General features: G+C 49.4%; 2 protein-coding genes across 2 annotated transcripts; one reads left to right on the top strand and one right to left on the bottom strand.

The window, feature by feature from the left end:
* Window positions 1-7,778: 7,778 nt before the first annotated feature.
* Window positions 7,779-24,048, top strand: SHBG (sex hormone binding globulin). Its single transcript, XM_063138648.1, has 8 exons — window positions 7,779-7,949; window positions 10,661-10,776; window positions 11,263-11,452; window positions 11,695-11,856; window positions 13,334-13,502; window positions 17,395-17,540; window positions 19,974-20,193; window positions 23,491-24,048. Exons 1-8 carry the CDS (start codon window positions 7,848-7,850, stop codon window positions 23,667-23,669), a joined length of 1,284 nt encoding a protein of 427 aa, XP_062994718.1. The 5' UTR covers window positions 7,779-7,847; the 3' UTR covers window positions 23,670-24,048.
* Window positions 24,049-28,108: 4,060 nt separating this feature from the next.
* On the bottom strand, window positions 28,109-56,956 carry GRK1 (G protein-coupled receptor kinase 1). Its single transcript, XM_063138646.1, has 8 exons — window positions 56,898-56,956; window positions 41,972-42,677; window positions 36,046-36,173; window positions 34,410-34,567; window positions 32,709-32,792; window positions 32,154-32,278; window positions 29,341-29,542; window positions 28,109-28,945 (listed from the first exon to the last, which is right to left on the bottom strand). Exons 2-8 carry the CDS (start codon window positions 42,659-42,661, stop codon window positions 28,650-28,652), a joined length of 1,683 nt encoding a protein of 560 aa, XP_062994716.1. The 5' UTR covers window positions 42,662-42,677; window positions 56,898-56,956; the 3' UTR covers window positions 28,109-28,649.
* Between the last annotated feature and the right edge of the window lie 233 nt (window positions 56,957-57,189).

Below are 57,189 nucleotides of genomic sequence, written 5' to 3' on the forward strand. Positions count from 1 at the left end.
GCCTGTGCCGAGCAGCTGCCGAGGGAGAGGAGAAGGAGTTGGTTTTATTTTTTAGCGGCCGTGTTTTGTTTTGCATCTCTCGCATGGGATGAATCACATTTTCCTTTTGGCCGGAGGAAGGCAGCGGGGACAGGGTGGGGGCGGGGTGTTGCCGGAGGCGTCCTGCTTTCGGCTCTTGACGGGGCCGAGGGACTCCTCCGTGGGCTCTGGGTCTTCCGGAAACTTCCTTCGCCCGTGAAGCGAGAGGGAGGTGCTGTGGAAACCCGCTTTGTGCATTTCGCGTCCCACGCTTCCCCCAGCCTGGTGCCCTCTGTGCCGGCCAGCGGACGATGGGAGCTGTAGTCCGTCATATTGGATGGCTCCAGGTTGGGGAAGGCTGGCGTGTGCAGAGGGGGGAGATGGCACGACCTTCTTGGGGTGGGGGTGGGCGAGCAGACCGGGTTCCACTGTGTACTGTTGATTTCATTTGTCGTTGTTGCAAACCTCATACTGCCTGCACAAGAGGGGTCTTTCGCCCACTTTACAAAGGACACCACCCCCACCCCGCTGCCCCTAAATGCTGGAATCCCCCAGTACAAATGACCTAATATCAGCAATAGGACCCTTTATATTGCATTTAGCCGACAAAGAATCCTTGTTTTGAATCTTGTTTCTCAAGAAGTCAACCCTTAAACAGTCTATCTAAAGAGAGAGAGAGTCCTGCATATTGCAACAGAGAAAAAAAATGGGTTTTCATATGCATAGCCTTAATTGTCTTGGAGCCTCATATGAAAGAGCAAAAGGGAGGCATTTGTCATGCGAATGAGCATCTGTGGGCCCTGAGGTGTTCATGTCTGCATTACATGGAAGCCCGGCCTGTTGTAAACTCCCCCCCCCCTTGGAATATCCACTGCAGGCAATCAAAATGTCGTTCACTTCCTCTCTTGCTACAAACCCAAAAAATAAAAGTATTGAATATTTTTTAGGATAGGGAAAATTGAGCTCCCCCCCCCCCCCCCGTGCTGCATTCCAGACGAAAACTCTGGCAGATTTTGGAGAAGCAGAAATTTATTTTTTACCAAAGGGGTGGGTAGGAGAATAAAAAAGAATTTTACCATGAAAAGCCAAAGGTTAGATATAGTGAACTTTTTTTTACAATAAATAAATAAATCTTGAGTTAACAGATTCCCCTGATGAAAAACACACATTTCAATGTATCGGTAATATCTTTCAGGGGGAAAAAAGGACCAAAATAATGAAAACATTATAAAACCAAGTCAGTTTGGGTGTGACGCAGGACGAGGAAGAATCGATAACTGACACGTCTAAAGTGCATGAACTTTAAAAGCAAATAGCAGGATTTTAGAAAACAATTTGCAGTGGTTTTTAATATGTCAAAGGTTTCTTGAAAAGGGAGCCGGAGGGAAGTCCAAAATTTTGCTTCGAGGTTTAGGAGAACCGTTGTGGGCGTTCAAAGGGGAGGTTTGTGTTTGTGGGTGTTTTTTTTACATTTTAATGCATAACCCTTTAAAAGGGTGGCAACCATTCTGTCTCCGTGGGCAGTGCCCCCCTTTCTTTCAGGGAGGCCTGTGCCGTGCTGGAGAACGTTCCGGTGGATCTCAGCCCCCTTGCCCTAACTCTGGAAATCCCACCCGCTCACTCCCTGTTGTTAAACCGAGCGTAAATCCCCGCCCCCCAAACCTACACCCTCTCTACACTCCTGTTCACACAACCGCTTCCTTCCTAAAACCAGAAGAATTCTGCCCCAGTTGTCAGGTTGGGGGAAGGCTGGAATAGGGGAGGGGGGGAAGCCCACCCCTCCCGGGGCTACTGCAAGGGCTGTGTGCGTTTGTGCTCACAGGACTGTAGCGGCGGAGGACCAAGCAGTTGGGCTGGGCGCACAGGCCCACAGGGCAGGTGTGTTTGGGCATGTGCGTGCGCGTTTCAATATAAGCTTTGCTTCCAGAGAAAAGGCTTCCACTGTGAAACCCTTGCAGCAGCCCCCCCCCCATGTGGCCTTTGAACCCTGTTCCGAAAGAGCAGAGCGCCGGGTTAGAGGGCTTGCCAAACGGCGCAACGTCTCCCCCCCCCCTCCCCTGCACTGCAGCCCTGTGCGATGTGAGGCCCCCTTCTCCCGCCGGCCGCAAGCGGCTGCCTCTTCCACAGCTTTGCAGCCTGCCGCCACCTTGCAAAGAAGAGGAGTGCGCAGTTGCGCGTCGTAAAAAAAAAGAAACACACAAACCCTCACGCACTCCTCCCTGGCTCACTGCAGCAAAATCATGGAATGCACATTTCTGCCCCCCCCTTCCCCCTCCAGCAGTTCTGATCCTCTCTTCTCTCTCTCAACCCCCCCCCCACGCACCACTTTTGTTGCAATGACGTCTTTCAGTGCAGAGTCTTTTCTCCCCCCCCCCCCCCGGCATTTCACATTTCATGCTGCAACATCGGATGCATATTCCGCGTGGCCGTTTTCTTCCCCGGCTGCTCCTGCAGGACTCCAATGCGCGGAAGTGCATCCTTTCCTGCGCATCCTTTCTGCAATGCAGCAAATACACATTCCTGCCCCCCCCTTCCTTCTTCTTGCTGCACCACCAGTAAGAAGGCGCTGCCTGAGCTGGGAGGTGGGGGGCGGGAGTGAACTTCCTGGCTCTCTCCCCCCCCCCCCCCACACGCACACAATTATTTATCTCACATAAGTGAGCATAAAAAGACAGTTCTAAATAAGTGGTGTGTTATTCAGGCTGGCCTTCTGGAGTGAAGCCGTTGGGACCTGGCACCCGCCCGCCCCTCTTCCAGATTTCCGCGGGGGCGGGATGCACGTGTGTGTGCGCAGAGGTGACGAACCCAGTGGCCCTAGACTTTTCGTGGAACAACCGCTTCTAAGTAGCCCTGGATTGGATTTTTGATCTGGAGTGCAGGCGCCGTCCCAAGTGAGAAAGTTCTGGTCTCGGCTGCCCTGCAGTGCAGATCACCCCGCCGCCCTCCCCTGACTTGCGGCGGCTGCAAAGGAGCTGCAAACGTCTTGGAGAACTTCGCAGCGTACTGCTGCACTTAATCCCCCTTTCCTGGCAGGGTTCTTATCCTTGTAGGAACAGCTCCAACCGCTGCCCCGTTGCTGTAATCTAGCAAGCGATGCATTTCTGGGGGTAACTGTTTGCTGTATCTCAGCAGAAGCGTTAAAGAGGCCCTTTGTGGGGGGGAGCAGGTGGGAACAGCGTTGGGGATGAAACACAGAGAGAGAGAGAGCACCAAAGGTATTTGGGGATGGTGCCCCATCACCCCTCCAGCAGGGAAGGGGTGCTCTGGGTCACCGGGGAGGGGAGGGGAGGGTGTGGGGGGGGGCGGCGAAGGGCGGTCACTGACATGTACATAGCTGTCCGTCTCTTCCGATCTTTTGCACTTTGTCACTGGGGGGGTGCTCTCGGTGATTGTTGACCGTTTGCTACTGAATGTAACTTGTCTTATTTTTATTTTTTATTTTCTAGAAGCACCTCTAGCTAGTTTTATGGCACTTTAGAGATTTACTGAAACTGTTTAAGGAGGAGAAAAAGAGAGAGAGAGAGAGGGGAAAACGATACCAAGGTTTTAAAAAAGAAAAAATAGAGGGGGGAAAAAAACCCTACAAGAAATGTTAATAATAATAATGATGAGGATAAATAATAATTTTCGCCGCTTTTTCCCGGTCTCTGTTCCAAGTGTGACTGTGTGAAGAGTCCGTTAGACAAATACCGTATTTATCCTTCTGCATCTTTGTGTGTAACTCCAATAACTTCTTCAGAATAAAAAGACAATTATATGCTCAGCACAAAACGGTTAAAGCACCCACCCACACTGCTTTTGTGAAACAGGAGAGGCCGTCTCCACACGCAACTCCGTGGCGCTGCTGTTCCGTCTCTTTTCGTGGAGAAAGATCCTCTTGGCCGACACGCGGCATCCTACCCCTGCAAGCGCAAACCTTGCCTAGACGGCCTTTCATTGCCATAGCGTCGCGCAACCAAGGACCTTTTGCTGGGGTTCTTACGCAGCTACATTTCTTTTTGCAGACAGTTAAACCGGTTTCAGTTTGGTTCAAAACCTGTAAAAATGGGGTGCAGTTCCTGCTGGGTGGGAGGGACGGGTTTTCCTGGCCTTCCCAGATTCAGCCTCAATTTACCCCTGGGTTGGAGGCTGCTGCTTATGCGAGGTTTGGCCTGGGTGCATCCGTCTTGGTTTGACTCTAAGAAGAGGTCCTGAATTTGGTGGGAGGGGGCTGAGCAGACCACCGTTTTCCACTGCCCCAGTGGGCTTTGCCCCAGCAGTTAACTGCTTATGGGCGGCTTTAATGTGGGACAAAGGGAAACAAGCACCGTGAAGGAGGGCAGAGTGAGAGGCAGGAAGATCTGGGGTGATGGGAATTGCAGTCCAATACGTAAGAACATAAGAAGTGTCATGCTGGATCAAGGGTCCATCTAATCCAGCACTCTGTTCACACAGTGGCCAGCCAGCCATTAGCCAGGGATGAACAAGCAGGACATGGTTCAACAGCACCTTCCCACCCATGTTCCCCAGCAACTGGTGCACACAGGCTTACTGCCTCAAATACTGGAGATAGCACACAACCATCAGGGCTAGTAGCCATTGATAGCCTTCACCTCCAGGAATTTATTCAACCTCCCTTTTAAAGCCATCCAAATGGGTGACCACTACATCCTGTGGTAGTGAGTTCCATAATTTAACTCTGTGCTGTGTGAAGAAGCACTTCCTTTTATTTGTCCTGGATCTCCCAGCAATCAGCTTCATGAGATAATGTCCCCATTGTGTTCTAGTATTTTGAAAGAGGGAGAAAAATGTATCCCTGTCCACATTCTCCATACCATGCATAATTTTGTACACCTCTGTCATGTCTCCCCTCAGCCTCCTTTTCCCCCAAGCTAAACCCAGTTGATGCAGCCTTCCTTCAAAGGGAGATGCTCCAGCCCCTTAATCATTTGAGTTGCCCTTTTCTGCTCTTTTCCCAGCTCTATATTTTATTTATTTATTTATTACATTTTTATACCACCCAAAAGCCGAAGCTCTCTGGGCGGTTCACAAAAATCAAAACCATAATAAAACAACCAACAGGTTAAAAACACAAAATACATAATACAGTATAAAAAGCACAACCAGGATACAACCATGCAGCAAAATTGATAGAAGATTAAAATACAGAGTTAGAACAATAAAATTTAAATTTAAGTTAAAATTAAGTGTTAAAATACCACGAGAATAAAAAGGTCTTCAGTTGGCGATGAAAAGAGTACAGTGTAGGCGCCAGGCGGACCTCTCTGGGGAGCTCGTTCCACAGCCGGGGTGCCACAGCGGAGAAAGCCGCCCTCCTGGTAGCCACTTGCCTCACTTCCTTTGCAGGGGCTCACGGAGAAGGGCCCCTGTGGATGATCTGGGCAGGCACATATGGGAGGAGGCGTTCCTTCAGATAACCTGGCCCCAAACTGTTTAGGGCTTTGAATGTCAATACCAGCACTTTGAATTGGGCCCAGACCTGGACTGACAGCCAATGAAGTTGTAAAAGGACTGGTGTGATGTGATCTCGCCGGCCAGTCCCTGTTAGTAAACGGGCTGCCCTGTTTTGTACCAGCTGAAGCTTCCGGACCGTTTTCAAAGGCAGGCCCATATTCTTAATAATTACCGCATTCAGAACTGGCTACAAAAGCCAACCCCTTGACGGTCAAAATGGTCCTATGTGCATGCCCATGATCAAGTCTGGGCCTGTAGTTTTTCTGCAGGCTGTGAACCATTTTTTGCAGACCCGTCATTTTAAACAGAGCAAGTTTTGTCAGGTTTCAAACCTGTGAATATTTGTTTGGCCCTGAGACCAGGGGAAGAGGGGACACGGTGGCTGAACCGTCTCCCTCAAAGCACCCATCCGCCAGAAAATAGTGCTGCCAATTTGGCGGGAGAGCACTTCTGCTTTCTCTTGGTCCTCTTCAGGGCACACACGAACTCCCCTGCGGTTCACTAATGCCTATCCAGTCATCTGTGCCAGATCTTTGCCCCGCACTTAAAACCCTTTGGGGCTGTTGGAACCCTGTACCAACACAGCCTGTAGGTTTCCGGATGATGGCTACCCTGACGAGAAATCCAGTAATGTGGGGGCCGGGGGCAGAGAGGGTCCCACGCTTCCAAACGGGGGCAGACTTTTTTCCGCAAATGGGGTTCAACCTGTGTCCACATGCCAGGGTCAGCGCTGCGGAAAATTCTCCAGAACATTTTAGGCCTTTGGGACATATCTTCTAGGTGGGGTGGGGGGCACAGAGAATCTGACCCACCAACCGAAGAGAAGGATTCAGAACAGGAAGCCACGTGTGGACTTGGTGGGCGGGGAGCCTGGGCGGAAGAATGCAACTGCTGTGCTCAGAGGAGTGGCCTGTATAGGTCAGCCTTTCCCCAACCTAGTGCCCTCCAGATGTGTTGGACTACAACTCCCATTGCTCCCAGGTTGGGGCGATGGGAATTGGAGTCCAACACATCTGTAGGGCTCTGGGTTGGGGAAGGGTGACCGAAGGGAATTTACAGTGGAATTTTCTGGGAATAGAGATGCCATCATTGTCTCCTCGGGTCCCTCCCATCTTTTCTCTCTTAACACCATCTGTCCAGAAACAAAAGACCAAATAGCTGTACGATGCCTTTGCTTGGAAGCAGCCTTCTCTGGTCAGATACCTCCTTTTGGGCAGCTCCCAGTGGGCAAATCTCGCACTTGCCTATTCGTAGGCCAATGCCGCACTCAAAAAATGACCTTGCGAGGAAGAGGGCTGAGTGGAAGCTGTCCACTTGCCCCGGTGGGAGATAAATACACGGACTCTGTCCCCATGAAGCTTACAGTCTGCAGGAGATTTGGGCCACGCAGCAAGGGGGCGGGCACAGGCGCAGCATTTAGGGGGTGCTGTGACCTAGCTGCTGGCCGTTTGTCTCAGGTTGGAGATGAGAAGATTGAGGGGAGACAGGATAGCACTCTTCAAATACTGAAAAGGTTGTCCCACAGAGGAGGGCCAGGATCTCTTCTCGATCCTCCCAGAGTGCAGGACATGGAATAACGGGCTCAAGTTACAGGAAGTCAGATTCCGGCTGGACATCAGGAAAAACTTCCTGACTGTTAGAGCAGTACGACAATGGAATCAGTTGCCTGGTGAGGTTGTGGGCTCTTCTCCCACACTCGAGGCCTTCAAGAGGCTGCTGGACAAGCATCTGTCAGGGCTGCTTTAGGGTGGATTCCTGCATTGAGCAGGGGGTTGGACTCGATGGCCTTGTAGGCCCCTTCCAACTCTGCTATTCTATGATTCTATGATCTTGTGACTTAACACAGCAGAACTTGCAGCGCGCGTCACGCCTGTCCTATTCCTCCTCCTCTCCCGGAGCCTTGCAAAGCACTTCTTGCGAGGCGTGTGGTCTCCCCTTTCCGGGGCCGTTGCTTCAGTTTGACCAATGAGCTTCTGCAAAGCTGAGATTCCCGAAGCTCGTGACCCCTGCTTGGAGAAAGCTGCTTTCTAGCAATCGCTCAAATAAAGCAAATGGCAAACGGGCCCCGGCGCGCCAAAGCGACAAAGGAGCGTCACTCCCCGTGAAGACGAGTCTGACGACTCTTGCACCACTACGACAGGTGTTGGGCTGAATCTACGGCCCGCGGAGGGCCAGGGAAGGCCTCAGGGGCCCGAAATCCCGTCTCTCACCCACACAAGCTTCTGTCTCACTGCAGACCTTGACCCTGGGGAGTTTATGTCAACAACTATGCCTGACAGTGCAGAAATAGTGTTTGACCACCGTGCTTTCCAATTCCGGCTCCAGTCCCTCCTAAGCCCTGGGGCTCTGCAGCTGGCTACCCACCCTCCCGGATCATGTTTTCCATTGTGGCTTGGCTGCTGCTTCTCATGGCCCCTGGGTCCCCCTGGGAGACAGGGGAAGTGTCCGAAGGAAACGAGAACAGATACTATTCCAAGGTGAGTCGGAGGCGGTGGGGCAAAGGTGGCTCACCTGGCTATCCGTGGGCAGGGGTCTGGAAAACAGCCCCCTCCCACTCTTGCACACAGGAGATTTTGGGGTACACTAGGAGGGGGCCCTCCTTCCCCATTGGGCAACCAATCTCAATTGGGGTCAGATTAAGCCCTGAATCAAACTTTGGATGTTTTGGCCCAGCTGTGGGGCAACTAAAACTGGGTGTCGCTGCACATGTCCAGAGTGTTTCTCCCCGCCCGCCCCCTTCAAATTATCACAGCCGGTCATCTGCACCAGGGCAAACTGAGCCCAGGTTTCTTTTTGGAAGAGAAAACACATATAATGCCAGTCCAGAAAAATACAACTCTGGGTTGCATCATTGCTCTCTCTTCCTGGAGGTTTTTGTGATTGCCCCAAAATCTCCCTGATTCGGACAGTTGTTTTTAAACTCTGCCCTTTCAAAGCCTCTGGTCTCGGCCTTTGACAGCTGCAGGACAGGCAGGACCCCAACAGGTGAGGTTTTTCCTTGAGGCTTTCCTAAGGCATCAAGAGGACAGCTTCCCCAAACCTGAGGCACTCCAGATGCACTGGGGTTATTTATTTATTTATTAAAACATTTATATCCCACCCTGTATCACAAGGGTGTCGGTGGCATACAGATAAAACCATACATATAAAATAGAACAATAAAACAAATCAATCCATTAATATGTTAAAAACAGCATGATTTTTTTCTGACTCCCACAATCCCCAATGGTCAGGCTAGCTGGGGATGAGGGGTGTTGTAGTCCAATCCATCTGAGTTAGGGGAGGCCGGTGTAAGATATGTCTCTGCTCTTTCGCTCCCACGGCTCTGGGTTTATATGGTTTGCAAAGGGCTTTCACACAGTTTTTCTTACATTTGGAATGCTGGGTAAAGCCCTGCATGATTTAGGATCTGTGCCACCTTTTTCTTGACAGACGTTTCTTTTCTTCTTTTTTTATGTGACAGGCAAACATTTGAACAAATGCAGTTTCCCCCAGGGGGATGGGGGGAAACGTTGCCTGTTGAATTTCCGCCTGTCTTGCATAAGACTTTCTACCAGGACTTTTCCTAGGCCCAGTGCCCTCCAAATATGTCAAATCCCATTAGCTTGAGCCAGCAGGGCTGAGAGTCAGGAATGATGGGAGTCCAAAACACGGAATAATGGGCTCAAGTTAAAGGAAGCCAGATTCCAGCTGGACATCAGGAAAAACTTCCTGACTGTTAGAGCAGTACGACAATGGAACCGGTTCCCTAGGGAGGTTGTGGGCTCTCCCACACTAGAGGCCTTCAAGAGGCAGCTGGGCAGCCATCTGTCAGGGATGCTTTAGGGTGGATTCCTGCATTGAGCAGGGGATTGGACTCGATGGCCTTGTAGGCCCCTTCCAACTCTGCTATTCTATGATTCTATGAACATCTGGAGGGCTTCGAATGCACTGTTTTAGTGCATTCTGCAGTTCGTGCTTAAGTGGCAGCCGTACTCTAGGGCTGCTTCACAACAAGCAGACATTCAAGAGGTGAAGCATTAATCATCTCCAGATCTCTGTGCAGGAGAACTTACCCCTTATGTACAGATCCATAGACTTCTCTGCTTTAAGAGCATCAGAAGTGCCCTGATGCTGGATCAGACCAAGGGTCCACCTAGTCCAGCACTCTGTTCACACAGGGGCCAACCAGCCATCGGCCAGGGACCCACAAGGCAGGACATGGTGTGCAACAGCACCCTCCCACCCATGTTCCCCGGCAACTGGTGCACACAGGCCTACCGCCTCGACTAGGCTTTGACATGCTGTTTCTTGGGAATGAAATCTGGCGCTACTTTAACTGCCTTTGTCGCTCCTAAATAAATAATCAAATCCTGGCTGTTTTAAGAATAACAGGCAGAAAACACAACATCTCGCTTTGAGAGTTGTTTTATTTTATTTTTCTTCGAACAGCAGCACAGTCCACTGGCTTCATTCCCACAAGACGGAGAGCACGAAAGAAACGCTGAATTTACAACGAGCACCGCTATTAATGAATTAATTTTTCTAAGTACTTGTCAGAGGGGGTTGGGTGGGGATGGGGGGGGGCGGTCAGGTATGAAAGTTTCACAGAGCAGCACTGCCACCAAGTGGCGGCGAGGCGCAATTGAGCCCCTCTGAGTTTTCATCCCAGCAACAGCGGTCCTCTGTGGCCCGATGCTGCCGCCTAGTGGCCAACTGGGGACTAATGGTAGGGTGACCCTATGAAAACGAGGACACGGCTCCTGTATCTTTAATAGTTGTATCGAAAGGGGGATTTCAGCAGGTGTCATTTATACGCACGCAGCACCTGGTGAAATGCCCTCTTTATCACAGCAGTTTATTTATTTTATTTTGTTTATTTATTTATTTATTACATTTTTATACCGCCCAATAGCCAAAACTCCCTGGCTGTTCATTATTATTATTATTATTATTATTTATTTATATAGCACCATCAATGTACAAAAATTAAAACCTGCAGGAGCCCTGCCCTCTTTTGTAGAGTGACCAGACAAGAAAGAGGGCAGGGCTCCTGCAGCTTTAACTGTTGTGATGAAGAGGGGATTTCACCAGGTGCTGCATGCCTACAAATGACACCTGCCAATATTCCCTTTTCTACACAACTGTTAAAGCCCTGTCCTCCTTTCCATAGGGTCACCCTAGCTAACAGCCATTCTCTCGTTCTCAGTCTGACCAGTGCTTCCAGTCCCTCAAGGGTGAGGCACATGCTCTGAACCTTGGACAGAGATGGGGAGACTCTTATCCTGCAGCGACGATGTTGCTTGATCTGGAATCAGTGACAAGGTAAACACTTGAATTACGGGGTGTGGGCGTGTGTGGAGGCAGGGGTGGAGGTTGGTATCCCTACAGCTGGAGGCCAGTGGCTTAGAATTAACGGAATGGGACCGGATTCCTCTATTTTGACCTGTTGCAGAATGGCAGGAGGTTCAACAGGTACAATTTTCTTAGGCAGAAAAATTCAACGATGGGGGCAGGGGGAACCCAAGTGACCGAACACATAAAGCCCTGCCTTCTTTTGTATCTGGTCACTCTAGTATAGCTCCTGCAGCTTTAACTGCTGTGATGGAGAGGGGATTTCACCCGGTGCTGCAGGCAAGCAAATGACACCCGCTGGAATTCCCTTTCCTATGCAACTGTTAAAGGCACAGGAGCCATGTCCTCCTTTCCATAGGGTCGCCCTAGCCCTGCCACCACCCAGCCACCACGGAGAACGCCTGGATTCTCTTGCCTTGCCATCCAAGTCCTCAGATCCTAATTCCCTCTTCCCAGCGCTACCTCCTTCTTTGACTTCCGCACCTTGGACCCAGAAGGCCTGATTTTCTACGGGGACACGAACCCCAGCGTGGACTGGTTCATCCTGGCCTTGCGCCAGGGGAAACTCGAAATGCAAATCCACAACAACATCACGAAGATCACCGTGTCTGGGGGGCAGCGGCTCAACGACGGCCGGTGGCATCGGGTACGAAATGCGGGACGGAGAGGGGGTGGGAAGGCGTTCGTCATTTATGCAACCCCATTTGTATACCATCTCTTGACCTGCAGCTGGCCTTGAACTGGGCACCTGGGAGACGTCAGGCGGCAATTTAGCCTGCCTGCCACCAGCCACCCTTGAGAGGGCTCCCCCACCCACCCAAATGAGGGTACTGAGGGGGTGGGGTGAGGTTGTGCCTTCCATTTTCTTTTCCACTCCTCCGCTGACAGATCCTGGTGAAGAATGAAGGACACACTGTCCTGTTAGAGTTGGACGGTGAAGACTACCTGACGCTTAACCACGTTTCCCATTCTATCATCGAAGAGCACATCTCCTTAATGCGCATTGGGGTCGGAGGCTTGCTCATCCCCATGCAGGAGCTGCTGGTTCCGGTAAGCCCCCCAACCCCCCGGACTTCCTCCATGAGAGAAGAGCTGTGGCCAGTGGAGGGTGGTGGCTCTGACGCCAGTGGGGCGGAGAATCCACTCTGAGTTTCGGTCAGAACTCTAAAGGAGGTCGCCAAGATGTGATGTTCCTTTAGAGTTCTGGATAGAGTTGGACCCCTGCATTGCAGTTCTGGTGGAAACCCAGAGTGGATTCACCGCCCCCACTGACATCAGAGACACCAGCCTCCACTGCTCGACGGCGACCACAGCATCTCCCACGTGGGCTGGAAGAGATGCCCATCTGAAACGCTGCAGCCTGTGTGAAACAGACATCCGCAGCCTGACCAGACCCTTGGCCCAAACATAGGGTGACCCTATGGAAAGGAGGACAGGGCTCCTGTATCTTTAACAGTTGTCTAGAAAAGGGAATTTCAGCAGGCGTCTTTTGTATACATGCAGCACCTGGTGAAATGCCCTCTTCATCACAACAGTTAAAGCTGCAGGAGACCTGCCCTCTTTTGTATCTGGTCACACTAGGCAGAGCTCTAAAATACCAGCATATTTTACCTTAAAACTCTTGCTGCATCAGCTATACTAGAGTGACCAGATACAAAAGAGGGCAAGGCTCCTGCAGCTATAACTGTTGTGATGAAGAGGGGATTTCACCAGGTGCTGCGAGTATACAAAGGATGCCTGCTGAAATTTCCTTTTCAATACAACTGCTAAAAATACAGGAGCCCTGTTCCCCTTTTCCATATGGTCACACTACCTAAACATGCATTTGGAGAACCTCTTTTTGTTTTCATTTTTTTTACCCCCAGATTTGCATGGTGGTGTTGCTGTTACAACTCACCTTAGGGCAGATTGCTACTCAGCAATGCGGGACGCCTCTCCTGATGCCCAAGGACACCTCTTTTCCATCCTGGTTTTTATTTTATTTGTTAAAGATTTTTTTAAAAAAAATCAACAATTTTTTTTAACTGGAAAACCACCATATTGCAAAGCAAATCACATCTTTATTTCCAAGAATGCTTCAGGCCTGAAACTCAACAGATTGTTTTCTGTGAAATGAACGTTGGAGCAGAAAAATGTGGTTTTTGTAATTCGGAGCTCAGACCCCAACCTCTGTCTTGTTCATTAGGTGTTTGGAGCAAGTTCCTTTTCTTTTAGCCTCTCCAGTTTGCCTTCTGGGAAACAGGTGGTGAGTGATTGGCCACGCCCACTATGGAAGCCATTTTGTGACAGTGCCCATGACACTGTCTTGATATTCCAAATGGGCCCTGCTGACCCCAGAAGTTCCCCACCCCACCCCGGTGTGGGTTGTGAGCCGCCAGTTAAAATACTCTCCAGATGTGTTGCCCAACACATCTGGACACACCAGGTTAGGGAAGGTCATTCTATGGAAAGAGCAGGGCCCAGGTGGGCTTTTTGCACTGTGGAGGAGAATGCTACTTTATCCCTCCTCCCTTTCCTTCCCTCGTAGCTGAACACAGCCATGGACGGATGCATAAGGCACTGGAACTGGCTAAATAAGACCTCAGAGTGGCAGGAAGCTGCATCCCTGGAGGACAAAGGCATCAAAGGCTGTTTCCCCACCATCCGGCCTGGCAGCTTCTTTCCAGGAGATGGACTGGCCACCTTCTCTCTGTCAGGTACAGCTGGGGAGACCCCTTACCCAGGGCAGAGCGGGACTGAGGCGCGAGGAGAGCTGGGATCCTGTGCGTCTCCGTCTCTCAGCACACGGCTAGCCCTTTGCGACCTGACTTTGGAGGCGCTCACAGGAAGCAAAGATGTACGCAGCAGAAACCGATAAACATTCAGGCCCCATGCAGGTTTACTCAGGAGTAAGCCGCGCCACGTTCAGTACGATTGCTGCCACCTTTGCTGCTTTTAGACTTTGCGAGTGGGTGTGCCCTGGTACAGAAAGGTAGGCATCTGCATATTTATCCTCCGTGGAATATTTGTACTTTGATCAATGAGCTACTAGTACCACCTTCTCGAACTTGCTGCCCTCTAGATGGGCGGGACTACATCTGGAGGGTTCCAGGTTCGAGCAAAGCTTTTGACAAAGTGCCCCATGATATCCTGATTAACAAACTAGCTTAACTGGATTCTCAGTCGGCTACAGAATCGGACTCAAAGAGTGCTGATCAATGGAAGCTTCTCAAACTGGGGAGAGGCAACGAGTGGGGTACCGCAGGGCTCAGTCCTGGGCCCAGGGCTCTTCAACATTTTTATGAATGATATGGACGAGGAAGTGCAGGGAACGCTTATCAAATTTGCAGATGACACAAAATTGGGTGGGATAGCTAATACCCTGGAAGACAGAAACAAACTTCAAAGGGATCTTGATAGGCTGGAGTGCTGGGCTGAAAACAACAGAATGAAATTTAATAGCGATAAATGCCAAGTTCTACATCTAGGAAATAGAAACCAAATGCACAGTTACAAGATGGGGGATACATGGCTCAGCAATACTACAAACGAGAAGGATCTTGGAATTGTTGTAGATCACAAGTTGAATATGAGCCAACAGTGCGATATGGCTGCAAGAAAGGCCAATGCTATTTTGGGCTGCATTAATAGAAGTATAGCTTCCAAATCACGTGAGGTACTGGTTCCTCTCTATTCGGCCCTGGTTAGGCCTCATCTAGAGTATTGCGCCCAGTTCTGGGCTCCACAATTCAAGAAGGACGCAGACAAGCTGAAGCGTGTTCAGAGGAGGGCAACCAGGATGATCAGGGGTCTGGAAACAAAGGCCTATGAAGAGAGACTGAAAGAACTGGGCATGTTTAGCCTGGAGAAGAGAAGGCTGAGGGGAGACATGATAGCACTCTTCAAATACTTAAAATGTTGTCTTACAGAGGAGGGCCAGGATCTCTTCTCGATCCTCCCAGAGTGCAGGACACGGAGTAATGGGCTGAAGTTACAGGAAGTCAGATTCCGGCTGGACATCAGGAAAAACTTCCTGACTGTTAGAGCAGTATGACAATGGAATCAGTTACCTAGGGAGGTGGTGGGCTCTCCCACATTAGAGTCCTTCAAGAGGCAGCTGGACAACCACCTGTCAGGGATGCTTTAGGGTGGATTCCTGCATTGAGCAGGGGGATGGACTCGATGGCCTTTAGGCCCCTTCCAACTCTGCTATTCTATGATTCTAAGGAGGCTGTAGTAGTAGCATCCCTGCTCAAAAAATTACTGGCGATCTTCCAATCAAAAATGGTTTTGTAATAGTAGTGGGTGCTTTTCAAACATTGTGAGTTTTTTAGCTACCCTGTGTGTGTGTGTGTTCTGTTAGGGGGACAGAAAGATGGGGTAAAAATACCTTCTCATATCTGTCATCATCATCATCATCTGCTTGAGATGTCTTGTAGAAAGATCACCACACTCTACAATTACCTTCTAGTCAGTTGCATTCTAGTAATAGTATAGCACCAATGATGTTGTTAGGAATTCTTAGTAGTTTAGCCATCCTAGCAGTAGACTTAGTACTTTTTATTTATTTCATTTATATGCCACCTTTTCCCCTCCAAGGAACCCAAGGCGACGTACATAATCCTCCTCCTCTCCATTTTATCCTCACAACAACAACCCTGTGAGGTAGGTTGGGCTGAGAGTCTGTGATGGGCCCAAAGGCACCTAGTGGGTTTTCCATGGCCGAGTGGGGACTAGAACTCAGTTCTCCGGACTCCCAGTCCAACACCTTAGCCACTACACCACACTGGCCCTAGTAGTAATACTCTTTGTGGGAGCAGTAGGGATTACTAGAAGCCCAAGCACCAAGGCAGCACCCAACGCAGAGTGGTAAATAAATGTGTCGGCATCATAGCCACAGCGATGATCAATGTGTTCTCCACCTTGTTGGAGTGGAGAAATTGTATGTAGTGGAGTAATACGCAGGCATTACAGGTCGGTTGAATAGTAGGGTGACCATATTTGGGAAACCAAAAAAAAAGGACACCCAGTGTAGGGGTGGGAATGGATTCCAGGACATTATAGAAAATTGCAGAAAATCCACCCCCACCCCCCGACACCCAGGATAGAACAAAAACCCGGACAAGCCCTGGGAAATCCTGACAGTTGGTCACCCTACTTCTAGTCAGGATGGCTGCTAGCCCAGTGGTCCCCAACCTTTTTGGCATCAGGGACCGGTTTCGTGGAAGACCATTTTTCCACGGACTGGGGTGGGGGGTTGAGGGGATGGTTTTGGGAAGCTCCCCCCCCCCCACTCCAGCATCCTGGCTTTGCTTTGGCTGGGTGGGTGCCCAGCTGAAGTGAAGCCAAGACGCTGGGGCGGGCGGGCGGCTTCGGAACGGAGCGCCCGGAAGTTGCTCTCCCAGAGCGGCTTCCGGCCGGGCGCACCATTCCGAAGCTGCCCCCCCCCCCCAGTGTCCTGGCTTTGCTTTGGCTGGGCAGGCGAGATGGCGCCCTGCGCCCAGGTTCTCTGGGGTGGGGGTGGGTGAAAGCAGCTCACTTGCGCAGCCCAGTTCCTAACAGGCCATGGACTGGGACCGGTCCGTGGCCCAGGGGTTGGGGACCCCTGTGCTAGCCAACGCCATCCTCAGGTTTTGAAGGGGCTTGGGAATTGTAGTCCCGCCATTCTGGAGGGCTCCAGATTCGAGAAGGAGGCTGTACTATTACTAGAAAGCAACTGACATTTTGAGCATCTCTGCTCAAAAAATTATTGGTGATTTACCAGTCAAAAATGGTTTTGTAATAGTAGTGGGTGCTTTTCAAACGTTGGTGTTTTTTTTAGCTACTCTGGGGGGTTCTGTTAGGGCAGCCTTCCTCAACCTGGGGCGCTCCAGATGTGTTGGACTGCATCTCCCAGAATGCCTGGGAGTTGTAGTCCAACACATCTGGAGCGCCCCAGGTTGAGGAAGGCTGTGTTAGGGGGACAGACAGATGGGGTAAAAATATCTTCTCGTATCTGTTGAAACAGATATGGGGAAGCCACCTCCAACGGCCTCCCCTCCGTCAGTGAATCTACCTTCTCACGGCCATGATCCCCAGCTGTCCTTGCTCCTCCTCGTCTCTCTTTTCACGGCTAGCCCTTGCTTGCTTGTCAGGCAGAGAGCCAGCGAGCAAGGAGGCTTCTCCTGCTCCTCACCACCACCGTGGTCTGGGCCGCAGCAGGAGGCAGGAGAACAAGCAGGCTGCAACAGGGAAGAGAAGCAGGAGCGATGGGGAGCTTTTCCCCGCAGGCCCGGAGTGTGGGCCCCCTGGCAGAGGCCTGACCAGGCCTACCCATGACGCCGGCCTTGATGCAACCTCGGGGGTCAGGCAGCAGCACGCCTCTGCCTACGTGTCCCTGAGGAGCGCCAGTGGGAGGGTGCTCCATTTGCCCCACTTGTGGGCTTGGCATTGGGGCCAAGAATGCTGGGGACAGAAAAGCTGGATGCGAGGGGTCTGGTCCAGTGCGGCTCTCCTCGCGTCCTCAGTGGCCTCCCTGTCTCCCTCCTGAGAGTCCCTCCTATCAAGAATGGTTCCGAAGCCCCCGGACGTCCGTCCGCTAACCGGCTTCCATGGCTCTTCCCCTTTCAGCTCTCCCCACAGGACTCAACTCAGCCAGTGGGAGCTGGTCCCTGACGGTGGAGATGTGGGTCAAGGCAGCCCTGCAGTCGGCGACTCTGATGGCTGTCTCCGCCCCGAGGCAGACGCCGGTGTTCCGCTTGGACGTACAGCACACGGTGAGAGCCACTGATGGAGCGGAGCTCACTAGGAGCAGCTGCCCCTTTGGGGTGGGAAACCCACGCCCCAAAAGGCTGGGGGCGGGGGCAGGTGAGATGTCCCATGTCCAGAGGATGCTGGCGGGGAGGGGACTGCATCCTGATTGATTGATTGATTGCATTTCTATACCGCCTAATAGCCGGAGCTCTCTGGTCGGTTTACAAAATTAAGACAATTCAAAGTATAAAACAACACTGTAAAACCATAATATAAAATACAGTACGAAAGCCCAACCAAGATAAAAACAGCAGCAATGCAAAAATACAAATTTAAACCAGCAAAGTTAAAATTAATTTATGGACTGTTAAAATACTGGGAGAATAAAAAGGTCTTCACCTGGTGTCTAAAAGAATGTAATGTAGGTGCTAAGCGAACCTCCTTAGGGAGCTCATTCCACAGCCAGGATGCCACAGTAGAGAAGGCCCTGCTCCTGGTAGCCACCCGCCTCACTTCCTTGGGCAGGGGCTCGCGGAGAAGGACCCCCTGAGGATGACCTTAGGGTCTGGGCAGGTACATATGGGAGGAGGCGTTCCTTCGGATAGCCTGGCCCCAAGCTGTTTAGGGCTTTAAATGTTAGTACCAGCACTTTGAATCGGGCCCGGACCTGGACTGGCAGCCAGTGAAGCTGGAAAAGGACTGGCGTGATGTGGTCTCGCCGGCCAGTCCCTGTTAGTAACCGTGCTGCCCTGTTTTGTACCAATTGAAGTTTCCGGACCGTTTTCAAAGGCAGCCCCACGTATAACGTGTTGCAGTAATCCAAACGAGAGGTTATCGGAGCATGGATCACTGTAGCTAGGCTCTCTCTGTCCAGAGAAGGGCGCAGGTGGTATATCAGCCTAAGCTGATAAAAGGTGCTCTTTGCCACTGAGTTCACCTGTGCCTCAAGTGACAGTTCTGGATCCAAGGGCACCCCCAAACTATGGACCCGATCCTTTAGGGGGAGTGCAGCCCCCTCCAGAACAGGGTGAACATCACCTAGCCGGACAGCCGAACCATCCGCTAACAGTACCTCCATTGAAAGGAGGGGAGGGGACGGAGGGTGGGGCTGGCCCCTATCTATTTATCAGAACTCGAAGTGGATTCCTCCCCAACTGCTGCCCCGTGAGTTTACTCACCATGCAGAGGGCGATTTTCAAGGGGGGTTACAGCTGGGGAGGCAAGCATTAACCCACATGCTGCAAACCCCCCCCCCCCCGTTAAAACAACAACAACAACCATCTCCCTGCCTGGTAATTAAGCTTGTGGGGGGGGGGGACGACTTTTTATCCATTGGTTTGAGATGTTCTAGGGCAGCGTGCAAAGGAACAGAAGAATTCATTTTCTTTGAGACGATTTGGACGAGAAATGAATTAGCCGGTTTTTGCCTCTCGTGAAATTTAAACAAAGCCTAGTCATTATTTCTACTTTTGCATATAGAGATAGAAATCGACACGTATGCCCATTTTATGCAAACGTGAGTCCTATAGGCCTGGGCTGTGAACCTTTTAAGCGCCTACCAGTGGCTACTAGTCATGGTGGCTATATATTACCACTGCCCCTATCGGAGGCAGTACGCTGGGGAAACACGTCCTGGCTTATGTCCCACATTGGGGACTTCCCACTGGGGCGTCTGGCTGGCTACGGTGCGAGAATGCTGGGCTGGAGAGGTGTGATCCAGCACGGCTCTTCCGATGTGTGTGTGTAGGTGGCCAATGGCATAAGAGGATGCTTGGGCAAGTGTCCAGCTCGAGAGAAGGATACTGGGGTGGGAAAGCCAGGAGGCTGCTGTAGTTTGTAGGAAGCATTTGTGCAGCCCCAGCACTGGGAGGGGCATAGTAGACCGTCTCCCTCTAGCCCAGGCCCAAATTCCACATCAGAGAAGGTCCCAGGGGACGGACGGACGGACAGACAGACATTCTCTTGGTGGGCGGAGCCACAAAGGCAAAAGAAACCAGCCTGTTTTAACTTAAAGCTCTTCCTACCAATGATTAGGACCCAAAGAGGCATTTTGACCTGGTAGAATGGGGAGAAAAATTATGCAAAGCCCGGGAAACCACCCAGAGTTCGGCGGCTGGGGAAAAGGGGGCGGGGTCAGGGGAAGGGGTGGGGCCATCTCAAGAACCCGGAGGGCCGGATTTGGCCCTCGTGCCTGCAGTTCTGCACCCCTGCTCTTGATCTTGACCCTGCGCCACCAAGGTCTCTCCAAGCAAGGTGGAGGCGGGCAGGAGGGTTGCCTTTCCTGCGGAACTGCCACGGGGCCACCGCCGGCAAAGATCTGCCATCCGGAAGGGGGATCCCAATGGGATCTGGGATTTTGCCTCTGGACGTCTTTCTGCTCTGTGTCATCCTGTGTCTGTGAGTTCCAGGGACCCCTTCGCTCGCTCAGCCCCTGTGACTTCCCCTCTGCCCTATAGGACTTGGTGCTCCAAGTGGGTAATCGGACCACCACTCTGCCCGGGCTGCTCCCCGAGGGCTGCCAGGAGTCCCATCTCCTCCTGCGCTTCGCGCCGACTCACCTGGCGGTGGTCCTGGAAGATGATGAGATCCTCCTGCCAGCCTTGGATGACGACGTTGAAAGCCTGCAGCAGCTCTGGCTGGACAAGAAGGGAGACCTCGTCATTGGGGGGTTGCCTGGTATGTCCCCCCCACACACACACACACTAAAATGGCAGGGTGAAGCTTTGGGATAACCTGAAGAAGGATACCTTCACGGTTTGTATACTTCAGCTCTGCCTGGCTGGGGATGATGGCAGTTGCAGTCCCAGCCATCTGGAGGGCACCAGGTTGGAGACCGCTGCCTTCAAGCAATAATTTGGGCTGAAACACGCCCTGTTGAAGATCTGCTAATCTGAATGTTTCATCAGCACCTATTGGCTAGTCTCCATGCCTTATAGCCCATGATCCCCTCCTCACTCTGCCTGCCAATGACTGATGCATTTTTTTTAAAAGCTGGGAATGATTAGGAGGGTGGGCAGCAGGAGGAGGAAAGGATTTTCAGATGCTTTGGACCATCCAGTCCAGACGCTGAGCCCCCCTACCAAAGAATGTCACTATATAGCCCTGCTGCTGGATCAAGCTGCTGGTCCATCCAGGCCAGGATCCGGATTCCCACAGTGGCCACCTGGATGCCCCAACTGCAAGCAGTGCACCCCTCTTCTGTGTGGTTGACCTCCAGCATCTGGTAGCCAGAGCTAGAGTGCATGAATTTGCCCGTAGAAGTCCCTTGGGACATCCTGGTGAATAGATGCCGGCAGACCTTGAGGATCATCACCAGACGAGCGTTTTATCGCAGGCTCGTTTTTGCCCACTCGTAGTTTTTCACGGGTCCTTTTGACACCACCGTCCACCTCCTGCTCCTTCTGGGCTTCTTTCCGCAACAAATAAGATCCCAGTAAATCCGTTGTGTGTGTTTTTTTGGAGGGGGGGGAAGCGAAACGTGCCGCCATTTCCTGCCGTGTGCAGGAAAAGCAGCACGATAAAAACGCCCCCTGAATGGGCCACGTGGCCACTGTTTACTTCCTCTTTCTTCCCCCATGTGAGGAAAGAGGAAGTATTGTGGGACATAAGCAGGGGGAAACCGCGTTTTCCCCCCTCGTCTGATGACGCCCCTTCTCTCCTCCCTCCATGAATTTATCTCATCCCTGTTAAAGACTTCACCACCCCTTGTGTTTTGCAATCTCCATTGCACAAACTTCAAAGTGATCTTGATGGGCTGGAGTGCTGGGCTGAAAACAACAGAATGAAATTTAATAGGGATAAATGCCAAGTTCTACATCTAGGGAATAGAAACCAAAGGCACAGTTACAAGATGGGGGATACTTGGCTCAGCAATACTACAAATGAGAAGGATCTTGGAATTGTTGTAGATCACAAGCTGAATATGAGCCAACAGTGTGATATGGTTGCAAGAAAGGCAAATGCTATTTTGGGCTGCATTAATAGAAGTATAGCTTCCAAATCACGTGAGGTACTGGTTCCTCTCTATTCAGCCCTGGTTATGCCTCAGCTAGAATATTGCATCCAGTTCTGGGCTCCACAATTCAAGAAGGACGCAGACAAGCTGGAGTGTGTTCAGAGGAGTGCAACCAGGATGATCAGGGGTCTGGAAACAAAGCCCTATGGAGAGAGACTGAAAGAACTGGGCATGTTTAGCCTGAAGAAGAGAAGATGGAGGGGAGACATGAGAGTACTCTTCAAAGACTTAAAAGGTTGTCACCCAGAGGAGGGCCAGGATCTCTTCTTGATCCTCCCAGAGTGCAGGACACGGAATAACGGGCTCAAGTTACAGGAAGTCAGATTCCAGCTGGACATCAGGAAAAACTTCCTGACTGTTAGAGCAGTACGACAATGGAACCAGTTACCTAGGGAGGTTGTGGGCTCTCCCACACTAGAGGCCTTCAAGAGGCAGCTGGACAACCATCTGTCAGGGTTGCTTTAGGGTGGATTCTTGCATTGAGCAAGAGGTTGGACTCGATGGCCTTGTAGGCCCCTTCTAACTCTGCTATTATATGATTCTGTGATTCTATGTATTAATTACACTTTCTTTGAAGAAGAAGTACCTAGTTGTGTATGATTGCTTTCCCCTGGGATCTCCTACATGGCGCCCATGTTCACTGGAGTGGCTGTGGACGCCTCTGTTGGCACATATCTCCCCCAGCTTCTGGCCTCTCCTGTTTTTTTTCTTTTTTTAAAATTTCATTCAGATTTTTAAACATCGTTTTAAACTAGGGACAGAGATGCTGTGAAGCAAACTCCTGTGCCATCTGTGCTTGGCTTCCCAAGTGTGGTGTTGAGTTTTGGATCCCGTTCTGCCTTGGACAGGTGGATTTTTGTTCAGTCATAGAATCAGAATAGCAGAGTTGGAAGGGGCCTATAAGGGCATCAAGTCTAACCCCCTGCTCAATGCAGGAATCCACCCTAAAGCATCCCTGACAGATGGTTGTCCAGCTGCCTCTTGAAGGCCACTAGTGTGGGAGAGCCCACCACCTCCCTAGGTCACTGGTTCCATTGTCGTACTGCTCTAACAGTCAGGAAATTTTCCCTGATGTCCAGCCGGAATCTGGCTCCCTGTAACTTGAGCCCGTTATTCCGTGTCCTGCACTCTGGGAGGATCGAGAAGAGATCCTGGCCCTCCTCTGTGGGACAACCTTTCAAGTATTTGAGGAGTGCTAGCCTGTCTCCCCTCAATCTTCTCTTCTCCAGGCTAAACATGCCCATTCTCACCAGTTTGCCTTCTGGGAAGGGAGCGTCATGTGCCTGCCATCGTGGCAGCCATTTTATGAATGGCCAAGCCCGGCAGCCAGTTTATGTGAGTGCCTCCGAAGCTCTATCAAATGTGCCCATGGGCTCGAAACGTTTGGGGAACCCCAGCCTAGGCGTATGTAAAAAGCTTCACTCTGCCTTCGTCAACCATTTATTTATTTATTTATTTATTTATTGCACTTATATACCGCTCCCATAGCCAGGGCTCTCTGGGCGGTTTACAGAAATTCTAAAATTAAGACAAAAACGAGTATACAAAATTTAAAATTCTAAAACACAGAACATACACACATAAAGCATTAGAAACCGTTAAAAAACTAAACATGTGGGTGATTAAGATGTGCCGCCATATACCTGGGCAAAGAGGAAAGTCTTAACCTGGCGCCGGAAAGATAGCAGCATTGGCGCCAGGCGAGCCTCGTCAGGGAGATCGTTCCATAGACTGGGGGCCACCACCGAAAAGGCCCCGCCCCTCGTTGCCACACTCCAAGCCTCTCTCGGAGTAGGCACCCGGAGGAGGACCTTAGATGTTGAACGTAGTGACCGGGTATATTCACGTCGGGAGAGGCGTTCCGTCAGGTATTGTGGTCCCAAGCCGTGTAGGGCTTTATAGGTCAAAACCAGCACCTTGAATTGGGCTCGGAAATGAGCCATGCGTTTCTTTTCCAGGGCAGAAATTATCTGTACCAGCCCAGGAGGGACATTATTTCCGCGGCTGCCTGCGTGGGATAAAGGTGCAAGGCCAGGAGCTGGACTTCGACTCAGCCCAATTCAGGAGCAACTCCATCTGGGCACACAGTTGCCCCGGAGGCGATGGGGGCAAAATCAGCGCAGACCTCAAGCATTAAACGGCGTGCTGCGGCAACAACGCAAGGTCCCTTTTTGTCAGCAGCACGACTGTCCGACGCCAAAAAAAGAAGAGAGCAATTTGCATAACATTTACCTATGCAAATCTATGGGTGTAGGTGCTAACTTAGAAATAGTAACTGTCATTTAAGTAGAAGTTCGACACATCTCAACTGTGACCCAGCGTGCCGCGAAGTGTGACGGGTTGACTTCGAGACCCCGACTGAAGGCTCTTTATCTTGGAGCAGACCCCTCTTCAAATAGACCACTGTCTTCTGCCAGTTCACCAAAAGATAAAGGCTGTCCTCTGCAGAGGAGGGCAGCTGGCCAACGCTTTTGGGCAGGAATAATAAAATGAAATAAAGCGTCTACAGTTTAAAACATGTGCGGCACAATCTTCTGTGTACTCAGAAGTAAGCCCTGCTCTTTATTGGGCCAACTCTCAAGTAAGTGACCGTAGGATTACAGCCTTAAACTCCTAGCAGGCCAGGACGTGGGATACACGAGCTAAACATGAAATGCAGATGAATGAAAAGAAAGGGTCATATTACGGTCAGTTTAGTATCATTCCTGACTCACCAGGGAAGGAGAAAAGGTGTTGCAGAGGAAGTTACTTTAGTGTATACCAGCCCGAAAGGTATCTTCCTCAAGATACAGGCTGGAGAGATACAGACGCAGGCTTGTAATATTTGGTGAGGGGCCAGGGAGCATTGAAAGTACACAGGGGTGGGTGGGTGGCGTGTCCCTCTAGGGCAGCCTTTCTCAACCTGGGGCGCTCCAGATGTGTTGGACTACAACTCCCAGAATGCCCCAGCCAGCTGGCTGGGGCATTCTGGGAGGTGCAGTCCAACACATCTGGAGTGCCCCAGGTTGAGAAAAGCTGCTCTAGGGAACGCGAGAGAAATTAATTTGGTTTGCATTTTGATGTGAACTTCACTTAGGTTACATTTTAAAAGCAAAACGCAGTCATTCCTTGAAATGCACGCTTGTCAGAACGCTGCGATTAGGGTTGCCGTATTCTGAATCCACAAAACCGGGACAATTTTGGGGGGGGGTATGGGTGGTAGCATTTTTTTAAAAAACTGAGCACTATATAAAGCCCAATTTTTGCAAAGCCCAATTTTTCAATTAAAACATCAACAGCTGTAAAACCAGCCATCTTAAATTCACTGCAACTGACTTCCAAGTAACAGATTTGAGGCTTGCAACCCAAATTTTTGGGGGGAGTGACTTTCCTTTCCTTTCTCGCCTCTCTCCTTTCCTCTTCTTCACCCCCTCATCCCCCACTCGCTCGCTCCCTCCTGTCCCCCAGAAAACTCTCTTTCTTCCCCCACAAATAACCCAGCAGCTCTGCCCTGCGCTTACCCTAAAGGTCTGACCACAAGCAGCCAAGCTCACCAAACTCCTTTGCATTGCATGGGACTCCGGTAGCCTGAGGAGAGCAGGTGCGCCTTTCCTCACTGTTGTTCCAGTGCAACCAGGATGATTGGGGGTCTGGAAACAGCCCTATGAAGAGAGACTGAAAGAACTGGGCATGTTTAGCCTGGAGAAGAGAAGACTTAGGGGAGACATGATAGCACTCTTCAAAGACTTAAAAAGTTGTCACACAGAGGAGGGCCAGGATCTCTTCTCAATCCTCCCAGAGTGCAGGACACGGAATAACGGGCTGAAGTGACAAGAAGCCAGATTCCGGTTGGACAGCAGGAAAAACCTCCTGACTGTTAGAGCAGTACGACAATGGAACCAGTGACCTAGGGAGGTTGTGGGCTCTCCCACACTAGAGGCCTTCAAGAGGCAACTGGACAACCATCTGTCAGGGATGCTTTAGGGTGGATTCCTGCACTGAGCAGGGGGTTGGACTCGATGGCCTTGTAGGCCCTTTCCAACTCTGCTATTCTATGATTCTACGATTCTACGCATACCCCAAGGGCAATAAGGTGAGTCTCGGTGAGTGACTCAGACGAGCCTTTGGAGGAGCGGTGATGGTCTGGAAAAAGATTGATGCGTCTTTTTCTCTGCTGCTGCTGCTCCACTGAGCAGGCTCATGGCACCATTTTGGAGGTCAGAATTTCTCCGGCCAGCTGGACCAGGGATCCGGGATTCTTGCCCAGCCGGTTGGGGCATTTCAGAATCTTCTGGAAATTGGGACATTCCCAGTTTCCTGGGATGTATGGCAATCCTAGCTGCGATGCAGGTCTCCGATCAAAGAATGCACAAAAAAATGCACATATCAGGGGAAACTGAGGGCAAAATGCGTACATCGGTGAGGGGGGACAGTGTGCAGGAAAAAAAGTGTACGACTTTTCAAGCACACAGATGTGTGAAAGGGACGTTGCAGACTTAAGATCGGGAAAATGAGAAACGGTCCATCCTGATCAGAATCTGTGGCACGTCGGTGCCTGTATCACACTGTCCGTGGCTGTCAGGTATGGAGGACCGTGAGGGAGAGACACAGCCCCCAAAACCTCCTGATGGTCATTCAAACCCAGGTTTAATTGAGTAATCCATTCTAGAGATGCTGCCAGCGGTGTGGGGGGCAGGTCTAAAAATACCAGCGTATTTTAGCTTAAAAATTTTACTGCCAGTAACTAAAGCTTTATTAGGAGAGGCATTTGAACTTTTTAGAATAAGGGGTAAAACTGCCCCAAAGCTTGGAAAGTACCAAATGTTCAGAAGTTGGAAGAAAGGGGAAGGGGAGGGGCCACATTTGGCCCATGGGACTAAGGTTGCACACCCCGGCAGTCGAGGGGGCTTCTTCTAAGGATCAAACTAGAAGCAGGGCCCTTTGTCTAATTATTAAGAGATCGTGTGAACGACTTTTTAAAAGTGAATTGCAGGCGTTGTGCCTTTGCCGATCCAGATTGGTGTGTGTGTGGGAAACCTAATCCCCCCTCACCACAATCCTTCCAGCTGCAATTCTGATCCTGAGTGCCAGGAGGGAATGGCCCTGTAATTTACTTCTTAAAAAAATAATAATTCTGCCCATTGCTGATGGTGTGGAGGGCATTTGTGCAGAGCGGTAAAGCAGCAGTTTCTGCAGCTGAAACTCTCCTCATGGCCTGAGTTCGATCCCAGCGGAAGCTGGTTTCAGGCAGCCGGCTCGGGTCGACTCAGCCTTCCATCCTTCCGAGGTCGGTAAAATGAGTACCCAGCTAGCTGGGGGAAAGGTAATAATGGCCGGGGAAGGCAACGGCAAACCACCCCACTATAAGGCCTGCCAAGAAAACGTCAGCAAAAGCTGGCGTCCCTCCAAGAGTCAGTAATGACTCAGTGCTTGCACGAGAGGTTCCTTTCCTTTTCCTTTCGCCCACCCACCCCCCAAGACGGTTCTTGGTTTGGGTGCATCATCTAAGAACGGGGAAAAAAATGCTCTTTCTGGGTTCTGAACTATTGTTTTATTCAAATGCAAATAATGCAGAGATTAATCGGTGGAGGCAATCAATCGATACGCGCAGTCAGTTGCAATTTGCTGAATTAGGTGGGAGCCATAATCTTTACAACAGGTTGGTCGGCTGAAATTCATATGTCTGCGGAAGGCAGATACGTCCATACAGACGGAGTTGCGCGTGTGCTCAAAACTCTGTCCTCCTCAGGGAACTCCTATTCTGTATCAGGTGCAGAAAACTGCTACCCTGTATACATTACGCAAAACCAGCACCCTTTGCTGATTGCATCCTGCAGAGAAGGGCCGGGAACGGCGGAGGGTGCTGAACCCCTGCCCTGTTTATAACCGGAAAGTTTTCCAAGCTGTTCTTTTTGGCTTCAGGAAGATCAGTGCACTTCTGAGCTTAGCTTTGCTTCCATGGCTAGAATCTTGCTTTCAAAGGAAAATTAGAACACTCTCCAATGTGCTGGACTGCAGATGTGCTGGACTGCGACTCCCATTCTTCTCAGTGGCTGGAGGGCTCCAGCTTGGGAGAGACTGGAATATCCCAAATTTGGCTGTGATGTTAATTGAGGCTTTGCGCATGGTGTGTGACTGTCACTCCCTCGTGGGAGCATCTGTAGCGGATTAAAGATGCAATTTGGAGGCTGGACTCAGAAATGACTGTAGTCTATGTATGTATGTGTGTGTATGTGTGTGGCTTTATTTCTTCACCTGCTGGTGTGCATCCCAGAGCTGTGCCCGTCCCAGTTTCCACATAAGGAGGCCAAGACTTTCTTCTCCTATGGCAGAGAATAAGTTTGCCTATTATTACTCTACCCTACTGACTCCCCGACCTTGCCAAAAAGACGCTGTCCATTAGAGCTGGGTGCCCAAACAGTTGTTAACGCTGAATTTTCCGGCCTTTTCCTGATCCTTCCTTGCCCTGCCTCATACACATCTAACTCCCAAAGGGCTTGGGAGGGAAAATTAAGTAAGGAACAAAAGAAATAAAATGCTCTAGAAATTACAATGCTGATGACAAGAGTATCATTTTTTTGGTTCTTTCTTCAGAACCGGAATGTGGAGTCCCAGTGCGAAACTGGGACCAGTATGTGCCCTCCAACTTCTTTCTGGATGATAATTTCCTCTCTCCTGCACCATTAACTGGTAGTTTCTTCTTCCTACCCACGAACCGGAAGCAGAACTCCGCAATCCTCATTCAGAACCTCTGTTTGAGCCTCAAAATAGTCCAGGGAGTACAAACCAGAGCCGGTCAGTTACTTGAAGGGATGAAAGGGCCTTCAGGGTGCATGCCCCAATTCTATGAAGGGTGAAGCTTAGTGGTTAGAGGTGGTGGAGGGAGGCTGAAACCAGATGTCTTCACGGGCTTTTGCACTGGATCCAAAAGGGGGAAGTTGAGTTGAATTTGTTTGAGAAAGCAAGGCCGTGTGTTAGGGTTCCTGGCTTGTTTCCCCAGCTCCAGAAGGACCAAGTGGCTATTGATCATAGCCTGAAATCGTGTCCTTGTTACATGACCCCTCGTTCCGTAAGAGCCGGAGGTGGCCAGGGGCCATGGGGGCAGCGGGAGTCCCGGGCGTGGCTCATCTGCCTCTCTTCAGAGCAAAAGGCAAGTCCCAGATTTGGTGGAGGCGGAATCGGGGGGAGCGTTGCGGTCCAGGTCTCGCGGGACGGACCCCTTGGCGCCCCAGATGTTGAGCTCGCCAAAGATCCCCGTCTCAACCATCTCCTCTTGCCAAGGGATGGGGATGTTGCCCGTTGAGAAGTCGTCATAGAATGCTTTGTCGGTGTCATCAAGCAAGACGCCTTTCACCGTGGAGAAGGCACCCACGTCGCTGATGTCCTTGGCGTACACCACTTTGGGGTCGGGCACGAAAGGGGGGTCGACCATCCCTGAGGAGGGAGAGAGGGGCAGAGGCTGGGTGCACATCAGGACTCCTTGGGGTGCATGGAAACAAAAGGCGGGGATCCACCTAGTGGAGGCTGGCGGCTCCGACGTCGGTGGGGCTGTGAATCCACTTCGGGTTTCAGACAGAACCAGTTAGATTCCTGCACTGAGCAGGGGGTTGGACTAGATGGCCTTGTAGGCCCCTTCCAACTCTGCTATTCTATTCTATTCTGTTCTATTCTAGAAGTCTAAAGGAGCTATCTGAGGTGCTGAAGGGCCCTCCATCCCTTCCCAGAGCGGATTCACAGCCCCACCAATGTCGGAGCCACCAGCCTCCACTGAATCCCCCCCACCTCCCCACCCTCGGGTCATGTCGCCCACCCAGCCTGGAGGATGTTACCTGCTTCTAGCCGTCCCCAATTCATTTTCTGGAAGAACGGCTGGCTCTTCAGTTCGCTGCACTCGTTATTCTTGAACCCGAGGCGTGCGGCCGGGTTTTTGGTCATTAGCCCCTCGCAGCAGGCCTTGCACTCAGCACTGAATGTCTCCGGGTAGGTCACAGGATCGTTCAGGATACGGCGCGTCACCTCCTTGTTCTCCACCTGCAGCAGATGGGGTGAGGTGGAGGAGACGTGAGAGCATTTTTAAGATGTATTGATTCCTGTTCTAATGTTGTTCCCTGCCTCGATCCAAAAGGAGAGGCGGGTAATAAATAAATAAATTTATTATTATTATTATTATTATTATTATTATTATTATTATTATTATCTAGTCCATCATTTTGCGCTCAAGAAACCCGCAGGCAGGGCATGGTGCAACACCACCCTCCCACCCATGTTCCCCAGCAACTGGTGCACACAGGCTTACTGCCTCGGATACTGGAGGTAGCACACAACCATCAGGGCTAGTAGCCCTTGATAGCCATCTCCTCCTCCAGGAATTTATCCAACCCCCTTTTAAAATCCATCCAAATTGGTTCCCATCACTACATCTTGTGGTAGTGAGTTCCATAGTTTAACTCTGCGCTGTGTGAAGAAGCGCTGTGTCCTTCCTTTGAGCTGTCTTGAACCTCCCACCGATCAGCTTCATGGGATGACCCCATTGGGTTCTAGTTTTTTGAGAGAGGGAGAAAAATGTCTCCCTCTCCATATTCTGCACCCCATGCATGATTTCGTACACCTCTGTCATGTCTCCTCTTACCCTCCTTTTTTCCAGGCTAACCATCCCAGCGGTTGTAACCTGCCCTCATAGGGGAGATGCTCCAGCCCCTCGGTCATTTTACTTGATCATTTAGCTTAGGGGGAAAAGAGAAAAGATGGGGCGGGGGACCTTGGTGGGTCAGCAAATGGGGGGCGTTTAACACCCAAAACAAGTTTCGTAGCTCTGTCCCATTTGTGCTCTTCGTGGTCCTGGGACGTCCTAACAGGTAGCACCCCATCATGGCCTGATCCAGTGGGCAGTCCCCCATCCCCGCCATGCAAGCCCCATTGTCCTAGATCAATCTCCCCCAACCTGGTGCCCTCCGGTTGTGTCAGACTACAACTCCCATCACTCCCAGTCAGCAACCTTACTGCCACCTCATCCTTGTGGCATTGATCTTTATGTAGCAAGAGCGAGGAAGTGGCATTCATAGTGGAACCCCTGGCTTTACTCAGTTACAGACCCCCCCCAAACACAAAGAGTTTATGGGGGGACACCCCCCCACACACAAACAGCTGGATGAAAAGTGCACAATACTCATTGTGATCTTTTCAGCGCCAGTTTGAGACCTTTCCCTTTTCTCAGGCATTTGGGCAGCACAGGATGTGGTTTAATCAGTCCTTGGATTCATAGAATCATAGAATAGTAGAGTTGGAAGGGGCCTATAAGGCCATCAAGTCCAACCCCCTGCTCAATGGTTGATCAGGTCATTTTTAGATATATGTTGCCTCTGTGTGTATGGTCTGCTTGTTTTTATGTAAATGGTTTTTAAACTTTGTTTACTGTATTTTTAATGGTTTTTAATCTTTGTAAACCACCCAGAGAGCTTTGGTTATGAGGCGATGTAGAATAATAATAATAATAATAATAATAATGATGATGATGATGATGATGATGATGTCCCAAAGCAGCTTAGCTCAAAACTCTATCAGGCTCAGGTTCAGAGTTCACTTCTTGGCCATGACATTGTGGAGGGCTGGTGTGTCGCTGAGGCTTCCTCTCCACCTCAGTCTTTCCATCTGTACTGTGGGGATAATATTACCGGGTGGCCATACTATGCTGCTATGCTGGGATTACTGAAATAACATTTGTGAAGCACCCTGAGAATGAAGGAAAGGGGATACATAAATATTAATTATTATTCATCCGTAAACATAAGCTGGCCTTCCTCCCATAATCTGTGGGCTGCAGATTTTATCGGCGGAATTTATTTTTCATAGTGTTTTATTGGAGGAAAAGTTTTATTCCTGGAGGAGAAGGCGATCAACGGCTACTAGTTCTGATGGCTAAGTGCAACTTCCAGTTCCAGAGGCAGTAAGCCTATGAACACAAGTTGCTGGGAACATGGGTGGGAGGGTGCTGGCTGGCCACTGTGTGAACCGAGTGCTAGACGCCGGATCCATGGTCTGATCCATCAGGGCTCTTCTTTTGTTCTTATTGCATATTTATTTGCCTATTTGTACACTTTTGATGTGTGTGTTTTTAATCCCATGTGCTGCCTCAAGAGGTTTTACTCTTAAAGGCAGCCTAAAAATAATTTTAAATAAATAAAATAAATACCGTATTTCTTCAATTGTAAGACGCCATCGATTGTAAGACGCACACTAATTTCAGTACCACCAACAGAAAAAAAGCTTTGATTCTAAGAAATAATAAACGCACCCACGCTTCTAATATGCACCCCGTTTTTAGAGATGTTTAGTAGCACTGAGGAAAAGTACGTCTTAGAATCGAAGAAATACGGTAGTTGAATTGTGAGTGGAAGACATTGGAAAGGTTTTGGGCCGTGGAGGGTGGTGCCTCCGATGTCAGTGGGGTGTTGAATTCCCTCTGGATTCCAGTCCAGACTCTAAAAGAGCTACTCAAGTTGACTCAGGCTGAAACCTGGAGGGAATTCACCACCCCACTGACATCGGAGCCACCAGCCCCCACTGGCTTTCCCAAGTGGCTGCCCTCCAGGTGTGCACTATTCCCAGCCACCACGGCTGTCCTAAGGCGCTGTCAGAGTCCTACCTTCTCCCCACGACTACGGAACGGTCCTTTCGCTGCGATCATCTCGAATAGCGTTACTCCCAGTGTAAAATAATCGACGCTTGAGTCATATTCCTCCCCTTTGAGAAGCTCTGGAGCCATAAATCCTATGGGATGGAGAGAAGGAAGCAGTGATCCGAGGCTGGTAGCGTGATGGGGAAACATTTTTTTTGCCAACTCCTAAACACACACACAAGAGCCTCGTGTGGCGCAGAGCGGTAAAGCAGCAGTTTCTGCAGCTGAAACTCTCCCCACGGACTGAGTTCGATCCCAGCAGAAGCTGGTTTCAGGCAGCTGGCTCGGGTCGACTCAACCTTCCATCCTCCCGAGGTCGGTAAAATGAGTACCCAGCTAGCTGGGGGAAAGGTAATCATGGCCGGGGAAGGCAACGGCAAACCACCCCGCTATAAGGCCTGCCAAGAAAACGTCCCTCCAAGAGTCAGTAATGACTCAGTGCTTGCACAAGAGGTTCCTTTCCTTTTCCTTCCAAACACACACACACACACACACACACACACACACACACACACTGCCCACCTGGGGTACCCGCGTAGCCTTTGGTCTTGTCTTTTCCTTCATCCAGTTCCACTGCCAAGCCTAGATCCGAAAGCCGAACGTGCCCTGGTGGAGGAGAGAAAGAAAACCTGAAAACAATTTTCTAAATGCACAAATAGGGGAAAAATTAGAAATTCTAATCTGAAATGTCAAATCTGATTTTTTTAAAAAGCCCTGTTACTAAAACTCGAAGGCAACTGTTAATCTTTTACGCACCCTGGACTTTAAATCCAGTTAGCAAACCTAATTAGGAATGGTACTTAAAAACAACAACAATCCACTAGTCCTCATGAAATCACTAAAGACTAGTGTTTCACCATCACCACCTTTGTCTAGCACCAATTTTTAGCCTCTTTCAAAAGCCAGTTTGATTTTTGTTTTGTTTTTGTTTCATCCAGCCTTCCCCAACTTGCTGATGTGTCGGACTACAGCTCCCAGAATCCCTCAGCCAGCCAAGTTGTAAACCGCCCAGTGAGCTTTGGTTACGGGGCGGTATATAAATAAATAAATACATCCGGAGGGTCCCAGGTTGGGGAAGGCTGGTGGAGCCATTCTGGATGTGGGACTGAGGTTGAGGCCATGAACATGACCAGCCCCGGTGTATTCCTGTAAAGTCAAGGATTAGCAAAGTGACTGTAAGCTTGTTTTCAGCTTGATGATCAAAGCTAGAATTACACCAGCAAACTTTAGTGCCTGTTTTATGGAAGACTTGCAGAGGTGTTGCCAACTTGACTACATATTACTGCTCCTATGCTTTTAACCGCAGGCATTAGCGGATGGTTGCTGTTCAGAGGAGAGCAACCAGGATGATCAGGAGTCTGGAAACAAAGCCCCATGAAGAGCGACTGAAAGAACTGGGCATGTTTAGCCTGGAGAAGAGAAGATTGAGGGGAGACATGATAGCACTCTTCAAATACTGGAAAGTTTGTCCCACAGAGAAGGGCCAGGATCTCTTCTTGATCCTCCCAGAGTGCATGACACGGAATAACGGGCTCAAGTTACAGGAAGCCAGATTCCAGCTGGACATCAGGAAAAACTTCCTGACTGTTAGAGCAGTACGACAATGGAAGCAGTGACCTAGGAAGGTTGTGGGCTCTCCCACACTAGAGGCCTTCAAGAGGCAGCTGGACAGCCCTCTGTCAGGGATGCTTTAGGGTGGATTCCTGCATTGAGCAGGGGGTTGGACTCGATGGCCTTGTAGGCCCCTTCCAACTCTGCTGTTCTATGATTCTATGATTCTATGATCTCCAGATGCCAAAACAGATTTCACCTGTTTATTCCTGCAGCTCAAGCTCCTGTTGTAGTATGTCTGTGCACTCCACCACCGGCCCCCTGCCCAGATTGCCATTTTAGCGCACCCACACCCACACCCACCCACACCCACACACCTGTGTTCTGCTGCTAGCGAATTTGCTATCCCCCTTGTGGCTGTTTCCCTGCAAAATCACTGCAATTTTTGCCACCGCGAAAATTTAACAGATAAAGGCACAGGAGCATCCAGCCAGTTGGTTTTCCTGGTCAGTTGGCCATCCCACTCAGAAGACCCTTTTTAGCCGCATAATTGCCAGAAAAGCGAAATATGGGCTCTGTTTCCCAGCTACTGTTCTCGTTTGCGCTCACCACAACTTTCACAAACGCCAAGGCAAAATGTTTACGGACGAGGCCGCCAGGGCCGCTTCCTACCTGCGTCGTCCAGTAGGACGTTCTCTGGTTTGAGGTCTCGGTAGACGATGCGGTTTTGGTGAAGATGCTCCAGACCACAGATGATCTGAGCTGTGTAGAAAATGGCCCTGGATTCCGAGAACCCGGGGTTCTTCTCGTCGACGTTGTAGACGTGGTACCTGGGTGGGGAGGAAGGAAAGAACGTTTCCTAGCGCAGATTTCTCTGCAAATTCAAAATTTGGATTTTGATAAGCTGGGGGTGGGGAATGTGTGTAGCCCTCCAGATGCTGATGAATTGCAACTCCCAGAATTGCTAGCCACCATAGCGAAAGGTAAGGGATTATGGGAGTTGGAGTCTGGAGGGCTATAAGATGCCCACCCCCGGTATAAGCCAAGGGTTCAAATTTCAAAATGCTTAACTGAGCACAAGCCTTGGATGCTGAAGGTCCCACGTTCAGCCCCTAGTCCTCCGGTTAAAAGGGCCACATGCATGTGATGAGGAAAGATCCTTCTCTGCCTGAAACCTTGGCAGTGCTACAGCCGCTCAGAACAAGGAGACAACACTGGGTAGACTGAGAAAAGTTGGGTTTGCACATAACGACAACCCAGACTTGTAGGTGTTGAAAGAGAGTTGCCATTGAATTGTGGGTTATTGTTGAATTGTGGGTTGTTGTTACGTGCAAACACTGCACTATGGTATAACTATGTTAACCATGAACAACCCAGGAAGAGAACCCATGGTTTGTTGTTGGGTTGTGAATTCTGGGTTGTTTTGTGTTTAACAACCTATAGTTAAACCATAGTTCTCACGTAACGACAACCCATGATTCAAAGACAGCCCACGATTCAATGATAACCCATACTCAACCTGTACTCTGGGTTGTCGTTAGGTGCAAATGAGGTCAATCTGTCTTATAAAGCATCTTCCTGTGATTTTAAAATCTGACTTTTAAAAGCGCTTCTAGATAAAATGGGCTTTCTCTTAACAGAGCCTTCCAGGTGTGTGGGACTACAGCTATGAGAGTTGGAGGATGTGCATGTAGGGGGAAGACAGAATGGTGGCATTGTGGAATGACTCAGCTGCTGTAGCTCAGTGGTAGGGTGACCCTATGAAAAGGAGGACTGGGCTCCTGTATCTTTCACAATTGTATTGAAAAGGGAATTTCAACAGGTGCCCTCTGTACGCACGCAGCACCTGGTGAAATCCCCTCTTTGTCACAGCAGTTAAAGCTGCAGGAGCCCTGCCCTCCTGTATCTCTTCACTCTAGCTGAAGAGGGCAGGCCTCCTGCAGCTTTAACTGTTGTGATAGGGTGACCCTATGAAAAGGAGGACAGGGCTCCTGTATCTTTAACAGTTGTATTGAAAAGGGAATTTCAACAGGTGTCCGTTGTATGCATGCAGCACCAGGTGAAATCCCCTCTTCGTCACAGCAGTTAAAGCTGCAGGAGTATAGGTAGAGTGAACAGCAACTACCGCCCCAAACCAACGGCCTGGGTAGTGAGAAGCAGGGTCTGTATTGGCGCCGTGGTCACATCTTAAAAGTGGGTCCTCAGCCATTTGCTCCGGGAGCAGAAGAAGCCCCTGATCCCTGCCCAAACACGAGCCCCTCAATCCGCGAGAAAGGCTCCGAAGAGGCAGCCGGCCAGGTCCCCCCACCTGAGGTCTCCTCCGTTCATCAGCGTCATGACGAGGCAGAGGTCTGTCTTGGTTTGGAAGGCGTACGCCAAGGTGACGATGAAGCGACTGTGGACTTTGGCGAGGATCCGCTTCTCCACTATTGCCCCCTGCAACGAAAACAAGCCGGCGAAGGGGTCACGGAGGCTCTGGGCGCTCAGCCTCCAAAGCCCCCTTCTCCGTGGCAGGATGGTGCTGTGCAAGCTACGGAATTAGGACACGACCAGGGCTCCGTGCAGACTTCAGCCGCAGAAAAAGCAAAATTCCCTGGATTGCGTCAATGATGCATATCAAGCAAACTGGGCCTATTTCTACAGAATTTAATCTGCTACTCATACAGCATGGCAAAGATTAGAGCCAGGTAGGCTACTTCAGCAACCCCTCAGCGCTTGGGTTTCTCCTCAGCAGCCTCTTATCTCGACTCCTGAGATTTCGCTACCTATTTCCAGCACATTGTGTGATAATCCTGCCTTTGTGACCTTAAGGTCTAGAAACTTGCACGTTTTAGTTTTAGATTGGTTTTTTTTTTTAAGGAAACAAGCAAGCTGAGAAACTGAGGATATGGACTTTTGCATGATGTGATCACAGAATTATGGGAATCTGCACAGCATCTTGGTACCTCCTGTGTCCTTCAGAGCAGGGAAAGATAATAATGTAACAGCACCACTTACTGGCAGTTACAGGGAGAATCACACGAACCTCTTCAATGCAGTACGGTGCTGTTCAATTAGCTCTATTGGGCTTTTGACAATCTCCACTAGAGCATGCTGAAGGCCACTTAAGAACATAAGAACATCAGAAGTGCCCGGCTGGATCAGACCAAGGGTCCATCTAGTCCAGCACTCTGTTCACACAGGGGCCAACCAGCCATCGGCCAAGGATGAACAAGCAGGACGTGATGCAACAACACCCTCCTGCCCATGTTCCCCAGCAACTGGTGCACACAGGCTTACTGCCTCGAATACTGGAGGTAGCACATAGCCATCAGGGCTAGTAGCCATGGATAGCCTTTGCCTCCAGGAATTTATCCAACCCCCTTTTAAAGCCATCCAAATGGGTGGCTGTCACTTCTGCTATCTTTGCATCCCCGTGACATGTCATTGCTGAAACATCCCCTTTTAAATCATCCTCATATTCTCCGTGTGACTGGCCTTACGTAGCCTAAACGGCAGTGTGCAAGGTGATAAAAGATTGCAGAAGTACAAAAACAATTTAGGGGGGAGGGAAAACCGGGGGGGGGGGGAAGGGACCCCTAACCAAGGCTCCAGCCACGGGCAGGAACACTCCAACATGTGACATTTTCCTGCAGGAAATGTGATTCCCGTCACATGGTGAGTATTGAAAATTGGTTTCTGCTGATTTCTGAACAGGGAAATCCTAGAGGATTTTTAAAAATAAGGATAGGGCAGTGAGTCTGAACACCACCAGTGGCCAGTACCACCATTGTGTGGATAAGACAACCATGGCCGTGGTGCCCCTTTCTGGATAATCACCTACATCCACGTGTCTTTGGATCTGTATGGGCAAGGATGGCCCAAGATATTTTGCCGCCTAAGGCAGAGAGGCAGAAGGCTGCCCCCCCCCCATTTCGTAGTATCCAAGTTATTTTGATATTTGAGGCAGAAGAGCCCACAAGCACCTTTCTCCATCTCTGGCATTAGAATCATAGAACCATAGAATAGCAGAGTTGGAAGGGGCCTACAAGGCCATCAAGTCCAACCCCCTGCTCAAGGCAGGAATCCACCCTAAAGCATCCCTGACAGATGGTTGTCCAGCTGCCGCTTGAAGGCCTCTAGTGTGGGAGAGCCCACAACCTCACCAGGCAACTGATTCCATTGTCATACTGTTCTAACAGTCAGGATGTTTTTCCTGATGTCCAGCTGGAATCTGGCTTCCTTTAACTTGAGCCCGTTATTCCGTGTCCTGCACTCTGGGAGGATCGAGAAGACATCCTGGCCCTCCTCTGTGGGACAACCTTTTAAGTATTTGAAGAGTGTGATCATGTCTCCCCTCAATCTTCTCTTCTCCAGGCTAAACATGCCCAGTTCTTTCAGTCCCTCTTCATAGGGCTTTCTTTCCAGACTCCTGATCATCCTGGTTGCACTCCTCTGAACACGCTCCAGCTTGTCTGCGTCCTTCTTGAATTGTGGAGCCCAGAACTGGACGCAATACTCTAGATGAAGCCTAACCAGGGCTGAATAGAGAGGAACCAGTACCTCACGTGATTTGGAAGCTATACTTCTATTAATGCAGCCCAAAATAGCATTGGCCTTTCTTGCAGCCATATCGCACTGTTGGCTCATATTCAGCTTGCGATCTACAACAATTCCAAGATCTTTCTTGTTTGTAGTATTGCTGAGCCAAGTATCCCCCATCTTGTAACTGTGCCTTTGGTTTCTATTTCCTAGATGTAGAACTTGGCATTTATCCCTATTAAACTTCATTCTGTTGTTTTCAGCCCAGCACTCCAGCCTATTGATTACTTTGAAATTTGTTTCTGTCTTCCAGGGTATTAGCTATCCCACCCAATTTTGTGCCATCTGCAAATTTGATTAGAGTTCCCTGCACCTCCTTGTCCAAATCATTAGAAATACAATAACAACAAAATACATAACTAACAATTTGCTGCCCTTTTATGACACCTAAAATCTGCTGCCTGAGGCAACTGCCTCGCTCTGCCTCATGGCAAGGCCGGCCCTGTATACAGTATACACAGCAGGGGGATTTCTCTCCTTCCCACCACAGAGGAGATGCACCCACTCTTCCTCCTCCAATAACATCACATTGCAGAGGATGGCTGACGTCTCAAAGGGAGGGTGCCCCCTTGCCAGCTGATCTTGCCACGCTCCCAGCTGAAAAAAGTGTTGATGCTGATTTGTTCTGACACCCCCTCTGCCGGACACGCTGCCACGCCGAGAGACCGTGGCTAAACCGCAAGCTTCTTTAAGGGGCATAATTGGCCGGGAGATTAGAATGGCTAATTTGTTCAGGCTAAAAATAATCCAGGGATGGGAAGGAGGCAGGTTATCCTGACAGCGGTGGGTGCGTTTCGGGAGGAGATGAGGTTGCGAGGTGGCCACGTGGGTTGCCACACGCTGCATCCGGTCAGGAACGGGATTGCACACAGACACATGAAACAACGTCCAACATTGCATGCACGCCGGAACACAGCTCCGAGCATCTGGTCTGCTTGTGTCACTGCAGCCTCACATGTAGGATGGCGTGTAGGGCGACCCTATGGAAAGGAGGACAGGGCTCCTGTACCTTTAACAGTTGCATAGAAAAGGGGAATAGTGTCATTGTTATGCATGCAGCACCTGGTTAGGCCCTGGTTAGGCCTCATCTAGAGTATTGCGTCCAGTTCTGGGCTCCACAATTCAAGAAGGACGCAGACAAGCTGGAGCGTGTTCAGAGGAGGGCAACCAGGTCTGGAAACAAAGCCCTATGAAGAGAGACTGAAAGAACTGGGCATGTTTAGCCTGGAGAAGAGAAGATGGAGGGGAGACATGATAGCACTCTTCAAATACTGAAAAGGTTGCCACACAGAGGAGTGCCAGGATCTCTTCTCGATCCTCCCAGAGTGTAGGACACGGAATAACGGGCACAAGTTAAAGGAAGCCAGACTCCAGCTGGACATCAGGAAAAACTTCCTGACTGTTAGAACAGTACGACAATGGAACCAGTTCCCTAGGGAGGTTGTGGGCTCTCCCACACTAGAGGCCTTCAAGAGGCAGCTGGACAACCACCTGTCAGGGATGCTTTAGGGTGGATTCCTGCATGGAGCAGGGGGTTGGACTCGATGGCCTTGTTGGCCCCTTCCAACTCTGCTATTCTATGATTCTATGAATCCCCCGCTTCATCACGACAGTGAAAGCTGCAGGATCCCTGCTCTCTTGACCAGATACAAAAGACGTCAGGGCTCCTGCATCTTTAACTGGTGGAGCAAAGAGGGAATTTCACCAGGGGCTGCATGTATACAAATGACGCCTGCTGAAATTCCCTTTTACACAACTGTTAAGGATATACAATGGTCATATGTGGTACTGCGGATTGCATAGAGGCAATTTTTGCCAAATTTTCTTCAAGGTCTTTGCGTCTCCACTCTATAGGGTTGCTAGGAAATTCTGTATATGCTCTATTAAGCCTTCCCCAACCTAGTGACCTCCAAATATGTTGGACCACAACGCCCATCGTTCTCAGGCCCCCATGCGCTGGCTGAGTAGCTGAAGGCCTAAGGATTAATTGTTATTTTTTGCCTCCTGGGAACAGACAAATGAAATCAGTTTTGCCTGTCCTCACAAAAGGTGACGTCCAAAGCTCATTGCATGTGTAGGCTGGACGGTCGATTTTGTGAGGCAACCCTTCAAAGAATCGGGACAAATACCTGAAAGTGGGAATGGAGAAATGGTAAAAAGGATGTGTTCTCATCCATTTATACTTGCCTTCCCTAGCCTGGCACCCTCTAGAATTTTTGGACTATAGCACCCATCATCCCCAGCTAGCATGGCTGGGGGTGATGGGGTTTGTAGTCCATCCCATCCCCATCCAGAAAGATTTCCTGGGCAGCTTGCTACCCTCAGGGCCTTGACTGACTTCCACCGCCCTTTCTGGCCTCTGGATGCTCCTGAACAGGAAGGAGTATAAGAGGACTTCCTGTCCCATTTAAACCTTGCTTGAGTAGTGAGGCCTTCCTGAGCGCTACTAGGTTCTTACATTCTTTGGTCTGGACTTCTGCCTTACCCCTCAGCCCTGTATCCTGGATGGTTCTTGTGGTTCTGGCTTGCTTTTCCCTCTGCCCTGTAATCCTGTGTTGGGAAACTGGTAGAGGTATAGACGTGCACACAGCATATTTCGTTTGGGTGTGCAGTGTGTGTGGCGGGGAGGAAAGTGCACTTTTTGGGACTTCTAGAAAGTGTGCAATTCCGCCAGGCATGCTAATGGCAGCCGCCATTAGTGTGCCCAGGGGAATTGCACACTTTCCGGAGGTTCCAGTGACATTAGGGTGTGCCTGGGCACACCTGGCACATCCCATATGCACACCTATGGGAAGAGGGGTGGGATTTTGCTCTCGTTATAACACACAAGTTGCTAGACAGGAACACACAAGTTGCTAGACTTTTTGGCTGAAAAAAGAGAAGTTTGAAAAACTGTTGATAATGCCAGACTGAAAACTCACAAGCCGGAGACAGAGAGTGTCTGAGTGAGAAGGACATCCAGGCTGGGGTAGCTTACAGCTCCAGAATGCAGGATGCAAATTTATGCAAATGAGTTGAGTTTGTAAAGTCTATTCTGGTGCTAGAAGAATGCTTTTCGTGTTGCTGAAACTGAGTTCTTTTAGGAAGGAGGGATATAGATCCAGTAAGCCTGTCCGCATGGCACAACAGCTTATCATGGGTTAATTTACCTATGGGGGCTTGCTGTGGCTAAAACAACCCACGGATTGTTTGAGGGTTTGTCTAACAACAAACAACCCACGGATCATTTGTCTAACTCTCACACAACCCCTGCCGCCTGGGTTTGCATGACATGACAAGCCATGGTAAGCCAGGGTGTCATGAAAAAATGGGGCCCAGCCGACACGAACAAATCTCATGGGTAAATTAAGCCAAGGTGGACTGTTGTGTCTTGTCGTGCAAACCACGTCAGTCTGGTGTAGTGGTCAGAGGGTTGGACTGGGAATCAGGAGATCTGGGTTGTAGTTCCCACTTGGCCTCGACGCTCCCTGGGTGCCTTTGGGCCACTCACGGACTCTCAGTCTAGCCTACCTCACAGGGTTGTTGTTGTGGGGACAAAGGGGAGATGAGGATGTCCATGCAAGTCACCTTGGGTCCCTTACAAGACTAAGGAAGGCGAGACAGAAATGTAATAATAAATAAGTAATAAATAAAGTATGCGCCCGTCGCCTCACCTCATAGCCCTGGCGTTTTTTGAGCCGCTTCTTGTTGAGGCGTTTGTTGGCGTACATCTTGCCCGTGGCCTTCATCTGACAGGCACACACCTCCCCGAAGCCCCCTTTCCCCAGCACTCGGAAGTCCATGAACCACTCGTCCGATACGCTCTGCGACTCCAGCCACTTGAACTGGAGGAAGCGGAAGAAATAGAGGCTCTCTTTGTACTTGCCGACGGCGTTGGCTTCCAGGTACTTCAGCAGGTGCTGCTCAGATTCCTTGAAGAGGTTCCCGTGACCGTGTTTGCCATCTTCCTTCACTCTCATGATGGCCTTCTCCTCAAGGAAGGAGCAGAACTCCTTGGAGGCCGAGTCAAAGTACTTGTTGATGCTTTTCTGGGCCTGCTGGGGTCGGTCGGCCTCCTCCGACGTGTTGTAGTCCTCTATGCTCTTCCACAATCCGCACGCCGCCTTGAACTCGTCCGTCTCCTCCAGGAACTGCTGGAAAAGCCTCTTTCCGATGGGTTGCCTCACGCAGATGAAGTTGAAGTCCAGGTCCAAGGAGTCCTTGAGGTGCTCACACTGGGTGATGTGGGGCAGTTTCAGCTTTGCCCGCATCTTCTTGTCCCGCGCTGAGGAGGGGCCGGCATCTCCACGGGCTGACACGTAGGCCGAGTTGGCCACCACTGTCTCTAGGCCACCGATGTCCATGTTGATGTGGTCTCACCTGTAAAGAAGGGATAGAAGATTCATTTTGGAGAGAAAGAGCCCACCACCACCAGTGTTGGACTAGATACACCCCTGGTCTGATCCATCATGAATCTTCTTAAGTTTTTATTCCCGCCCTCTCCATCCTGATGTGCTCCAGATGTGCTGGATTGCAACTCCTATCAGTCCAGCAAGCATGGCCAACGGTAGGGTTGAAACAGGGTACGTGACCATCAGCCCATTGCGATTTCCTCCCTGAGATGATGCCCTCCAGATGTGATGGACTACCACCTCATCATTCAGGCTGGGATGATGGGAGTTGTAGTCCACATCTTGAGAGCATCTGGTTGGGGGAGGCTTGTCTGCTACCATATTTCAGCAGTTCTGAGCCATGGAACTTTATTTTAGGAACCAATTCTCTTTGCTGTCTTTATACTATCTGAAAACAACGTTATTTCGACCCTCAATGTACACCTATACAATATCTATTTTCACTCCTGACTTGTTATCCTTAGAAATATTAACTTCTTGGACTCTTAGAATCATAGAATCATAGAATAGTAGAGTTGGAAGGGGCCTACAAGGCCATCGAGTCCAACCCCCTGCTCAATGCAGGAATCCACCCTAAAGCAGCCCTGACAGATGGTTGTCCAGCTGCCTCTTGAAGGCCTCTAGTGTGGGAGAGCCCACCACCTCCCTAGGTCACTGGTTCCACTGTCGTACTGCTCTCACAGTCAGGAAGTTTTTCCTGATGTCCAGCCAGAATCTGGCTTCCTTTAACTTGAGACCGTTATTCCGTGTCCTGCACTCTGGGAGGATTGAGAAGAGATCCTGGTCCTCCTCTGTGTGACAACCTTTTAAGTATCTGAAGAGTGCTATCATGTCTCCCCTCCATCTTCTCTTCTCCAGGCTAAACATGCCCAGTTCTTTCAGTCTCTCTTCATAGGGCTTTGTTTCCAGACCCCTGATCATCCTGGTTGCCCTCCTCTGAACACACTCCAGCTTGTCTGCATCCTTCTTGAATTGTGGAGCTTCTGGGATAACCTCCTTTTTTCATTGGTGTTCGTATGGAGGTTGAAGGTAAAACGTGCTAAGAGTTTCCAGGACTAACAGCTTGTCTTTTAACCCACGGAATGCTACATTGACCGAAAAATGGCTTCGTACAGATGTCAGATGGACAACAGTCAGAACTAGCTACCTACCCAGACTCTAGGATCAACATCTTTGGCCTTCCTCTGAGTGTCACCTCCAAGAGAGGCTCAGAAGGTGGAAACAAGGGAGAGGGCCTTCTCAGTGGTAGCTCCCCAATTGATAAAATGATCTCCCTACTGAGGCCTGCTTGGTGCCAAGCACTGACAACTTTATGGCGCCAAGTTAAGACTGTCCTCTACTCCCAGGCATTTAATGGCATACAATGGAGCTCTTACTTCAGTAGTCATGAACAGGTCTGTTATTAAAAATGTTTATTGAAATTGTTTTTAGCTGTTTAAACTGTTTAGTTTTTTGTACATTACATTTTTTAGACTATGTTTTATCATATATATTTTTTACATAATGAGCTCCATCAAATGAGCGTTTTATTGCACGCTCGTTCCTGGGCACTTGTGGGTTTTCGTGGGTCCCTCTCTTGACATTGTCTGCCTCCTGTGCACACTTAAAGCTGCAGGAGCCCTACCCTAGAGTGACCAGATACAAAAGATGGCAGGACTCCTGCAGCTTAAACTGTTGTGATGAAGAGGGAATTTCAGCAATTGCTGCATGCATACTAATGGCACCTGCATACAAATCCCTTTTTCTATACAGGAGCCCTGTCCTCTTTTCCATAGGGTCACCCTAATCCAATTGAACCCCTGCTCAATGAAGGAAGTAAAATTTAAGAGGCAACAAGAGCAGCCTGGCCATCCCAACCTGGTGCTTTCCAGATGTTTTGCACTACAACTCCCAGCATTCCCGACCAATGGCCATGCTGATGGGAGTTGAAGTCCAAAACATCTGGAGGGCACCAGGTTAGAGAAGGCTGAACTCCTGCATCCAGCGACGGAGAGCCCACCATTTTCCTGTATAATACATTTTCCTGTATAATATTGCCAGGATTCGATCATTTTTGTCTGTCTCTTCTTCCAAGACGCTTGTTCATGCGCTGGTTATTTCTTGGTTGGACTACTGCAACCTTCTTCTCTCTGGCCTTCCTTCTTCTCACATCAGTCCGTTGGTTTCTGTTCACCACTCTGCCGCAAAGATCATCTTCTTGGCTCGCCGTTCTGACCATGTTACTCCGCTTCTGAACTCTCTTCATTGGCTTCCAATTCACTTCAGAATCCAATATAAACTTCTCCTGTTAACCTTCAAAGCTTTTCACGGTCTAGCTCCTTCCTATCTCTCCTCTCTCATCTCACACTATTGCCCCGCTCGTGCTCTTCGCTCCTCTGATGCCATGTTTCTCGCCTGCCCAAGGGCCTCTACTTCCCTTGCTCGGCTCCGTCCATTTTCTTCTGCTGCTCTTACGCCTGGAACGCTCTTCCAGAACATTTGAGAACTACAAGTTCAATCGCAGCTTTTAAAGCTCAGCTAAAAACTTTTCTTTTTCCTAAAGCTTTTAAAACTTGATGTTGTGCGGACTTTATACTGTTAGTTTTACCCTACCCTGTGCCTGTTTACCCTACCCTGTGCCTGTTTGCTTTCTCTTCCCTTCCTTATTGTTTTATTATGGTTTTATTAGAATGTAAGCCTATGCGGCAGGGTCTTGTTATTTACTGTTTTACTCTGTACAGCACCATGTACATTGATGGTGCTATATAAATAAATAATAATAATAATAATAATAATAATCTTGGTTCCACTGCCGAACAGGAGGCTTTGCCTAATGCTTAGCCAAAATCTGTTTCCCTGCCATTTTCCCCCGTTGGGTTTAATTCTGCTCTCCGAGGCAACAGAGGACAGGTACAGTGGGAACCGCACCTATAGAGAGTATGTCCTTCCAAAGGGCAGGGCCAAATTCTCTAGCCCACGGCCACGAAATGTTCAGCATCTCCCAGAAGGAAAGATATAACGTAACGTGGCGCCCTCCTCTTATGACGCGAAATCCATCTTCAGGGACCCATACAGGGCGAAAGCCATGGGTTGTTTCCACACTAGGGCCATGGAGCACTGAGGCATCCAAGCGCCCTTTTACGCCCCAAAACAATCCCTTTCACACGTTCTGGGTTTTGGAAAAGGCACCCCTCTGTCGTAGGGCCCAGTTAAGCAAACCGGGGAGGCTGAGAAGCTTTTATCTCCTCCCCCCAAAAAGTAACAGGAATACACTTCCTGGCATACCATGGGCAGTTGCAGTTGAGAAAGAATCCCCCATCGATTCACGGAGCGCAGCTAAATAGGTCTATTATTATTAGGGTGACCATATGAAAAGGAGGACAGGGCTCCTGTATCTTTAACAGTTGTATTGAAAAGGGAATTTCAGCAGGTGTCATTTGTATATATGGGGAACCTGGTGAAATTCCCTCTTCATCACAACAGTTAAAACTGCAGGTCCCCTGCCCTCTTTTGAACCTGGTCACTCTAGTATAGCTCCTGCAGCTTTAACGGTTGTGATGAAGAGGGAATTCCACCAGGTCCTCCATATATACAAATGACACCTGCCGAAATTCCCTTTTCTATGCAACTGTTAAAGATACAGGAGCCCTGTCCTCCTTTTCATATGGTCACCATTATTATTATTATTACCGTATTTCTTCGATTGTAAGACACCATCGATTGAAAGATGCACACTAATTTAAGTACCACCAACAGAAAAACACACACCCTAAGACACACCCTCGATTCTAAGACGCACCCCATTTTTAGAGCTGTTTATATGGGGAAAAAAGTGTGTCTTAGAATCGAAGGACTAGGGTATTATTATTATTATTATTATTATTATTATTATTATTATTATTATTATTTATATTTATCTACCGCCGCATAGCTAAAGTTCATTTTTACTCAGAAATGAGTTTCTTTAAGTCCAGGTAAATGGACATCATATTTGCCTCCACTGCCCCCACGGAATGGTTGTATATGCAGCCTTCCCACCCTGGCGCACCCCAGATGGGTTGGGCTAGTCCAACTCATCTGGAGGGCGCCAGGGTGGGAAAGAAACTTGGACAGAGTTCTTGGCCCATCACTCTCAAATTTGTTTTCCAGGTCGACCTTTCATTTCTTCTTGCAAGGTAACGCCCTTTGCCTTCTCCGAGTGTGACTTTCCACCCTCCAAGCGGCCTATATTTCCACTCCTCACCCTCCTGGATCTCCACCCAACAGCCGGCAGGTCTGTTCTTGCCTTCTGCATCAGCGCCAACTTGACAGAGCTGCTTTTTGCACAGGCGTCCTTTGACCTAACAAGGGTGGCGGTGGAGTAATTAAGTCTGTCAGGGCATCTCCGCTGCTCAATGAATGAACGCCGAGGATTAACCTGAGTGAACTGGGACAAGGTGAACGGGCCTTTTGGGCCTGGGTCAAAGCTCCCCACAATCTGGGTGTGTGGGGTGGAAAATCCAGGAATCTGCAGGTTGGAAGAGGGAGCCTTTCTATGCCATTGTGTGCACAGAACTCTTGCCTAATTTGCTAGGAGTCTTTGGGGTGATCCAGTACAATAAAAATAACCCCCACATAGACAGATCTACACCCAGCAGGATATAACACTTTGAAAGTGGTTTGAAAACAGTATATGGAATGTGTCCTGGGCCCCAACAGTTGTCAATACTGTTATAAAGCTGTAGTGTAGATCCTGCATAGGATCCTATGAAAAGGAGGACAAGGCTCCTGTATTTTTAAGAAAAGGAATTTCAGCTGGTGTCATTTGTAGGCATGCAGCACCTGGTGAAATCCCCTCTTCATCACAACAGTTAAAGCTGCAGGAGCCCTGCCCTCTTTTGTAACTGGTTACTGGTGTTAGTGAGGTAAGCAGGCTGGAAACGTCAATAAACAGTCCGAGGTCGAAAACCAAAAGTATCTGTCAGAAACAGGGTCAAACAATACTATGGTGACCCTATGAAAAGGAGGACAGGGCTCCTGTATCTTTAACAGTTGTATTGAAAAGGAAATTTCAGCAGGTGTCATTTGTATGCATGTTGCACCTGGTGAAATCCCCTCTTCATCACCACAGTTAAAGCTGCAGGTGCCCTGCCCTCTTTTAAATCTTGTCACTCTAGTATAGCTCCTGCAGCTTTAACTGTGGCGATGAAGAGGGAATTTCACCAGGTTCTCCATATAGACAAATGACCCCTGCTGAAATTCCCTTTTCTATGCAACTGTTAAAGGTACAGGAGCCCTGTCCTCCTTTTCATAGGGTCACCCTAAACAATACGAGGTTCAGGAACGTGCCAAAGAATAGTCAGAGATCAGTTCCAAGATCAGGCTATGTTCAGGAGTTGGTATGTAAGGACCAACAGCACAGGAGTACCACAGTTGCTTCCAGCACCGCTCAGGTCCTCCGGCAGGTCTTATATTGGGATTGTGGTGATTAGGGATTGCTGTCAGCTGCGTTGGCCTGCAGCTGGCTTCTGCCTGTTCCTGTGAAGGGCCCCTCCCCACACACACGCCTGGGCTCAGCTGTTCCTCCTCTTCCAGCTCTATCCCAAGCTGAGGCACAACAGATTTAGGGCGCAGGAGAACTCCTAGGAGATTTGCGATCAGGCCTTCTAATTAAGAAACAAAACTTTGAAGCAATGGAGCTGAGGAGTGGGTAGGTGGGTGTTTAATACCCACCTACCCCCACATACTCCTCTAATGCATTGTACAAGTATTCATATTTCTTCCATGGTTTGGAAAAAGGATCTCTGAAAATTGGATCCATGGGCAACAAAATGGCACAGAGGCAAGTCCTGGTTTACACGGACTTACACATAAGTCCGTGTAAATCAGGGGTGTCTCAGGCCTGGGGGGCAAATCCATCCTGTCTGGGAGGGGTGCAATCTGGGCATGCCCCATTCTCCCAACCACCAACTGGTGGGGGTTTCCTGACTTTGGTGCCGTGTTTCCACGCACCCCCTCCTAAAGAGTAGATATTGGCAAGAAATGCTTGAAGCTAAAATATGTTTTGCCTTTGGCCCCACCCACCAGTGGAAGGAGGCCCCCGAGAGCTTGCTTGAGATGGAATTTGGCCCGCGGGATGAAAAAGGTTCTGCACACCCGATAGACAATGATGTGAACTGGGACAAAATAAATAAATCCAAACGTCACAGATAGACTGATGGAGTTTGAACGGGTGATGAACCAGAGAAGAAATCTTGGGGTCATGGCGCATAAAGTGACAATGTAAATCGAGGGTGCAGCAACCTTGAAAAAGGCAAAATCTATTTTAGGGATTATTAGGAAAGGGACTGAAATTAAACCTTCGTATGAGACTGTGCGACTGCTGACCTTTGGAACCCTGTTTACCATTCCCGTCACACCACCTCAAAAAGAAAAGGTTTTGCGCATCTAGCAAAGGTCAACCAAACGATCAAGGGGTTGGAAAGGAGTGATGTCCTTGCAAAATGTCGGGGGGGGGGGCAAACCGATCCTGCTGCTGGGAACAGAGATGCTGCAAGTCAGCGCCCCTCCCTTCATCTGGGGATGGAGGATTGCCCAAGTTAGCTGCACAGTGGCATAAATGGACACCCAAGCGTGTTGTTTGTTTATAACCTTTCTGGCTACTGGGCCTGTTATAGACTTTCACCACTTGGTGCCCGCCAGGTGTTTTGGACTATAACTCCCAGCATCCCCCAGCATCCTGGGCATTGTAATCCAACACATACGGAACAAGGCCGGCCTATTGCTTTTGGAAATCAGTCAGAATAAGCTAGGGTGACCATATGAAAAAGAGGACAGGGCTCCTGTATCTTTAACAGTTGCTTAGAAAAGGGAATTTCAGCAGATGTCATTTGTATGCATGTCACACCTGGCGAAATTCCCTCTTCATCACAACATTTAAAGTGCAGGAGCTATGCTACAGTGACCCGATTTAAAAGAGGGCAGGGCACCTGCAGCTTTAACTGTTGTGATGAAGAGGGGATTTCACCAGGTTCTCCATATATACAAATGACACCTGCTGAAATTCCCTTTTCAATACAACTGTTAAAGGTACAGGAGCCCTGTCCTCCTTTTCATGTGGTCACCCTACATAAGCACGGCCCATTTCCGAGCGTTGCCTGAAACGGCCTGGCTGTTTGTGTGACCGAGAGCCTCACGTGCCCATCCTGACACCCCGTGGGCCACCTTGGCAAGGCCGGAGCGGGGAAAGAGGAAACCAGCTGCCCCTCTCAAGGCGCGTGGCAGTGGGGAACGACCTGTCCAATCCCATTAGGGTCCATCCAGCAAAACCTTCGATAATCCCCACCGTAAGCAGCTTTGATGGCCTAAGTGTGGCTCACGCCCTCTCCGGGGGGACACGCTACAGGATCCGGTCATGGGATTGCCTCCTCGAATGAGGCCTCCCACTGGGTTGCTCTCACAAAGGCTTATGGGAAAAGTTCCCTTCTAAGCGTTGGAGTCCGGGCTAAGATGGCGGCTGTCCGACACACCAGTTGCTCATTTTCTTTTGCACCCAAAGTGTGCTTGCAAAGGTGTTCTGGGAGATTTCCCTATTGTATCCTAGGGTGTCTGGGTGTCCTCCGGTACAGAGGATTGGCCTGTATATGACACCATCTTCTTCTTAAAGGGCGTCCTTGTCCAAGTCTGAGTTAAAGATAAAGAATCATAAGGGCTCTTGTTCATGAACACTTTGCATCTGGACAGCAGACTGAACAGGTAGACATCCAAGACTCCTGGTCAGTCTTCCACGTTAGGATGAGATGTACACTGTATTTCTATTAAACTTATAACAATAATTTCTCCATTTGCATCTCTACACATACGTATAAATTAGCAAATATTATGCAAATCACTGCCCTCTTTTGACCTTCCTTTTTGACGATTCGTACAGGGCCACCCTACTTTGGGCCAGGGATTCAGATCGCAAGCTGAATATCAGCCAACAGTGCGACATGGCTGCAAGAAAGGCAAATGCTGTTTTGGGCTGCATTAATAGAAGTATAGCTTCCAAATCACGTGAGGTCCTGGTTCCTCTCTATTCGGCCCTGGTTAGGCCTCATCTAGAGTATTGTGTCCAGTTCTGGGCTCCACAATTCAAGAAGGATGCAGACAAGCTGGAGCGTGTTCCGAGGAGGGCAACCAGGATGATCAGGGGTCTGGAAACAAAGCCCTTTGAGGAGAGACTGAAAGAACTGGGCAGGTTTAGCCTGGAGAAGAGAAGATTGAGGGGAGACATGGCAGCACTCTTCAAATACTTAAAAGGCTGTTGCACAGAGGAGGGCCAGGATCTCTTCTCGATCCTCCCAGAGTGCAGGACACGGAATAACGGGCTCAAGTTAAAGGAAGCCAGATTCCAGCTGGACATCAGGAAAAACTTCCTGACTGTTAGAGCAGTACGACAATGGAATCAGTTCCCTAGGGAGGTTGTGGGCTCTCCCACCCTAGAGGCCTTCAAGAGGCAGTTGGACAACCGTCCGTCAGGGATGCTTTAGGGTGGATTTCTGCCTTGAGCAGGGGATTGGACTCGATGGCCTTGTAGGCCCCTTCCAACTCTGCTATTCTATGATTCTATGAATCCGTGATTTGGATTCATAGAATTCCCAACTCATTTGAATCCGTTGTGCATTTCTTTCCACCCCTACTGAGAACCAGAGAGGCTGCTCACTCCTTGCTCCCTTGCAGTAAGCAAAAGTCGCTCTGCACAGGCTATTTCTGCCCAGAAGGATCAAAGCCGCAATGCCCCATCTGAAGAGGTCTTACCAAGAAGCAAGGAGAGGTGGCAGATTTGGGGTTCCATAAGGGGTGGAAGACGCAGAAATAGAGAGGTAACTCATTGGAGTGCAGGGGGCATGATCCACCGGAGCTGTCCTAGGCCTAACTAAAACGAACAGGAGCGGCACAACAGGGGTGATGAGGGCATTCAGCTCTTCCAACAATAGAACCGCTGGTGAAACATCTGTATTTATTTATTTATTTATTTATTGCATTTATATCCTGCCTTTTTTTCCTCCGAGGAACCCAAGGCGGCCTACATAATCCTCCTCCTCCTCTCCATTTTATCCTCACAACAACAACCCTGTGAGGTAGGCTGGGCTGAGAGTCTGTGACTGGCCCAAAGTCACCCAGTGGGTTTTCATGGCCGAGTGGGGACTAGAACCCGGATCTCCCGACTCCCAGCCTAACATTTTAGCCACTACACCACACTGGCAAACATCCGTATGAACATGTGAAATGTTTCAGAGCCCCAAGAAGAGCAAAAGAGTCCATGATGATTTGACGACCCTTTTGGCTACGCTGATCACACACAGTGTCCTGAGATCTTGTCTGAAGAGTGGTTGATAAATATTCCTCTCTTTTCTTTTCTTTTTTTTTAAACACTAAACAAATTAGCATGGGCAAATTCATTTAAACGCATGCGAACTTTGAAAGAATTGGCAAACGACACAGAATAATGGGCTCAAGTTACAGGAAGCCAGATTCCGGCTGGACATCAGGAAAAACTTCCTGACTGTTAGAGCAGTACGACAATGGAATCCCTTACCTAGGGAGGTGGTGGGCTCTCCCACACTAGAGGCCTTCAAGAGGCAGCTGGACAACCACCTATCAGGGATGCTTTAGGGTGGATTCCTGCATGGAGCAGGGGGTTGGACTTGATGGCCTTAGAGGGCCCTTCCAACTCTACTGTTCTATGATTCTATGAAGCAGAGGGCTGGCAGAGGGGAGACGTACCTGGCTACCTATTGCTTCCTCTTCTTTCTTGCCACTTTTCGTGCGCTCTGCCGTGTCACCTGCAATTCCTCCTGCCTCTTACCGTCTTCCTACCACCCACCCAAAACCCCATGGCTCAGCCATCCCTCTCTCCCGCTCCCCCACTGCCAATATGGGGTAATGGAACCGGCATCTCTTCCTCTCTTTCCATTTGGAGGAATATTACGGAGGGATCCTGCACCTCCGCCGACCCAATCCAGCCCCATTCTGTGCCACCCAACTGGTTGATCCATCTTAACATCTACAAAACTGTTCTACACAGTTCTGAGCGCCCAAGTGACAAACTGCGTTAATAATACACCTGGAAGCCTCAAGGCTTCTTTGGGGGGACTTCCCAAGAACCATGCTTTTAAAAAAGTGAATTTTATTTCATCTGTTAATCCTCCATCAGCTGAAATAGCCCATAGAATGCCTTACACTGCACTGATCTGCCGCCTACTCCCTGCCCACCGAGGGTGTAAGGAAAGTTTCCCAAAACAATACAGGTCCATCGAAAAGCACATTTTAAACTACCTCAAACCCTAAGGAAATGGCCTGTTTCAGATTTCACTCACTTGCAGGGTTCTCCTTCCTTTCCACGAGGGGGGGGGGAAGCACCATCTCCTGGTGTTCCCTGTTTTCCTCTCCCTTGTCTAGATTTGAACTCGCTTCTCCAATTGCTAACCAGGCACCACTGAGTTCCTTGCACTCCAATGCACCCAAAGGGCCTCCATCGGCAACTCCTCCAAACGACAGGCTTACTTGGGGAAAACTTGCCAGCAAGGTCATAAATCCTGGAGGCTGGCAGCTCTGAGATCATTGGGGGTAGTGAATACGTTCCGGGTTTCAGTCAGAACTTTAGATGTTGTTTTCTCCACTGCCTAGACTTAATGGTTTTTTTTGGGGGGGGTGCTTTTAATGCCCACGTGTATCATTTCAGTTATGAAGCCCACAGCCCACATTTCCCTCCCCTCACCAAAGCCATTCCATGCTTCACAACTGCCGCTCCATTCCCAGCGTGTTAAGGGTATTCGCCAACCCCGATCAAAATTATTTTTTATTTTAAAAAAGGAACACAACCTCTGGGCATGTGCAGTTTTGCATTTTAAGCCCACTGAACTCATAGTGCCATCATGACTACAGGAATCACATGGAGTTTGCATCTGCTCCCCTGTTGCCGACATCCCCTCCAGCTCCTCTCTAGGTGGTCATTTGGGGGGGGGGGCGGATCCTGGAGTCTGCTCCTAGCTGTACCACTGGCTGGAATGAAAGAACCCCTTGGGAGGGCTTCTGCCCTGCGAGGTGGCCTAGAAATATTTTAAATTAAAAATAAATGCCACAAACCATAAAGTGTGAACGAAGAACCCTTGATAACTGAGTAGGACCTTTTTGTTTCATTTCATTATTATTATTTGCAACGAAAGCTTCTTTTTAAAGTATGTTTTCATTGGATTCCCCTCCAAAACTCGACACATTCGGCCTTCTGCTCCCCACTGCAAGTCTGGGGTGCTCCTTATTTCAGCTCCTACCCTTGACTTTTCACTCCTTCAAGCGATGCCTTCAGTACATCCCACCCCAATACACCCATGCATCTGTGCAACTCCCTGTCCGGCTTCTCATCATTTCACCTGACTGCATTAATGGCCCCTGCCTTACCTATACACCTGACCTAAGGAGGACCGCTTTAAGCGGACACCGCCCCCAATTCCTCCCTTTCTCCTTTCCACAGGGGCCACCCCCCAAAAAAACCTGCCGCTTTGCGCCCTGCTTTCTCTCCGCAGTGCCCACCTGCCAAACCACTCTCCAAAAACACACAGTTCAAGGTTGTCCCCAAACCTCCCCCCCCCACGGCCCGCACACCATCCCCACAAAAGAATAGAGGAATCGGTGAAGTGCTCACCTTTCAGGTGCTGCAGAACACAAAGGTGCTTCAGTTGGGGGGGCCCTGTGCTCCCCCCACCCCACGCCCCTCACCGTGTGGCAGGCGCTGGGTACCAAGTGTCAGGCTGCATCCGGAGAACACCCAGCAGTGGGAATTAGCAGGGGTGGGGGTGGGTTGCTTCAATCCTCCCAGGCTAAGATTAGCTCCCCCCCACCCCACCTCTGTGCCAAGTCAGGGCTGGAAAGCAGGAGGTGGCGGGCGGGGTGGGGGCAGGAGACACAGCAGCAACCTGTCAGAGGTAATTATGGCAATCCCTATTGCTTTGTCAAAGAGTCAAAGGGCATTTGTTACTCTGCAGGCGATTCTAAAACGTTCCCACAACCCAGGGATTCGATCTTGGAGTCGGGCCACGTTCTGGGGAACTGTAAACCGGAGTTGTTTGATTGTAACCCCAGATACACACACACTTTAAACTAGGAAACACAAAACTGCATCTTTTAATAGCGACTGCCTGAAATCAGTGTGCGAGTATGCAAGGTTTTAGGTTTCGCAGAACTCTTCGTCAGGCAGAAATAGAGTTCTGTGCAACTCCAACTTTGCACTTTTCTTGCCACACTCAGTTGGTCAAACAGAAAATGGGATTTTACCTACATTGCATCTCCTATGCTTTTGAGACTAATCCAGCAGTCAAAAATCATTGACTTAGGGAAGGAGCCCAGATTGCCCGGGTCTTCCCCCGAGATCTAGGAGTAGAAGCATTCTAAGTGGTTATAAGGTTGCCTTTTTAAAAAAGAAAGAAAAAAACCCCCAAACACCTGGATCTGACCATCTGCCTCTCTCAGCAGCCCAGCACACCAAAATTTGGCAAATAAAACTTTTTTCCATTGCTAATCTCAGTGTCAGTAAAATCTTTGCCTATTATTGTTGTGTGTATTAGGGTGCTGTTTAAAGGCACAAAAGCAGATTCAGTTTAAAAAGCTGGCAACCGCAGTGAGTTGAAGCGAAAGCTTAAAATTAGCAGCTTTTTTCAGTTTTACATTCAGATCTAAAAACAACAACATTTCAAGTGGGGAATTTGATATTTATTTATTACATTTCTATACCGCCCAATAGCCGGAGCTCTCTGGGCGGTTCACAAAAATTAAAAACATTCAAAGTATAAAACAACAGTATAAAACCATACTATAAAATACAGTATAAAAGCTCAACCAGATAAAAACAGCAGCAATGCAAAATTACAAATTTAAAACACCAAGTTAAAATTTATTTATAGACAGTTAAAATACTGGGAGAATAAAAAGGTCTTCACCTGGCTTCTGAAAGCATATAATGTAGGATTATATGTACTGGAATTTGAAACTTTTGTGCATTTTGTACTTGCTGCTGCCTCTTGATGGTTTTAATTTTGGCAGGAGTCCACATCAAATCTCATAAATTGCCAGTTGTTACAGCCACTGCATGTCAAAAAACAAACCTTAATGCCATTGCACATCAGCTATGATGTGCAATTTTCAGCACTGAGTTTCCAATATTGAAACAAAATGACATTGGCAGAAAAGTACCAGTACAGTATGCTGGGATGGAAATGGATTTGTGAGAGAAAGTGGCAAGTGGGCGAGGGTCTTGGGATGCTAAGACCCCTGGAGGGTTGTTTTTTGGTTACCTTTATAGGGTGACCATATGGAAAGGAGGACAGGGCTCCTGTATCTTTAACAGTTGTATAGAAAAGGGAATTCCACCAGATGTCATTTGTATATATGGAGAACCTGGTGAAATCTCCTCTTCATCACAACAGTTAAAGCTGCAGGAGCCCTGCCCTCTTGACTAGATACAAAAGAGGGCAGGGCTCCTGCAGCTTTAACTGTTGTGCTGAAGAGGGAATTTCCCCAGGTACTGCGTGCATACAAATGACACCTGCAGAAATCCCCTTTTCCGATAAAACTGTTAAAGATATGGGAGCCCTGTCCTCTTTTGTATCTCTGGTCAAGAGGGCAGGGCTCCTGCAACTTTAACTGTTGTGATGAAGAGGGAGTTTAAAACTTGTTTGTTCCAGCAGGCCTTTGGAGAGTAATTTGGTCCTCCATCTATGTTAATGACTTATGATTTTGTTGTGTAATTTAAACTTTTTTACATTTCTTTCCCTAGGTTTTAAAATGTATGTTTTAAACTTTGTAATACTGCCTTGAGGCCCAGTATTGGGCAAAAGGCGAGATACTAATACTAATACTAATACTAATACTAATACTACTACTACTACTACTACTACTAATAATAATAATAATAATGTTTATATTATTATTTTTATAATAATAATAAATAATAATAGCCCGTCTCCATTTACAGGGTGCAATTCCTCCTGTTGTCACCAGGGGGCGCTTTGACATCTGCAGTGGCTGATATAATCCGGCATCAGTCTGCCAAGAAGCGCCTTTGGTTGGTGCACAAGGAAAAGGGAGGGGGGGTGGAGGGGGGAAGAAGAGGACGGATTCGACCCTGGCGCCCGGCCCAGCCTGGACCCCTTCCAGGGACAAACAGTCATCCTTAATAAAGGCAGATGGTTACCTGGGAGCCCGTAGGCGAGTTCGTCTGCTCGCAGCCTGCGAGATGGCTTCCACCGAACTCTAGGGAGAGGAAGAAGGGTGGTGCCCCCGCAAAACCGAATTTCCCCTGGGAGAACGTCGCCTGCCTTTAGCCAGGCAGAAGTACAGCAGGTGATGCTTTGCCCAGCCCAGCAGTGCCAAGACGGGGAAAACATTCACCTGTTGGATTTCTGCCTGTTGTGGAGGCACAGGAGCATAGAAGGGGCAGGCTTAGGCAGAGAAGCAGCAAAACTGGTTCTAGAATCATTGACTAG

The sequence above is a fragment of the Elgaria multicarinata genome, chromosome 11, assembly GCF_023053635.1.
Source record: "Elgaria multicarinata webbii isolate HBS135686 ecotype San Diego chromosome 11, rElgMul1.1.pri, whole genome shotgun sequence".
NCBI lineage: Eukaryota > Metazoa > Chordata > Lepidosauria > Squamata > Anguidae > Elgaria > Elgaria multicarinata.

Bases quoted from the DNA above. Each gene is read 5' to 3' on its own strand.
- SHBG (XM_063138648.1), top strand. From the start codon at position 7,848: ATGTTTTCCATTGTGGCTTGGCTGCTGCTTCTCATGGCCCCTGGGTCC. The intron at 10,777-11,262 runs GTAAACACTTGA...CCCTCTTCCCAG, and splicing joins GATCTGGAATCAGTGACAAG to CGCTACCTCCTTCTTTGACT. The intron at 13,503-17,394 runs GTACAGCTGGGG...TTCCCCTTTCAG, and splicing joins GGCCACCTTCTCTCTGTCAG to CTCTCCCCACAGGACTCAAC.
- GRK1 (XM_063138646.1), bottom strand. From the start codon at position 42,661: ATGGACATCGGTGGCCTAGAGACAGTGGTGGCCAACTCGGCCTACGTG. The intron at 32,793-34,409 runs GTAGGAAGCGGC...CTCCTCCACCAG, and splicing joins CGTCCTACTGGACGACGCAG to GGCACGTTCGGCTTTCGGAT. The intron at 28,946-29,340 runs GTAACATCCTCC...CTCCCTCCTCAG, and splicing joins TTGGGGACGGCTAGAAGCAG to GGATGGTCGACCCCCCTTTC.